The sequence below is a fragment of the Xenopus laevis genome, chromosome 3L (genome assembly GCF_017654675.1).
Source record: "Xenopus laevis strain J_2021 chromosome 3L, Xenopus_laevis_v10.1, whole genome shotgun sequence".
NCBI classification, from domain to species: Eukaryota; Metazoa; Chordata; class Amphibia; order Anura; family Pipidae; genus Xenopus; species Xenopus laevis.
Window position 1 is genome coordinate 2,064,034 of NC_054375.1, and position 56,656 is coordinate 2,120,689.

At 42.0% G+C, this 56,656-nt stretch overlaps 1 protein-coding gene across 1 annotated transcript; it reads left to right on the forward strand.

Annotated features, from left to right (window-relative positions):
- The first annotated feature begins 7,255 nt into the window (after nucleotides 1–7,255).
- Nucleotides 7,256–35,197, forward strand: LOC108710715 (synaptotagmin-10). The gene is made up of 7 exons (XM_041585801.1): nucleotides 7,256–7,467; nucleotides 15,558–15,915; nucleotides 21,885–22,449; nucleotides 30,690–30,810; nucleotides 32,040–32,211; nucleotides 32,299–32,428; nucleotides 33,209–35,197. Exons 1-7 carry the CDS (start codon nucleotides 7,326–7,328, stop codon nucleotides 33,278–33,280), a joined length of 1,560 nt encoding a protein of 519 aa, XP_041441735.1. The 5' UTR covers nucleotides 7,256–7,325; the 3' UTR covers nucleotides 33,281–35,197.
- The last annotated feature ends 21,459 nt before the right edge of the window (nucleotides 35,198–56,656 follow it).

The following is a 56,656-nucleotide window of genomic DNA, read 5'->3' on the forward strand; positions in this document are numbered from 1 at the left end:
CGTCTTCAGTCATTTTCAAGCCTCCGAGGGAAGGTCAAACAAAGCTATGAAATGTCTCCATCAGATTCTTTCTACCAGTTCATTTTCATTATTTCATTTTTCAGCCAAGAAGCCTTATTTTTTAGAGAGGGATATTTAAAATTATTAAATGAACTGTTAGTAGGATGTAGAGAATGATATTCTGAGACAATATGCAATTGGTCTTCATTTTTTATTATTTGTGGTTTTTGACTTATTTAGCTTTTTATTCAGCAGCTCTCCAGTTTGTAATGTCAGCCGTTTGGTTGCTAGGGTCCAAATCCCCCTAGCAACCATGCACTGATTTGAATGAGAGGCTGGAATATGAATAGGAGAGGCCTAAATAGAAAGAGGAGGAATAAAAAGTAACCGGATACATTTCTATTTCTCGCAATCTTAAATAAACACACAAAGGAAAATCCCTCCCTATAAATAAGGAACACGCAAAGTCTTATGTTAATGAATTCTGAAATGGGCTCAAGTCCTGCTGCTCATGAAACCACATCATAGAAACCCAAATTAATTATAAATCAAATCACTAAATCAATTATTAAAACCGTGGCAATTAATGTATTAAATATGCCTCCCCGCCCCCCAAATACCTTTTATATATATATATATATATATATATATATATTAAAATAAATATATATAAAAAATATATATATATTTAGCTATCTATATATCTATATATATATATATATATATATATATATATATATATATATTTGATTTACTTACCCAGGGGGAGGTTCCTGTCTGACCATGGGAAAGAGAACAGCCCAGGAGCAGGAAGTACAGAGAATCAGAGCTCTGTATCTGGGTAAGTACTGGGGGAGATTGGATTCACTTACCCAGGGGGAGGTTCCTGTCTGACCATGGGAAAGAGAACAGCCCAGGAGCAGGAAGTACAGAGAATCAGAGCTCTGTACCTGGGTAAGTACTGGGGGAGATTCACTTACCCAGGGGGAGGTTCCTGTCTGACCATGGGAAAGAGAACAGCCCAGGAGCAGGAAGTTACAGAGAATCAGAGCTCTGTATCTGGGTAAGTACTGGGGGAGATTGGATTCACTTACTCAGGGGGAGGTTCCTGTCTGACCATGGGAAAGAGAACAGCCCAGGAGCAGGAAGTACAGAGAATCAGAGCTCTGTACCTGGGTAAGTACTGGGGGAGATTGGATTCACTTACTCAGGGGGAGGTTCCTGTCTGGACCATGGGAAAGAGAACAGCCCAGGAGCAGGAAGTACAGAGAATCAGAGCTCTGTACCTGGGTAAGTACTGGGGGAGATTGGATTCACTTACCCAGGGGGAGGTTCCTGTCTGACCATGGGAAAGAGAACAGCCCAGGAGCAGGAAGTACAGAGAATCAGAGCTCTGTACCTGGGTAAGTACTGGGGGAGATTGGATTCACTTACTCAGGGGGAGGTTCCTGTCTGACCATGGGAAAGAGAACAGCCCAGGAGCAGGAAGTACAGAGAATCAGAGCTCTGTACCTGGGTAAGTACTGGGGGAGATTGGATTCACTTACCCAGGGGGAGGTTCCTGTCTGACCATGGGAAAGAGAACAGCCCAGGAGCAGGAAGTACAGAGAATCAGAGCTCTGTACCTGGGTAAGTACTGGGGGAGATTCACTTACCCAGGGGGAGGTTCCTGTCTGACCATGGGAAGGAGAGCAGCCCAGGAGCTTTGTACCTGGGTAAGTTTACAGAATATTGGATTCACACAGGAGCCTTAATATCTTGCTGAAATACAACTCCCAGCAGTGCTTTCAGAGGAGCTGCAAGTTGCAGTTTCACATCTCAAAGAGACTATTTTCTCTTCTCTTATGTAAATCCAGAAACCCTGTTTTTTTTTTGAGGATTTCATATTAATATTAATGTGCGGAAAAATGCTGAGTGGGAAGGAGAATCTCATTAGTGCGGCATTAGGTACGGGGACCTTGATGTGCTAAATTACAGTCACCCCCATCCTGAGAAGCCCAGGGGGCTGTTTCCCGAAATAGAAGGCGCGTCTCTGACATCTAATTCCAAAAATTGGATTGGAAATATTTCTTTATTTCAGCTGCAGGTGGAGCAGAGTTTCCATTGGCTGGAGACAAGGCGCTACTATATTTACAGAACTGTCGTTTTCTGACGTTTCCCAAATTTTGGATAAATGGGACCGGGAGTGTTATTTTCTATGAATAGAAGCCTCAGTGTGACACGATGGATAGACTGGGGCTGAACAGCAGGGGGCGCTCCTGTTATGCACTCCTGATACTGGCAGTGTAAAACTGCAAATACAGTGAAAACAAAGAGCACCGTTATGTTGTTGGGGGTGGGTATATGTCCCCTTTGCCTTGTATCTGACTAATGAAAATGAATTGGATTGAATAAGTCCATTTGATCAGGGGGTGGTACATACCTTTACTTAGGGGAATATTTATCAAAGGTCGAATTTCGAATTCAAAAAACGTCAAAATTCGAATTCAAAAAGACCAACCGAAATTTTTTTTGGTCGAATAGGTCCGTATTTGGCCGGAAAAACTTTGAATTCGAATCGAAAGTCCACCAATTGACTCCGAATAGGTTCTTGGAGGTCCCCCATAGGCTAAAACAGCAATTCAGCAGGTTTTAGATGGCGTATGGGCGAAGACTAATTTTTAAAGAGACAGTACATGATAAATTTCGATTCAAATTTGGACTATTCCCTAGTTGAAGTACATAAAAAATAGCTCGAAATTTGATTTTTATTTATTTTTTTTACCTTTGATATATCTGCCCTTAGATTCAGCTCAATACTATGACTGAACCATCATATAAGACTACACTGATGTGTGTGAGTGGGGGGTCAGTGCAAGACGAGGGGGGTCAGGGAGAGATTTCATTGGAAGTGACAGGTGACTGTCTAAACTGTCAGTTCAGGAAACGTCTCACTGCCTCTCGGAGCGATTCTGTTGCTCCGCTGCTTCCCAGTTCCAGGAATCTTGGAAAACACAGTTATTCTCACACTCCTCGGGTTTATTAGAACTTAGAACAAATTTATATTTTTTAAATTTCCTTCTGCTTCCTGGTTCTTTTCCAAGCGACCCCCTCCTTTATCCTGCAATTGGCTTCTGCTCATGGAATATTTAGCTGAGTTTACAAGGAAACCTATTTGGAAGCCTCCCCTGGACTGAAGGTGATCAGTACTGAAAGCTCTGTAGTACTGCAACCTGCTGGTGGGCACTGGAACTGCAGCCATATGTAAAATAATCATGTCAGCTTCTCTGCCAAGAACCGTCATGCTGAGGAGTTTGTATGTTCTCTGTGTGTCCCTGTAGGTTTTCTCCAAATACTCTGGTTTCTACCAAGTCAGGTTTTGACTCTAGTGTGTGTAAATGTCAAAGGGACCTTAGATTGTAAGCTCACTGGGACAGGGACTGATGGGAATGTGAAAGGGACCTTAGATTGTAAACTCACTGGGACAGGGACTGATGGGAATGTGAAAGGGACCTTAGATTGTAAGCTCACTGGGGCAGGGACTGATGGGAATGTGATAGGGACCTTAGATTGTAAATTCACTGGGGCAGGGACTGATGGGAATGTCAAAGGGACCTTAGATTGTAAGCTTATTGGGCTAAGTCTGATGTAAATGTCAGAGGGACCTTTGTAAGATCACTGGGGCAGGGACTGATGGGAATGTGAAAGGGACCTTAGATTGTAAACTCACTGGGACAGGGACTGATGGGAATGTGAAAGGGACCTTAGATTGTAAGCTCACTGGGGCAGGGACTGATGGGAATGTGATAGGGACCTTAGATTGTAAGCTCACTGGGGCAGGGACTGATGGGAATGTGATAGGGACCTTAGATTGTAAGCTCACTGTGACAGGGACTGATGGGAATATGATATGGAGTTGGACCTTAGATAGTAAGCTCACTGGAGCAGGGGCTGATGAGTATGTGATAGGGACCTTAGATTGTAAGCTCACTGGGACAGGGACTGATGGGAATGCAAGAGGAACCTTATATTGTAAACTCACTGGGACAGGGACTGATGGGAATGTGATAAGGAGCTTAGATTGTAAGCTCCACTGGGACAGGGACTGAAAGGAATGTGATAGGAACCTTAGCTTGTAAGCTCACTGGGACGGGAGCTGATGGGAATATGATATGGAGTTGGACCTTAGATTGTAAACTCACTAGAGCAGGGACTGATGAGTATGTGATAGGGACCTTAGATTGTGAGCTCACAGGGACAGGGAATGATGGGAATGCAAGAGGAAACTTAGATTGTAAGCTCACTGGGACAGGGACTGATGGGAATGTGATAGGGACCTTAGATTGTAAGCTCACTGGGACAGGGACTGATGGGAATGTGATCGGGACCTTAGATTGTAAACTCACTGGGACAGCGACTGATGGGAATGTAATAAGGAGCTTAGATTGTAAGCTCACTGGGACAGGGACTGATGGGAATGTGATAGGGACCTTAGATTGTGAGCTCACTGGGACAGGGACTGATGGGAATGTGATAGGGACCTTGGATTGTAAGCTCACTGGGACAGGGACTGATGTGAATGTGATAGGGAACTTAGATTGTAAACTCACTGGGGCAGGGACTGATGGGAATATGATAAGGACCTTAGATTGTAAGCTCACTGGGACAGGGACTGATGAGTATGTGATAGGGACCTTAGATTGTGAGCTCACAGGGACAGGGAATGATGGGAATGCAAGAGGAAACTTAGATTGTAAGCTCACTGGGACAGGGACTGATGGGAATGTGATAGGGACCTTAGATTGTAAGCTCACTGGGACAGGGACTGATGGGAATGTGATCGGGACCTTAGATTGTAAACTCACTGGGACAGCGACTGATGGGAATGTAATAAGGAGCTTAGATTGTAAGCTCACTGGGACAGGGACTGATGGGAATGTGATAGGGACCTTAGATTGTGAGCTCACTGGGACAGGGACTGATGGGAATGTGATAGGGACCTTGGATTGTAAGCTCACTGGGACAGGGACTGATGTGAATGTGATAGGGAACTTAGATTGTAAACTCACTGGGGCAGGGACTGATGGGAATATGATAAGGACCTTAGATTGTAAGCTCACTGGGACAGGGACTGATGGGAATGTGATAGGGCCTTAGATTGTAAACTCACTGGGACAGGGACTGATGGGAATGTGATATGGACCTTAGATTGTAAGCTCACTGGGGCAGGGACTGATGGGAATGTAATAGGGCCTTAGATTGTAGGCTCATGGGGACAGAGACTGATGGGAATGTGATGGGACCTTAGATTGTAAGCTGACTGGGACAGGGACTGATGGGAATGTGATAGGGATCTTAGATTGTAAGCTCACTGGGGCAGGGACTGATGGGAATGTGATGGGACCTTAGATTGTAAGCTCACTGGGACAGGGACTGATGGGAATGTGATAGGGATCTTAGATTGTAAGCTCACTGGGACAGGGACTGATGGGAATGTGATAGGGATCTTAGATTGTAAGCTCACTGGGGCAGGGACTGATGGGAATGTGATAGGGCCTTAGATTGTAAGCTCAGTGGGGACAGAGACTGATGGGAATGTGATGGGACCTTAGATTGTAAGCTCCATTGCAGTATGGATGAAGGAATTCATGGAATATCTCTGAACATCACTGCAGAATATTTTGGAGGTCCCTGTTGTTACAGTTAATATCTGCCATAGGCAACTGCTCCCTGTTTCTTGGTCACATGACTGGGGAGAGGCTGGAGGCAGAGAGACCCCCGTTGGTGAGAGGTTCATTCAGTGTATAATGTGCAGGGTCTGTAATTCCCACTATTTCCAGTGCACAGAGGAATCTCTCCCAGTTGATCCCAGTTCAACTACAGCAGGTGAATGACACTGCCGGACACTCACAATCCACATTACAGAATTCCTATAGATCTGAGCCGGTTCCTGACTGAGCTGCGCTCGGAATAATAACAGGGTGTCTGTGTGACAAAGGGAGACCCCCCCTTCCGTTGCCCCTAGAGATAACCAACGAATAGCGGAGCTTCTGGGAAGCGATCACTTTAATTAGTAATTAATGCAGAACTGACAGATACATTGGGCTTAATGGGCAACTGAACTCTTGGCATTCGCTGTCGTCTGATGAATCTCTTTCCCTTCCCTTGTGCTCATTTATCTCTGCAGCAAAATATCCCCCAATTACCCGGGATAGAATGTCATTGATTTGCTTTCTTACTATTACTACTCTCCGAATATTATAGTCACCCCCTGTCCTTTGCTGCTCTCACCCTAATCATTGTTGTGTCCTGTCTCTTTAAATCCACTTGCCCTCTGCCCATTCGTATAAGAGAAATATCATTGTCTCCTCATGTTGGTGCCCCCTAGTGGTGGAGTCCAGTAATTCATCCTGTAACTACTAATACTGGCCCTTAGCAACCACCCTAGTATCATATTATTGTCATGTGACCCCTAATATATCTGTGCCCCTATTCAAGGATATACAAATATTACTCTCATGTGGCACCTCCTAACTAAGGACTAGGAATCAACTGACCCCCAATTAGAGACTAAACTGGGGTGTTGTTCTTGTACCCCTGATAAGAAAGTCACATATATAAGGGTGTTGTTCACCTTTAAATTAACTGTTTGTAGGATGTAGAGAGGGATATTCCCAGACAATTTGCAATTGGTTTTCATTTTTTATTATTTGTGGTTTTTGACTTATTTAGCTTTTTATTCAGCAGCTCTCCAGTTTGTAATTTCAGCCGTCTGGTTGCTAGGGTCCAAATTCCCCTAGCAACCATGCACTGATTTGAATAAGAGACTGGAATATGAATAGGAGAGGGACTGAATAGAAAGTAGGAATGACTGTACATTTGTAGCTTTGCGGAGCATTTGTTTTTTAGACTGGGTCACTGACCCCCATTTGGAAGGAGAAAAAGGCAATTCATTCAAAAGCCATAAAAAATAAATAAGACCAATGGAAAAGTTGCTTAGAATTGTCCATTCTATAAGATACTAAAAGTTAACTTAAAGGTGAACTACCCAGATTGCTGTATGTCCGTATTACTGCCCCTATGCTTAGAGGGTTAATATATTACTTTGCCCCTATGTCTCAGAACTCCTGTGTCCGACCCCACAGTTCCTGCCCCATTCCTGTGTCCGACCCTTATTCCTGTGGCCCCTCCCCCAGCCCCGCCCAGACACGCGGTTCCCTCCCATGTGGCGGCTGCTCATCTCCCATTGGCTGCAGCGCAGATACATAAGTCGTTGCTAAGGAGCGGCCGCTGCATCTCGTGTTGCGCCTCATCCCCGGGACAATGTGCAGCCGCCGCTCCCGGCAATGACTTTCCAGCAGGAGGACGGGGTGAGCCTGTGCCACAAAGCTCTGCAGATCGTGTCCGACCTCTGCCTCGGGGGTCACGTGGAGTGGGACAAATGCTCCGGGATCTTTCCCAGGACCAACCAGGGAGCCGCCAGCGCAGGTAATGGGGGTCTGACCTTATTCCTCTCCCGACTCCCCCACACACTTACCTGCTGCTGCCAACACATTCATGGGGGGCATAGTCTTCATCTGTCTATCACCCCAATACTCTACTTCTTGCACCCCAGCTCTCCCTAAACTCACTGACTTCTACTACTCAATACTGTACCCCCAAACTCTCATCTCTTACTGTACCCCAATACTCTAACTCTCCTTCTCTTCCTTAACCCCAGCTCTCCCTAAACTCACATCACTTACTGTACCCCTATACTCTGCGTCTTGGACCCCAGTTCTCCCCAAACCCACTGCCTTATACTACTCAATACTGAGCCCCCTAAACCCACATCTCTTACTGTACCCCAATACTCTGCTCTAACTCTCCACCTTTCCCTAAACTCATCTGCTCATATTTCCCCTGCCCCTCCCTACAATAAGTCACTGTTACCCCCCATACTCATGTCTTGTTTTTCCTTAAACTCACCCTCAACTTAGTGCCCCCAAATTCCATCTTTATACCCCTTTACTTTCACCTTTACCCCTTTACTTCAGCCCTAATACTCACACTATTACAAAACCCACAACAACCTGTTTCTTCTCACTGAATCCTTTGTCCCCCCAAAATTTGCTTTTTATTCTCCATCAGTAAATTCCACCTGTTACTCTTCTTCCTCCTTCCCCCCTCCCCCAATGTCCTTTACCCCCTAATTTCCCCCTTCTGCTCCCACCCAATATCTCCCCTGCACAACATCACGTCTTCCTATTCTGAACCCCGAATCTCTCCTCACGTCTCCCCTGATCTCCGTCTCTGAGGCTTCGGTTTCTCCAGGTTCTCAGACAGAGAAGGAGAATCACGGGGGAACCTGATCTAATAAAGCAGCAGTTTGTGGGGGCGTCTCGGAAGTTCAACTTTTATTTTCCTCTGAATCCAGGAATGTTCTGTCCCTTTCTCCTCTGTCTCTTCTCTGGTAGTGAATGGGTTAAACACACACTGTGCCCGGAATGTGATATTCCTACAAAATCTCATCCCACTGGGAATGTTCAGACTCAGGTCCCTTCCCATTGGCTTTCAGCCTTGTGGTTTCCTTTCCTCATTATTGTGTCAGATCAGGCAGGAGCTTCCCATATTCCTGAAAGGAATTTCTGTTTTTTGTGACGCTCCCGTCTTTTCCCACAACAACGACGAGAAACATCGGCTCCATCTCCCTCATCCGCCAAATACTGTTACACTGGGTCTGACACTTGTTGCTCAATAGAAACTCCAGCGACGCAGAGAATCTCATTCTACTTCTCACCGACATGTCAGCTGTGCGGAGCTGGATATACGGGGGTCCTACGAGAGACCATTGCCCTTAAATAAAGACCTACTGTGGGGGGAGTAGCAACAGGTGTTTGTGCAGCAATAGGGAAAATATGTGACTGTGGGGATAAAAGTATATAGTAAATTAGGGAGAGAAGGTGCCTATAGTAACATCGCAGGTATAGTAGGGAGAGATTGGTCTATAGTAACAGTGGATAATAGTCTCTGGGAAGGAGTGTGACTGTGGGATAGCAGGTATAGTAGGGAGAGATGGTTTATCAGGAACAGTGATAATAGTCTTGGGAAGGGAGTGGTGACTGTGGGATTAGCAGGTTAGTAGGGAAGAGATGGTGCCTATAGTAACAGTGGATAATAGTCTCTGGGAAAGGGAGTGTGACTGTGGGATAGCAGGTATAGTAGGGAGAGATGGTGTCTATAGTAACAGTGGATAATAGTCTCTGGGAAGGGAGTGTGACTGTGGGATAGCAGGTATAGTAGGGAGAGATGGTGTCTATAGTAACAGTGGATAATAGTCTCTGGGAAGGGAGTGTGACTGTGGGATAGCAGGTATAGTGGGAGAGATGGTGCCTATAGTAACAGTGGATAATAGTCTCTGGGAAGGAGGTGACTGTGGGATAGCAGGTTATAGTAGGGAGAGATGGTGCCTATAGTAACAGTGGATAATAGTCTCTGGGAAGGGAGTGTGACTGTGGGATAGCAGGTATAGTAGGGAGAGATGTGTCCTATAGTAACAGTGGATAATAGTCTCTGGGAAGGGAGTGTGACTGTGGGATAGCAGGTATAGTAGGGAGAGATGGTGCCCTATAGTAACAGTGGATAATAGTCTCTGGGAAGGGAGTGTGACTGTGGGATAGCAGGTATAGTAGGGAGAGATGTGTCTATAGTAACAGTGATAATAGTCTCTGGGAAGGGAGTGTGACTGTGGATAGCAGGTATAGTAGGGAGAGATGGTGTCTATAGTAACAGTGGATAATAGTCTCTGGGAAGGGAGTGTGACTGTGGGATAGCAGGTATAGTAGGGAGAGATGGTGCCTATAGTAACAGTGGATAATAGTCTCTGGGAAGGGAGTGTGACTGTGGATAGGCAGGTATAGTAGGGAGAGATGTGTCTATAGTAACAGTAGATAGTCTCTGGGAAGGGAGTGGTGACTGTGGGATAGCAGGTATAGTAGGGAGAGATGTGCCTATAGTAACAGTGGAAATAGTCTCTGGGAAGGAGTGTGACTGTGGATAGCAGTATAGTAGGGAGAGATGTGGTCTATAGTAACAGATAGATAGTCTCTGGAAGGGAGTGTGACTGTTGGGATAGCAGGTATAGTAGGAGAGATGGTGCCTATAGTAACAGTGGATAATAGTCTCTGGGAAGGAGTGTGACTGTGGATAGCAGGTATAGTAGGAGAGATGGTGCCTATAGTAACAGTGGATAATAGTCTCTGGGAAGGGAGTGTGACTGTGGGATAGCAGGTATAGTAGGGAGAGATGTGTCTATAGTAACAGTGGATAATAGTCTCTGGGAAGGGAGTGTGACTGTGGGATAGCAGGTATAGTAGGGGAGATGGTGCCTATAGTAACAGTGGATAATAGTCTCTGGGAAGGGAGTGTGACTGTGGATAGCAGGTATAGTAGGGAGAGATGTGTCTATAGTAACAGTGGATAATAGTCTCTGGGGAAGGGAGTGTGACTGTGGGATAGCAGGTATAGTAGGGAGAGATGTGTCTATAGTAACAGTGGATAATAGTCTCTGGGAAGGGAGTGTGACTGTGGGATAGCAGGTATAGTAGGGAGAGATGGTGTCTATAGTAACAGTGGATAATAGTCTCTGGGAGGAGTGTGACTGTGGGGATAGCAGGTATAGTAGGAGAGATGTGCTATGTAACAGTGGATAAAGTCTCTGGAAGGAGTGTGACTGTGGGATAGCAGGTATAGTAGGGAGAGATTGTGTCTATAGTAACAGGGATAATAGTCTCTGGGAAGGGAGTGTGACTGTGGGATAGCAGGTATAGTAGGGAGAGAGAATGGTGTCTATAGTAACAGTGGATAATAGTCTCTGGGAAGGGAGTGTGACTGTGGATAGCAGGTATAGTAGGGAGAGATGTGTCTATAGTAACAGTGGATAATAGTCTTCTGGGGAAGGAGTGTGACTGTGGATAGCAGGTATAGTAGGGAGAGATGTGTCTATAGTAACAGTGGATAATAGTCTCTGGGAAGGGAGTGTGACTGTGGGATAGCAGGTATAGTAGGGAGAGATGGTGCCTATAGTAAACAGTGGGATATAGTCTCTGGGAAGGGAGTGTGACTGTGGGATAGCAGGTTAGTAGGGAGGAGATGGTCCCTATAGTAACAGTGGATAATAGTCTCTGGGAAGGGAGTGTGACTGTGGGATAGCAGGTATAGTAGGGAGAGATGGTGCCTATAGTAACAGTGGATAATAGTCTCTGGGAAGGGAGTGTGACTGTGGATAAGCAGGTATAGTAGGGAGAGATGGTTCCCTATAGTAACAGTGGATAATAGTCTCTGGGAAGGAGTGTGACTGTGGGATAGCAGGTATAGTAGGGAGAGATGGTGTCTATAGTAACAGTAGATAGTCTCTGGGAAGGGAGTGTGACTGTGGGATAGCAGGTTATAGTAGGGAGAGATGGTGCCTATAGTAACAGTGGATATAGTCTCTGGGAAGGGAGTGTGACTGTGGAGATAGCAGGTATAGTAGGGAGAGATGGGTGCCTTATAGTAACAGTGGATAATAGTCTCTGGGAAGGGAGTGTGACTGTGGGATAGCAGGTATAGTAGGAGAGATGTGTCCTATAGTAACAGTGGATAATAGTCTCTGGGAAGGAGTGTGACTGTGGATAGCAGGTATAGTAGGGAGAGATGGTGTCTATAGTAACAGTGGATAATAGTCTCTGGGAAGGGAGTGTGACTGTGGGATAGCAGGGTATAGTAGGGAGAGATGCGTGTCTATAAGTAACAGTGGATAATAGTCTCTGGGAAGGGAGGGTGACTGTGGATAGCAGTATAGTAGGGAGAGATGTGTCTATAGTAACAGGGATAATAGTCTCTGGGAAGGAGTGTGACTGTGGGATAGCAGGTATAGTAGGGAGAGATGTGTCTATGTAACAGTGGATATGTCTCTGGAAGGGAGTGTGACTGTGGAAGCAGTATAGTAGGGAGAGAGTCTCTGGGAAGGGAGTGTGACTGTGGGATAGCAGGTATTAGTAGGGAGAGATGGTGCCTATAGTAACAGTGGATAATAGTCTCTGGGAAGGGAGTGTGACTGTGGGATAGCAGGTATAGTAGGGAGAGATGGTGCCTATAGTAACAGTGGATAATAGTCTCTCGGAAGGGAGTGTGACTGTGGTATAGCAGGTATAGTAGGGAGAGATGGTGCCTATAGTAACAGTGGATAATAGTCTCTGGGAAGGGAGTGTGACTGTGGGATAGCAGGTATAGTAGGGAGAGATGGTGCCTATAGTAACAGTGAGACTTTATAGGGACAGACTATCAAGATTTAGCAGGGGTTGCTCGGAATTGTAGTCCAGCCGTAGATAAAGGGCCATAGGATATATATTACCCTACATTATGACATCCCGGTGTAGTCGGCAGCAAGTTCTGGTTGGGAGGCCCAATGAGCTGTTACTATACACATGCCGCAGCCCCTAAAGCACAAATAACACATGGGCAGAAATCTCAGCAGGCGAGAGCAGCAGGTTTTATGAATGGACGTTGGATTTAAAGGGACGCAGGCAATGGTGGGGGGGAGGGCATGGATCTGCTGATGTATCTAAATGGACTAGTAGTGATACATACGATAAACAGTGAGTTATAACTATGAACAATGTGTTTAGTAGCTGCTGGGTAAGTGTTGTGATTATTAGAGCAGAAGGAGACGTCATGTTCCCAGCAGGGATGTCACATTATCCACATAACCTCAGTCATGCCACGGAAACACTGAGCAGAGATGCGCTGTTCCTGCTCAACTGAGAATTTAACACTTGAAATCACAGATTTGTTCAAACTGATAACAATCTGCCTGAATCACAAAATATAAAACACTGATTCCCACATTGGCTTCTTTTCTGGTATCAGGTCCAACATTTAGGCTTATAGCTCTGCTTGAACTTCAACTCCCAGCATCCTGTCAGTGGCTGCTGAGAGTTTAACTTGCAACAGGAGGGCTGCAGTTATGCAGCGCCGGATTTAACTTTTGCGCGCCCCTAGGCCGCGCGGTCACACCAGGCAAAAAAACGCCGGCGCAGCTGGTGCAGTTGAACGGCGGCTGGGCGGCATGCCGCCCCTATTTCTTTGCCGCCCTAGGCCCGGGCCTATGCGGCCTTGCCGCAAATCCGGGCCTGCAGTTATGTAATACTGATATAAAGTGTTTCTGCTTTGCCCTACTGTCTAAATAGTGCCCTACTGTCTCCATCTTGCCCTACTTTCTCCATTTTGCCCTACTGTCTCCATCTTGCCCTACTGTCTCCATCTTGCCCTACTGTCTCCATCTTGCCGTACTGTCTCCATTTTGCCCTAATGTCTCCATCTTGCCCTACTGTCTCCATTTTGCCCTCCTGTCTCCATCTTGCCCTATTGCCTCCGTCTTGTCCTACTGTCTCCATCTTGCCCTACTGTCTCCATCTTGCCCTACTGTCTCCATCTTGTCCTACTGTCTCAGTCTTGTCCTACTGTCTCCGTCTTGCCCTACTGTCTCCATCTTGTCCTACTGTCTCCATCTTGCCCTATTGCCTCCGTCTTGTCCTACTGTCTCCATCTTGTCCTACTGTCTCCATCTTGTCCTACTGTCTCCATCTTGCCCTACTGTCTCCATTTTGCCCTAATGTCTCCATCTTGCCATATTGCCTCCATCTTGCCCTACTGTCTCCATCTTGCCCTACTGTCTCCATCCTGCCCTACTGTCTCCATTTTTCCCTACTGTCTCCGTCTTGTCCTACTGTCTCCGTCTTGCCCTACTGTCTCCATCTTGTCCTACTGTCTCCATCTTGCCCTATTGCCTCCGTCTTGTCCTACGGTCTCCATCTTGTCCTACTGTCTCCATCTTGTCCTACTGTCTCCATCTTGTCCTACTGTCTCCATCTTGCCCTACTGTCTCCATCTTGCCCTACTTTCTCCATTTTGCCCTACTGTCTCCATCTTGCCCTACTGTCTCCATCTTGCCCTACTGTCTCCATTTTGCCCTACTGTCTCCATCTTGCCCTACTGTCTCCATCTTGCCCTACTGTCTCCATCATGCCCTACCGTCTCCATTTTGCCCTAATGTCTCCATCTTGCCCTACTGTCTCCATTTTGCCCTCCTGTCTCCATCTTGCCCTATTGCCTCCGTCTTGTCCTACTGTCTCCATCTTGCCCTACTGTCTCCATCTTGTCCTACTGTCTCCGTCTTGCCCTACTGTCTCCATCTTGTCCTACTGTCTCCATCTTGCCCTATTGCCTCTGTCTTGTCCTACTGTCTCCATCTTGTCCTACTGTCTCCATCTTGTCCTACTGTCTCCATCTTGCCCTACTGTCTCCATTTTGCCCTAATGTCTCCATCTTGCCATATTGCCTCCATCTTGCCCTACTGTCTCCATCTTGCCCTACTGTCTCCATTTTTCCCTACTGTCTCTGTCTTGTCCTACTGTCTCCGTCTTGCCCTACTGTCTCCATCTTGTCCTACTGTCTCCATCTTGCCCTATTGCCTCCGTCTTGTCCTACTGTCTCCATCTTGTCCTACTGTCTCCATCTTGCCCTACTGTCTCCATCTTGCCCTACTGTCTCCATTTTTCCCTACTGTCTCCATCTTGCCCTACTGTCTCCATCTTGCCCTACTGTCTCCATCTTGCCCTACTGTCTCCATCTTGTCCTACTGTCTCCATCTTGTCCTACTGTCTCCATCTTTTCCTACTGTCTCCATCTTGACCCTACAAAGTGACAGGTTGGATTATAAAAGAGTTTTTCAGTGGCGGTTGGGAATTGTAGTAGAAGAACAACTGGAGGGCTGCATGTTGGGGCCCCGCAGAGGTTACATTGCCTGTGTGCTCTCCCCCCATCAGAAAACCTGATAAGATGAGAGAGGCAGAGGGGCCTGTGTTGCTCGGTGGCTGCTATAGTAACGAGCTGTCACTGAGATCCCTTCAATCACATAGGGAAGGTGCTGGTGGAATCTGAGTCTCAAGTTTAATTTGGTGACAGATCAGCGCCGCCTGCTATTTACCTGTGTCACATGGGTGAGTGTTGGATCAGAGCAACTGTAGGTTCTGACTAACAAACAGCAGCAACTACATATCTTGCACCTGTCACATGGTAACCACCTACTCCCCACCTGCCTTAACTACAACTCCCAGCATCTTCAGCTTCTGGGAATTAGGGTACAGAGACTCAGGAGTTGGGGTACAGGGGTGCTGAAACTGCTACTGCTTTGAGGGCAGTGGGAGGGGCCAGGCTGGTGCTTTGGGGATAGTGGGAGGTGCCAGGCTGGTGTTTTGGGGGGCACAATTAGGACATAATGGAAGCCATTTAGAGTCCCAGTGATGAGATGATTATACCCTCTTGCCTTACTATAAACATTATCTCACAGTTACAGTCACTTCTCCAGCCCTTATTTGCCTTTTTATTCTTACTCTGAAAAATGTATTAATAGATCATTTAAAGTGACCTCCCTGTATTTACCCAAACAACCTGCTGCTCCTTCCCATGCACTGGGCACCGCGTTGTTCTGTGCCTTTAAATGGGGGCAGATTTACTAACGCCGGGGCAATTCTAGCAACTTTTTCATTTTCTTGCAGACATTTCCGTCAGTCTTCTGGCCGTGGTGGTGAGTTTCTGTGGCCTGGCCCTGCTGGTCGTCTCCCTCTTTGTCTTCTGGAAACTGTGTTGGCCGTGTTGGAGGAACAAACCCCTCACTTGTACCAACCATGTGGCGCCCCCATGTGTGCCCAGCGCCCCCCCGGAGGTGGTGGAGACCGACGAGAAAAAGGAGATCAAACAAAACGGGAGACAGTCAGTGAGACTGCAAGAAGCGGCCATGAAGATCAGTCACACATCCCCCGATATCCCTGCCGAGGTGCAGAACGCCCTGAAAGAACATCTCATGAGACACGCCCGCATTCAGAGACAGACTACTGAGCCCACCTCTTCCTCACGGTAATTACTGTCCCCCCTTATATATTTATATATAGTGATCATATCCCCTTATATATTTATATATAGTGATCATATCCCCTTATATATTTATATATAGTGATCATATCCCCTTATATATTTATATATAGTGATCATATCCCCCTTATATATTTATATATAGTGATTATATCCCCCTTATATATTTATATATAGTGATCATATCCCCTTATATATTTATATATAGTGATCATATCCCCCTTATATATTTATATATAGTGATCATATCCCCCTTATATATTTATATATAGTGATCATATCCCCTTATATATTTATATATAGTGATTCATATCCCCTTATATATTTATATATAGTGATCATATCCCCTTATATATTTATATATAGTGATCATATCCCCCTTATATATTTATATATAGTGATTATATCCCCCTTATATATTTATATATAGTGATCATATCCCCTTATATATTTATATATAGTGATCATATCCCCCTTATATATTTATATATAGTGATCATATCCCCCTTATATATTTATATATAGTGATCATATCCCCTTATATATTATATATAGTGATCATATCCCCCTTATATTTATATAGTGATCATATCCCCTTAAATATTTATATATAGTGATCATATCCCCTTATATATTTATATATAGCGATCATATCCCCTTATATATTTATATATAGTGATCATATCCCCCTTATATATTTATATATAGTGATCATATCCCCCTTATATATTTATATATAGTGATCATATCCCCTTATATATATTTATATATAGTGATCATATCCCCTTATATATTTATATATAGTGATCATATCCCCCTTATATATTTATATATAGTGATCATATCCCCTTATATATTTATATATAGTGATCCTATCCCCCTTATATATTTATATATAGTGATCATATCCCCCTTATATATTTATATATAGTGATCATATCCCCTTATATATTTATATATAGTGATCATATCCCCCTTATATATTTATATATAGTGATCATATCCCCTTATATATTTATATATAGTGATTATATCCCCCTTATATATTTATATATAGTGATCATATCCCCTTATATATTTATATATAGTGATCATATTCCCTTATATATTTATATATAGTGATCATATCCCCCTTATATATTTATATATAGTGATCATATCCCCCTTATATATTTATATATAGTGATCATATCCCCCTTATATATTTATATATAGTGATCATATCCCCCCTTATATATTTATATATAGTGATCATATCCCCTTATATATTTATATATAGTGATCATATCTCCTTATATATTTATATATAGTGATCATATCCCCCCTTATATATTTATATATAGTGATCATATCCCCTTATATATTTATATATAGTGATCATATCCCCTTATATATTTATATATAGTGAGCATATCCCCCTTATATATTTATATATAGTGATCATATCCCCCTTAACTGTCTCTTCTCCAGTGTAACAATCCCAACTTGCCTTTCCCCATAACTGATCCCTTTCAACTGTCCAACTGGAGGGCCGAATTACCTTCTGCCCCTTGATCCCAGTAGTAGTTAATTCCATTGTTATCGACGGACAAGTAAATACTTGGCACTGACAGTAAGAGAAATGACTTAATAATTAGAGGAGTGTTTAGTTTCCCTGCTGGATCGTGACTCAGGGCACCATGTAATTAAGAACTTGGCGGTTCCTCCTGCCGGGAGTCGAGTGCAGCTGGGAGTTTAGAGCTCATGTTATGTGGTTACTGGTTTATTGGGAATTACACGTTGCCGTGTTTTATACAATAAGCTTGGGAAGTGCGGCTGACAAGGAACAATAGGGATGAGACTGAACATTTAGAAAAGCCATTCCGGGTTTCAAACAAAATGTTCTTTAGCTCAGTAAGGAGGCAATTAGTCTGCCAGTTGTAAGGGGAACTAAACTGCTCAGACTTTGATGTCTGTGATCCCCGATCCAGTTCCTTCTCAATCTACCTGTGTCTGACCATACTGACTGACAATTGGTCACTCCACATTACTCAAAGTAGGCTGCCCAGTTCAGATCTTCTGCAGCATGGACAATGGGGGCAATATGGTAGGACAAGATGGACACAGTAGAACAAATGGAGACAATAGAACAAGATTTGAGTCACTAGGAAAAGATGGAGACAGAAGGGCAAGATGGAGACAGTAGGACAATATAGAGACAGTAGGACAAGATGGAGACAGTAGGGCAAGATGGAGAAAGTAGAGCAAGATGGAGACAGTAGGACAAGATGGAGAAAGTAGATTAAGATGGAGACAGTACGACAAGTTCGAGACAGTAGGGCAAGATGGAGACAGTAGGGCAAGATGAAGACAGTAGGACAAGATGGAGACAGAAGGGCAACATGGAGACAGTAGGGCAAGATGGAGACAGTAGGGCAAGATGGAGACAGTAGGACAAGATGGAGACAGTAGGGCAAGATGGAGACAGTAGGGCAAGATGAAGACAGTAGGACCAGATGGAGACAGAAGGGCAATATGGAGGCAGTAGGACAAGATGGAGACAGTAGGGCAAGATGGAGACAGTAGGGCAAGATGAAGACAGTAGGACCAGATGGAGACAGAAGGGCAATATGGAGGCAGTAGGACAAGATGGAGACAGTAGGGCAAGATGAAGACAGTAGGACCAGATGGAGACAGAAGGGCAATATGGAGGCAGTAGGACAAGATGGAGACAGTAGGGCAAGATGGAGACAGTAGGGCAAGATGGAGACAGTAGGACCAGATGGAGACAGAAGGGCAATATGGAGGCAGTAGGACAAGATGGAGACAGTAGGGCAAGATGAAGACAGTAGGACCAGATGGAGACAGAAGGGCAATATGGAGGCAGTAGGACAAGATGGAGACAGTAGGGCAAGATGGAGACAGTAGGGCAAGATGAAGACAGTAGGACCAGATGGAGACAGAAGGGCAATATGGAGACAGTAGGGCAAGATGGAGACAGTAGGGCAAGATGAAGACAGTAGGACCAGATGGAGACAGAAGGGCAATATGGAGGCAGTAGGACAAGATGGAGACAGTAGGGCAAGATGGAGACAGTAGGGCAAGATGAAGACAGTAGGACCAGATGGAGACAGAAGGGCAATATGGAGGCAGTAGGACAAGATGGAGACAGTAGGGCAAGATGAAGACAGTAGGACCAGATGGAGACAGAAGGGCAATATGGAGGCAGTAGGACAAGATGGAGACAGTAGGGCAAGATGGAGACAGTAGGACAAGATGGAGACAGAAGGGCAAGATGGAGACAGAAGGACAATATAGAGACAGTAGGACAAGATGGAGTCAGTAGGACAAGATGGAGACAGTAGGGCAAGATGGAGACAGTAGGGCAAGATGAAGAAAGTATGACCAGATGGAGACAGAAGGGCAAGATGGAGATAGTAGAACGAGATTGAGACAGTAGGGCTAGATCGACACAGTAGAACAAGATGGAGACAGTGGAACAAAATTTGAGTTAGTAGGATAAGATGGAGACAGAAAGGCAAAATGGAAATAGGAGGACAATATAGCGACAGTAAGGCAAGATGGAGACATTAGGATAAGATGGAGACAGAAGAGCAAGATGGAAATAGTAAAACAAGATGGAGACAGTAGAACTATATGGAGACAGTAGGGAAGGTGAAGACAGTAGGATAAGATGGTAAAGTAGGGAAAGATGGAGACAGTAGAACAAGATAGAGACTGTAGAACAAGATTAGTCAGTAGGATAAGATGGAGACAGAAGGGTATTGTGGAGAAAGTAGGACAAGATGGAGACAGTAGGACATGATGGAAACAGTAGAACAAGAAGGAGACAGTAGAATAAGATGGAGAGATTAGAAAAAGATGGAGACAGTAGAACAAGATGGAGATAGTAGAACAAGACTGAGACAGTAAGGCAAGATTGAGATAATAGGAGAAGCTGGAGACAGTAGGACAAGATAGAGACAGTAGAACAAGATATAGATAGCAGGAGAAGATGGAGACAGTAGGAGAAGATGGAGACAGTAGGACACAATGGAAACAGTAGAACAAGATGGAGAGAATAGAACAAGATGGAGACAGTAGAACAAGATGGAGACAGTAGGGCAAGATGGAGACAGTAGGACAATATGGAGATAGTGGATCAAATTGTGAAAGAATGGGGAAATGCACAGTAAATAATGGAAAGTGTAGGGCAAGATGGATAAAGTGTGATGAGGCTGCTGTAAATTCTTGGATTTACACCTTAATAACAGCAATTTGCCTCCACCATTACCCACTCATCACATTTTAGACATGACTAATGATAGAAATCACTTACTGCTGAGAGACTTGCCCAATGTGTAACCCCTGCCAGAAACAGAAGTGTATATATATATATATAATACACAAAAGCCATGAATATCCTGTAACTTATAGCCTTATAAACGGTGAATTCTGATGTCATCAGTTATAAACGGAGAGTAGTGATGTCATTTCTGTCACATGACTCACTGAAACTTGTGTATTATAATAAATAAAGTACCCCCAGTTGTAAAATATGAGGATATTAGAAGTTACCTCGGAGTCGCATGTACCCCAGCACCGCAGCACCAATGCAGTGAATGAGCAGCACCATTGAGTTTCGTTCTGATTCGGCCCAACAGCTGCAGAACAGAAGAGATTCGGTATAATATGAGGAGAATGACAGTTACACGGTGTTTACGGGAAGTAATTACTGGAAAGCGCTAGAAGTTCAGAGGAGGTGCGAAAAAAAACGTTTATGAAAAATCCAGTAATTTCTTTATGGTAATTAGACAGGCGAGAGAAAAAAACTAATTAAGTGAGAGTGTAATTAAATCCAGCCAACCTTACTATCCACTAAAAATAGATTCCCTTTAAATATATCCCTGGCGTCCCACTGCCCGTGCTCAAAACCCGCTCATTTAACCAGCGCCAAATTTATTTCCCAGTAAGCGTCCAGTCTGGGGATTTCATCATCAGCAAAGGGGTCACTTACCATTGGGGGACGCCGTGTTTCACCTGCAGAGCCGCAATTTATATTGTTCACGTCGCAGTTTCACTAGAAATGGTAAAATTGGCGGATTTCACAGAAGTAGACGTCGGGTTTCAGCTAAAATGGGCAGTTCCGCTTTCTGAAAGAAGATTGGGCTGTTTTTCTGTTGAAGTGGAAAATCAATATCCCGCTTTTGAAAAAAATTGCTTGTTTCTTGGCAATTTGTGTTCATATTATGTTTTAAATTCTGTCCAAATGTTTCTTTTTTGTCAGTTATTGAGGGAAACAACAGGGAAAGTGCAACTGCCTCATCTGAAGTGTCTATAGAATGACCTGCCCTAGGTGGCGCTGTCTACTTCCTGCTCTGTAATACACTCCGCCCCTTCCTGCAGAGGGCGGGGCTCACTTCCTGACCTTTGGTAATGGAACATTTCGGTAGTACAGCAGGAGTGATACCTACATAATCTATAAATACAAATATACAGAGAAGGAATGTTCTGGGCACACAATAAGCTATACCCTCATACTGTACTGTCTAAGGGAATCAATATGGCACCTCCTCCTCCCGTATGTATAAATACAAATATACAGAGAAGGAATGTTCTGGGCACACAATAAGCTATACCCTCATACTGTACTGTCTAAGGGAATCAATATGGCACCTCCTCCTCCCATGTGTATAAATACAAATATACAGAGAAGGAATGTTCTGGGCACACAATAAGCTATACCCTCATACTGTACTGTCTAAGGGAATCAATATGGCACCTCCTCCTCCCATATGTATAAATACAAATATACAGAGAAGGAATGTTCTGGGCACACAATAAGCTATACCCTCATACTGTACTGTCTAAGGGAATCAATATGGCACCTCCTCCTCCCATATGTATAAATACAAATATAGAGAGAAGGAATGTTCTGGGCACACAATAACCTATGGTTTGCATTTCCCATACAGACACAACTCATTCCGGAGGCACTTACCTCGGCAGATGCAGGTGTCCAGCGTGGATTTCAGCATGGGGGTGGAGCCAATACAGAGAGGGGAGACCACCACGAGCATTGGCCGAATTAAGCCGGAGTTGTATAAGCAGAAATCCGTTGACTCGGAGGACAACAAGAAGGAGGACGTTAAGACCTGTGGGACGTTGAATTTCAGTCTTCAGTACGACTACGAGAATGAACTCCTCATGGTCAAAATCCTGAAAGCCTTGGAGCTACCTGCGAAAGACCTGTGCGGCACGTCCGACCCCTACGTCAAGATCTATCTCCTTCCAGACAGGAAGAAGAAATTCCAGACTCGGGTGCACAGGAAGACCCTCAACCCAATATTCGAAGAAACCTTTCAGTTCCCAGTAGCCTACGACCAGCTCAGCAACCGCAAGCTGCATTTCAGCGTCTACGACTTTGACCGGTTCTCTAGGCACGACATGATCGGGGAAGTCATTCTGGACAACTTGTTTGAAGAATCCGACCTGTCCAGGGAAGCCACGGTTTGGAAAGACATCCACTGTGCCACGAGCGTAAGTACATCGCCCCCTGTGGGCCAAGAGCTGCCCTTTTGTAGGGTCAGAACCTTTTGATGATTTGTTGGGTCAGAAATGAAAGAAACAGGGACATTAGCTTCTCCTCTACTACTATTGGGAGATCCAACCTGGTTGTGCTCAGATGCCCCTCCTCAACCTCTAGGCCTGGATTTTGAGCTTCTTCCTGGTCCTTCCCAAACTTGTAAGGCTGACCCACCTTGTAGGCTTAGCAGGTTTGGTTGAGACTCAAGTGGGGGAGGTCTCATTATTCCTAGTATGGGGGTATCAGCAGATGAGAGGTGGGATATGGGGAGTGTATAACAGTAAAAGAAAAAGGGGTCCCCCTGATCTGGAACCGCCCCACACCTGTAGGGCTAGTCTCATATATAGACATTTCCAATAGGGCTGATCCCAGAAGATACTGCATCTCTTTAAACACTTTCCTAGGGTGACAGTACTCGGCAGAGCTTGCAATCTCATGATTGATGACGAAGAACAATGAATAGGACAGCGTCGGTGATAATTGTAAGCTGATGGCGGTTTTCGTGATTGCTGGTTACCTGCAGAGCATACATTCCAGCCAATGAGGTTGGAAACTCCAAGAACAATATGTTCATCAGAAAGGGAACAATTATGCACGGGGGTATATAATTACATGCGACTGTGTGCGCGTATCCATGGCGACAGCTTAGCGTCCCAGTTTTCAGACCCAATAAGGCCATGCTGGGCTGCCTAGAAGATATGGGTCAACCCACCTGTCCTGGTGGGCTTAGGCTTCAGTAGACCCATTATTACGCAGTTGGCACCTTTTTTACCCTTTATAGCTTGACCTCCTAACCAATCACAGTGTGGCGCGCTCCTGTCCAATCACAATGCAGTGTTTTGCTGAGCTCAACCATCATCAATGGACAATAGGGGGGGATTTAACGAGAGTTCTACTAATCAGGCAATAGATACATTGAGGGTCATTTATCAACACTGGGCAAATTTGCCCATGGGCAGTAACCCATGGCAACCAATCAAATTGCTGCATTCATTGTGCTGCTTGCAGCTGGCTTTAAAAAGCTATTCACTGATTGGTTGCTATGGGTAACTGCCCATGGGAAAATTTGCCCAGTTTTGATAAATGAGCCCCATTGTATCAAAGTGTTTCCCAAGTCAAATACCAGGCGTCTCTTTTTCTCATTGTCTTGACTTGATGCACTAGTGTTGTACGTATCCCTTGCACCAGTGGTGTAAACTACAGAAAGGGAGATCCTCGGCTCTCTAACCAGAGGTTCTCTTGTCTCTGATAATATACGAGAGCTGATATTCTCGTTATTAGATACAGAAGGGCTCGGGCAGCAAGACGGCGACAATTGGCCCTAGAGCCGTAACCCGTAGCAACCAATCAGTAATAAGCCTTCAACTGTCTTCTGTTGGTAAACTATTATTATTATTAAGTGCTCTCCAGATGCCTCGGATTCCCGGCTACCGGATGGGTTGTGTTTATAATTTTCCTGCTGGGCCCAACAGATACATTAAAGGGGATATAAACCCTAAAATACAATACGTTTCGGGTTCAGTTACATGGGTTTACATGCCCTTTAATCCATTGCAGTTTTTATTTATGGGGTGGGAATAATATGTACAGTATGTAGCCACCGAAAAACGTTTAATTTACGGAGCGGTGGAATCCAGGGATTAGCAGGAATTTCATCCCCTCGGTGGATGTAGAAAGAGTCATTTGTTTGATAACGAGGAGGAAACCACGTAAGTCATTAAGAATCCAATCATGAGAGGAGGAAGGAATTCCTGCAGGAGTCCAATGAGATCCGACCCCGAGGTTCCATAGGGGAAAACTACTTTCATCTGCTTATTAAATACTCTCATCCCTCTCTGCTGCCGACGGGATATTGAAATGGTAAAATACTGCTGTGTGTAATGAACCCACATATGTTATTATCTGCCACCAAATCAGGGTTATTATGTCCCACAATGTTCTGATTGGCTGCAGGTTGGTCTGGCTCTGGGAATGTTCTAATATTCTGATTGGCTACAGGTTGGTCTGGCTCTGGGAATGTTCTCATATTCTGATTGGCTACAGGTTGGTCTGGCTCTGGGAATGTTCTCATATTCTGATTGGCTACAGGTTGGTTTGTCCTGGATTGTTCTTATGTTCTGATTGGCTACAGGATGGTCTTATCCTGGGAATGTTCTAATGTTCTGATTGGCTACAGGTTGATATTGCACTATGGATGTTTTCATGGTCTGATTGGCTACAGGTTGGTTTTGCCCTGGGAATGTTCTAATGGTTTGATTGGCTACAGGGTGGTCTTGTCCTGGGATTGTTCTAATGTTCTGATTGGCTTCAGGTTGGTCTTGTCCATGGAATGTTCTAATGTTTTGATTGGCTACAGGTTGGTCTGGCCCTGGGAAAGTTTGAATAGTCTGATTGGCTACAGGATGGTCTTGTCCTAGGAATGTTCTAATGTTCTGATTGGCTACAGGATGGTTTTGTCCTGGGAATGTTCTAATGTTCTGATTGGTTTCATGTAGGTCTGGCCCTGGAAAAGGAATGTTCTTATATTCTGATTGGTTACAGGATGGTCTTGTCCTGGTGGGAATGTTCTAATGTTCTGATTGGCTGCAGGCTCGTCTTGCACTATGGATGTTCTCATGGTCTGATGGGCTACGGGTGGTCTTGTCCTTCGAATGTTCTAATGGTCTGATTGGCTACAGGATGGTTATGTCTTGGGAATGTTCTAATGTTCTGATTAGCTGCAAGTTGGTCCTGCCCTGGGAATTTTCGAATGTTCTGACTGGCTGCAGGTTGATTTTTGCCTGGGAATGTTGTAATGGTCTGATTGGCTACAGGTTGGTCTTGTCCTGGGAATGTTCTAATGTTCTGATTGGCTATAGGATGGTCTTGTCTTGGGAATGTTCTAATGTTTGTATTGGCTACAGGATAGTCTTGTCATGGGGATGTTCTAATGTTCTGATTGGCTACAGGATGGTCTTGTCTTGGGAATGTTCTAATGTTCTGATTGGCTACAGGATGGTCTTGTCCTGGGGATGTTCTAATGTTCTGATTGGATACAGGTTGGCTTTGTCCTGGGAATGTTCTAATGTTCTGATTGGCTTCATGTTGGTCTGGCCCTGGAAGGGGGAATGTTCTTATATTCTGATTGGTTACAGGATGGTCTTGTCCTGGTGGGAATGTTCTAATGTTCTGATTGGCTGCAGGTTTGTCTTGCACTATGGATGTTCTCATGGTCTGATGGGCTACAGGGTGTTCTTGTCCTTCGAATGTTCTAATAGTCTGATTGGCTACAGGATGGTTATGTCCTGGGAATGTTCTAATGTTCTGATTAGCTGCAGGTTGGTCCTGCCCTGGGAATTTTCTAGTGTTCTGACTGGCTGCAGGTTCATATTTGCCTGGGAATGTTGTAATGGTCTGATTGGCTACAGGTTGGTCTTGTCCTGGGAATGTTCTAATGTTCTGATTGGCTACAGGATGGTCTTGTCTTGGGAATGTTCTAATGTTTGTATTGGCTACAAGATAGTCTTGTCATGGGGATGTTCTAATGTTCTGATTGGCTACAGGATGGCTTTGTCCTGGGAATGTTCTAATGTTCTGATTGGTTTCATGTTGGTCTGGCCCTGGAAAAGGAATGTTCTTATATTCTGATTGGTTACAGGATGGTCTTGTCCTGGTGGGAATGTTCTAATGTTCTGATTGGAGGCAGGTTCATCTTGCACTATGGATGTTCTCATGGTCTGATGGGCTACAGGGTGTTCTTGTCCTTCGAATGTTCTAATGGTCTGATTGGCTACAGGATGGTTATGTCTTGGGAATGTTCTAATGTTCTGATTAGCCCTGGGAATTTTCTAGTGTTCTGACTGACTGCAGGTTGATATTTGCCTGGGAATGTTGTAATGGTCTGATTGGCTACAGGTTGGTCTTGTCCTGGGAATGTTCTAATGTTCTGATTGGCTACAGGATGGTCTTGTCTTGGGAATGTTCTAATGTTCTGATTGGCTACAGGATGGTCTTGTCTTGGGAATGTTCTAATGTTTGTATTGGCTACAAGATGGTCTTGTCATGGAAATGTTTTAACGTTCTGATTAGCTACAGGATGGTCTTGTCTTGGGAATGTTTTAATGTTCTAATGTTCTGATTGGCTACATGATGGTATTGTTATGCAAATGTTCTAATGTTCTGATTGGCTACAGGTTGGTCTTGCACTATGGATGTTCTCATTCTCTTATTGGCTACAGGGTGTTCTAGTCCTAGACATGTTCTGTTTGGCTGTATATTGGTATAGTCCTGTGAATGTTCCAACTGGCTGCAGGTCTTTCTAGCCCAGTGTAACTTCTCCACCAAAAATCCATTTCCGGCAGTGCCATGCGTTCTGTCATTAACCGACCTGCAAAGACTTAGAAGGCATTGTGGGAATTGGAGTTTTACCCTGGAGTAGTGTTTTATTTTGCATTTCATCCATCTAAATGATGCATAAAACGAGGAGAGAACTTGTTTATTGTCAAAATTTGTTATTGACAATAATAAAGATATTGTTGCCACACTTGTCTTACATCTTCGTGTTTCTAAAACACACCGTGAAAAAACGAGCAGAGAGACTCCGGAGCCTTTGTATTTCCATAGACAAGATGCAGATAAGTGATTGCAGTTCTTCAAGCTCTGAGTAATACTAATTATCTCTCAGGGCCCCTCGGGAGGGATTGACAAATGCCAAGACCATTACATCTGATTGTACCTTGGAAACGCTCTCCCGAAAGTTCAGCCTCAAACACAAATCTCCACCGCTTTCCCTGCAGATCCATGTCGCAGAGACTCCAGTAAAGGTCGCCTGCTGAAATAGAGGTGAAAAGCTGAATTCAGGGAGTAGGATCACAGCGTTTTAAGCTTGAAATCTCTCTGGCGCCTGTATAAGCGTCTGCCGTAGCCGTGGGGTGGATGTGGTTTTGTGCAGATCTGGGGAAGAGTCTTGTTTTAATTTTGATAGAATGAAGAACTTCCCCCAGTTTGTCATTTTAGATTTTTCATCCTCCAAAATGATCAAACTGGCCCCCTTCTTGAAATATTCCAATCAACTTCCTTCTCTTCAACCTCTGACTGCTCTCCCTTGGATCCTATTTGGTACTGTCCAATCCTCCAGTGGTCTCCATGTTGTCCACACTCTTGACTTTCCTTCTTCATCTTCTAACTAGAGGTGTAACCAACTTCCATTCTTCCTTCAGGAATTACCACCTCAGCTCTTCTATCTTTCACTCCACCCATCAACCTCCCAGAATTTCTAACTATCCTTGCTTCTTCAGGTCTTCAGAACACCCTTTATAGCTTGTCTATCTATCCCCTTCCACATCTAAGTAGCTAGATAGACAGATAGAAGTCTCTCCTCCTGCAGTTGACATCTTCCTTTTAGATCTTCTGCTTTCCACCCTATGAGGACATCTTGACTCTTAACAGTTACCCTCTTAGTGGGCCCCAAGCCCTAAAGATTAAAAGCAACTGCCCTTATATCTAACTAGTTTCCATTGTGGTCTAACAAATGTAGGTTCCATTGACCTCCCCCTTTCTTAGTTTTTGTTTCCTACACACTTCTAATTGTCTTCCATCCCACCAACCTGACCTGAGCTTTGTAAGAGGGCACTTCCAAGGTCAAGCTCTTCTCTTTCACCCACTAACAAATTGGCCTCCTCTCTATGTCTTCCTAGGGCCTCTTCTTTCAACGTGTCCTCCTCAAAGTCTACATAGAGGCTTTTCATGCTGACATTGCGTCTTAATCCTTTCACTTTAATTCCAGACTAGTGCTACTTTAGATGGTTTGATATTGACTTAACCTTTAGGCTAGTGATGCACCAAATCCAGGATTCGGTTTGGGATTCGGCCAAGATTTGGCTTTTTTCAGCAGGATTCGGCTGAATCCTTGTGCCTGGCCGAACCAAATCCGAATCCTAATTTGCATATGCAGATTGTGGGGAGGGCGGGATTTCACCCGATTTTTTGTTACAAAACAAGGAAGCAAACCAATGTTTTCCACTTTTTTCTTTCCCGCCCCTAATTTGCATATGCAAATTCGGATTCGTTTCGGTATTCGGACGAATCTTGCAAGATGGATTCGGGGATTCGGCCGAATCCAAAATAGTGGATTCAGTGCATCCCTACTTTAGGCTATAGTACACCTATTGCAGCTGTAGGAGCAATTCAAAACCCCTACTGTCCACCATGTCTCCTGGTATGAATTCATTTTTGGCTTTGATTGTGTGGTAGAGTTCCCCTTTAATGTTCCTTACTCTGGTTTCTACTTGTTCCAAACTTTTCTTTCTTGTAGACGAAAAATGCAAATCCCTGAATTCTCAGGCTTCCATGTAAGATCAGTCGCTGAGCTGAACCTAAGCTTCTTGGTGCTCCCAAATCCAAGCTAATCTGCCCATATCAGGCTTATTTTATAGTGAAGAATTCTGATAGGCTTTAAAGGCAACAGCGAAAAAATCCATTTTATTTTATACCATAATCACTTAATTTAATGTACACGGGGTGGGCTGGTGTAGGGGAAGGTTCTTACGACTGCAGGTGTAAAATGTGCTGCATTGTCCGGGAGGAGCGACAGTTTCTTTAGTACTCAGGGATGACAGTTGGTATTAGCACAGGGGTAATTATCCTTCTCTTAATGGCAGAGAATGGCAGCAGTGACAAGGTGCCACATTACTTTCTGCTTTCTGCCTTTCTTTCTATCCAAATCATTATTTTCCCTCCAGCTTTTTTTTTTTTTATATATATATATATATATATATATATATATAATATTCCCTGTGGGGAAAGAGAACGATGGAGTTCTAACTTCAAATCATTGTAAAAAAATAGATTGTAAAATATCTATATTGGTTAAAGTGAGGTCGAATAAAAATAGAACATTCAGAAGGAAAGTCGTTATTAAACACTAGACATTAAGCCCGTTAAATTAACGGGCGCTAGAACATATGTCGTCACATACCTCCCAACATTTCAGAATGGGTAACATTAGTAGGCAGGGACCCCTTTGTAGCACTGGTGGCCAGGGGGTTAATGCTGGTGCCCAGGGGGTGTTAACATTGGTGGCCAGGGGGGTGTTGACATTGGTGGCCAGGGGGGTGTTAACATTGGTGGCCAGTGGGGTTAACATTGGTGGCCAGGGGGTTAACATTGGTGGCCAGGGGGGGTGTTAACATTGGTGGCCGGGGGGGTTAACATTGGTGGCCAGGGGGGGTTAACATTGCTGGCCAGGGGGGTTAACATTGGTGGTCAGTGGGGGTTAACATTGGTGGCCAGGGGGTGTTAACATTGGTGGGCAGGGGGGGTTAACATTGGTGGCCAGGGGGGGTTAACATTGGTGGCCAGGGGGGGTTAACATTGGTGGCCAGTGGGGGTTAACATTGGTGGCCAGGGGGGGTTAACATTGCTGGCCAGGGGGGTTAACATTGGTGGCCAGTGGGACTTACCTGTCAAGTTCGCTGGGGCCCTTTCACGCGGTTTCTCCTTAGTGACGTCTTCTTCCTAGGCGGTGGCTTCTTCTTCTCCTTTGGCGGCGGTGGGTAGTGATGGGCTTTGCCGGAAAATTTGGGAATTTCGTGTGAAATTCGCAAAACAGCGAAAAATTCGCGAAACGGCGACCGTTTTTTTTTACGCCAGCGCCCATTTTTGACGCCGGCGTCCGTTTTTTCGGAAAAAAAAATGTATTTGCTGTCGGCGAATCACGCAAATTCGCCGCAAATTCGCGCCTGGCGAATAAATTCGCCCATCACTACGGTGGATCCTCTCTTTAGACGTCGCAGTGGATCTTCTCTTCAGGCGGCGGTGGATCCTCTTCAGGTGGCAGGCAGAAGATCCTCTCTTCGGACAGGTAATTCCAGCAGTTAACTCTTCTTTCTCCTAGGCGACAGGTCACAGGCAGGGTTGCGCCCGTGCGTACTGACGTCATAAGGACGCACGGGGCGCGCCAGAGACGGGGCACATGCGCAGTAGCTCAATTCCACGGTCACAGGGACTGGACGCAGAGACACTTGAAGATTATTATATAGGATTCCTTCTCTGTATATTTGTTTTTATATCTGTGGCCGGGAGCTGCCATGTCGCTCGTAGCTTCAATTAGAAGTAGAACGAGCTGTTACATGTCAGAGCAATGTTTACCTTTATGTGTCTGTGCATTTAGAACTGACCTTTCCACTAACTGGCGTCTGTGCTGTTTCCTTCCCAGGAGAGTGTGGACCTGGGCGAGATCATGTATTCCCTGTGTTATCTGCCCACGGCCGGGAGAATGACATTAACCGTTATCAAGTGCAGGAATCTCAAGGCCATGGATATCACCGGCTCTTCTGGTAAGTCGGTAATGAAATATAACAGCTGTTTTGTTTGGGGAAACCAATAGGATAATCCCCCGATGTTATCAGTTATTAGTAACCACAATCACGTCTGACTCCTGAGTCTGCACTGAATCTCAGCTGCCATAAAGCAGGACAGGACTGCTGCTTACAATGGGGATCAGATAGGATCTGTGCAGCCACTGGGACAGAATGTTCTGTTATACAGATAGCTAGAATCTCAGCTGCCATAAAGCAGGACAGGACTGCTGCTTACAATGGGGATCAGATAGGATCTGTGCAGCCACTGGGACAGAATGTTCTGTTATACAGATAGCTAGAATCTCAGCTGCCATAAAGCAGGACAGGACTGCTGCTTACAATGGGGATCAGATAGGATCTGTGCAGCCACTGGGACAGAATGTTCTGTTATACAGATAGCTAGAATCTCAGCTGCCATAAAGCAGGACAGGACTGCTGCTTACAATGGGGATCAGATAGGATCTGTGCAGCCACTGGGACAGAATGTTCTGTTATACAGATAGCTAGAATCTCAGCTGCCATAAAGCAGGGCAGGACTGCTGCTTACAATGGGGATCAGATAGGATCTGTGCAGCCACTGGGACAGAATGTTCTGTTATACAGATAGCTAGAATCTCAGCTGCCATAAAGCAGGACAGGACTGCTGCTTACAATGGGGATCAGATAGGATCTGTGCCATTGATAATGTTGATGTAAATATGAAGTTGAAATGTGCAAGCGATTGAGTTGGAGGCCGGAATGGCAGCCGAGAAGGTCAATATTCAAGGCTGAGACAAGACCCGGTGCCTGACCAGAGACAAACACAGATTTTTGGCTGAATAATAAATCTGCGGCCGATTAGTGACTTGATGACCAAGAAGAAAAATCACTTAAAGGGTTTTGGAAGGTTCTTTCCAGTAGCAGCAATCTCTCAAATCGATGGAATATGTAATTAGACAGATACAAACATAATTAGCAGAGCTCGGAGATGTTTTTCTCTCTTCAATCCAGTCTGTTGCTGCTCTCAGGGTTTTATCGTTTGATCCTGGATCTTCTGACAAAGTCTAAACCAATTAGAGCAGTGACAGTAATTAGAAAGGTAGAGAGGGGCAGAGGAACCAAAGCCAAGGTGGGCTTGTATCTATCTCATATTAGATTGAGCTGGGTATAAGAAACAAGATCTAATTCCTATTGGTTGGCCTTTTATTCATCTTCTCCTCCTACAGATCCTTATGTGAAGGTTTCCCTGATGTGTGATGGGCGGAGACTAAAAAAGCGAAAAACCACCACCAAAAGAAACACCCTGAATCCTGTTTATAACGAGGCGATTATTTTTGATATTCCGCCAGAGAACGTGGACCAAGTCAGTCTTTCCATAACTGTGATGGACTATGATAGGTAAGTGATACTGCTGCCTGTGGGTCCTCACCTTCTGTACAACTTGCCCTTTATTATTTTAACAATAGGACCTCCGTGTGTTTTTAGGGTGGGGCACAATGAAGTGATCGGGGTGTGCAGAACTGGAGTGGAAGCAGAGGGGCTTGGCAGAGACCACTGGAATGAGATGTTGGCGTATCCGAGGAAACCAATCACTCATTGGCATGCGCTGGTAGAGGTAAGAAGTCCCATACATGTCCAGATTTGGTCTTATGGGCATTTCAATGTATATTGAATATATTATATAACATTGAGAGGGCGACTTTGCCCTTTTATACAGTACGGTGGCACTTCTCTGCAGGCTTCTGAGGTCTACCCTGTGTTATTGGCAGAAGAACATGAATCTATCCTACAATGAAGGACAGATATCATCAATGTTGGACTAGGCCTTCTAGGATCCACCAGAGAACTTGACACTCTTGCAACTTTTATATGAAGATAGGGCAAAATATAATAATATAGGGCTATGGTGAAAACTGTTCTTGGCCAACACCCACTAGGACAAAAGACGTCTATGAGATCATCTCGTATTTCAGTTCTGTGGGGCCTGGACATCAATGATTTACTTGTAAAGTTGATGGTCCAAAGGAGCAAGTCCAAAAGGACGAAAAGAGAATGAGCGGTCCATGTCCATGCTCCATCTATGGTCAACAGTAGATGAAGTCTTAGGTTAGGGTTAAGGCTAACTCTGCTGTTCACTGGTATCTGAGGAGGGTTTGTCTACCACCCTGGTGAGCAATATATGCTCAGAAGGTAAAAACGAACCAAACTGCCCAACCACCTCTGTCCATGTATGGGTATTTTCATATTTGGAGTAAGTCCTCTTCTGGGCAGTCTCCTGCCTAGTCTTGACCCTAACAATACAACTAGTGGTGTCACCAAGCTTCAGTTTGTATTGTACTGCTGTCATGTTGATAGTACAACTGTCTACTTACTGTGGTTTGTCTTTATTGCTCAGCTACCTGGTCGGGCTACGAGTTTCGATAGCCAAGGATCTTGCTCCTCACCTAAACCACCGCCTACACCTTAGCTTCACCAACTTAGGCATTTCTCTTCTCTTTCCATGGGTCAGACCATGAGAAGGCACCATGTCCCCTCAAGGAGGAGCCAGTACATTGCAAACCATAAAGTGCTGAGTTCAACCATAACGTGTTCCGTTCACGAGACTCAACTCCATCTTTACACTGGTCGATCATAATTCTGGGGAGCAAGAAACAGAAGGACATTTGAGACCGGAACCTTTATAGGAAATGGAAGATTCCTCCATAAAGCAGTTGGTCAAAACGTTTGGCTCCTTATTGTCATGCCTCTCAGGGGCCACATATCAATGTAGATTTAAGAAAAACACAAACTGAAATTACCCAATGGGATGCAAAAGTATAAACCTGGGGCATTTTCCCTCACCGAAGCCTGGTCAGAAGTGCTGATATCTATAATCTTATGGTCGTAGTACTTACCAGCGGGATATGTTTTACCCCAAGAGAGGGCACAAAGTAGCTACGCAAATGACTTAAAGCTGAAAAAGGGAAATGTTTCAAATTTTCAAAAAGACTTTTCTGATGTTCTCAACAAAGCCCATGCTACAGATGGTGCAGCAATGACTATTTTTGTTGATGCCCCACAAAGGGCACTTGGGAGTTCTGAGGGGCAAAAGAAGATGTGTGCTAGCAAGTCATTCTTGTACACCGTGTATTCGTCTGAACAAGGGTTCCCACAGCTGCTGAGGGTAAAACCCAGTTTTTCAGATACCTCCTACCTCTGTTCTTTGTCCTGATCACTCGCAGTTCCCCTAGCTCTGTACATCGCAATGACCGTGCCGTAGCACTTATATATATATATATCATTGCTTTGGTGTAGCCGAAAATGATAGATGTAGCTAGCATTACCCACACCGAGGAATACCTCAGGCTATGCCCGTTATCTCTTATGCACCATAGCTTGAAATAACACAAGTTCCTTGAAGAATATCCGGTATATTTGTGTAACTATTAGGACAAACTCACAACACAACATAGATTTAAACTTGACCAAGAGGCTTCCAATCCCTCTTAGTGGTGGACGTGCTGTGGGCATCCAAATTGTTGCAAGTTGTCCCATAATTCTCTGCCAAATTGCCTCATATACATGCTGTGTGCTTATATGCAATAAGATCTTATGTGACGTCACAATGGGTCATTATTTTAATTGTTATTTTTTTGCTAATTGCATTTCCTTTTAAATAGTGATAGGTAATCCTCCAAAAATATTCAACTTTTTTTGTTTTTCTTTAAAACATTTTAGCCAGTAGTGTTGTAAAACAGCAGCCTGAAACAACACTGAAAGGGATATTTGGCTGGCACGAAGTGACGTCACTTCTGGTGAGTTTAATTTCAAAAATTGCCATGTCATTTCTTTCATTTGGCAGTCTTTTTTTTGGAAATTTTCATCAATTTAGGATCTAGTTTTTTTTAAATAGTTCTTTGGCCATTTAATTGTGGAGGACAATTCAGCAATACAATTCAAAATTGTGCATCCCCTGCTTTGACTTAAACTCAAGTCAACATGGTGACTATCATCATTGAAGAAAATATTTTTTTGAAAAAAATATTTAGGTGGGTTAGGTACAGTTCCAAAAATATTCCATTTGCAGCAATGTAGCAGAATTATTTTAAAAAATAACAGGTTTACTTCTATTTTCTCACGTAAGAGCCAAATGTATTCATATTTGAGTCGCCATCAAATCGATTGTTTTTTTTTTTTAAATTCCCATTTTCTTGATTTATTTCTCATTCACAGTGTCTTTTCACAATCAAAGTTTTTCAAATTATTAAAAATCTGGCCACCTAAAAGCTGCCAAGACAAAAAACTGAATCTGGGAAATCTATATATATATATTGTAGCAAAATTTTATATATGTTTTTTGCATTTCTTGCAATCAAAGTTGTTCAAGTAAAAGCTGCCAAGATTTTAATTTTTTTTTAAAACCTTTATCTGGGAAAAAAAAAAATAGTGTGTGATTTTCTTAAAAAAACTTAAAACTTCACACCTAAAAGAGACCAAAAAATCATTTCTATATGTGTATATAGACAATGCCATGATTCCATGAAACTACGGACTATAGAACTCAATTCGAAAAAATTCCATATTAAAAACAAAGATACTGGGAATTTGCGGCAATTTTGCAACTCAGAAATGAATACATTTTCCCTCAAACATTGGGCAACTTCTTTAGCAGTGACTGATGTTTTTTTAAAAAATTTTTTGATGGAAAGCAAAACTATGAAAATAATTACAAAATTTTTTTATAAAACATTGTTAAAATTCATAGTTAATTTTGAAAAGCCTTCCGCCAGATTGGAACACGACAAGATTAGAGATTGCCCATGGGATGAATCCAAAACATTGACCTGAACAGGTGATTACGGGGGTTATTTATCAAAATCCAAATGTTTTTGATATTTTAAATTAAAAATGTCCGACCAAACTAGAATCCATGATTTACACTTATTTATCATAAAAAAAACACGAAAAAAATTTCGTATTTGACACCAAGGGGCAGATTTACATAGGGTCGAATATCGAGGCTTAATTAACCCTCGATATTCGACTGCCGAATGTAAATACTTCGAATGAAAAATCGATTCGTTCGATTCAAAGGATTTTAATCCATCGATCGAATGATTTTTCTTAGACCTAAAGATAGCCAAAAAAAACATTCGAAATTCAACGTTTTTTTTCTTCTATTCCTTCACTCGAGCTAAGTAAATGGGCCCCCAAGTCCGAAATTTTTGTGAAATTAGAGGAATCAATTTATTGCGCGAAACACAAGATGAAGATTTTCGGATTCTGACTTTTTGCATCCTCTGGGAATAATAAATCTTGGGGAAAAAAATTCCACTTAAAATTCAGATTTTATAGTTCAAAAAAACAAAATTTTTTGGAGTTTTTGTCATTCGGAATTTAATAAATAACCCTCTAAATCTCAAGGTTTGAATATTTCAGTCGGCCGCCCCCCAGTGCCTTAACCTGTCGCCCTATTTTCTTAACAATGTCTTATTTTCATTGGCCAAGACTTAAGATTTTTTATTCCCCCTTCATAGACTTGATTATTCTGTAGAATTGTACTGGGCATGGCAATGGTTGCCGACGACCTGCTCTAAATTCCACTCCGGTATGTATCAAGCCTGGTTTTAAGCGAAATGTGTTATTTTTAGATCTCGGTGACCTTCTGATTTTTCCAGCACTTTCAGGGAATAAATGTATGCCTCCACCCTTCTGCAATGTGGCTGAAGGATTCAATTAGTACAGGGCTTGTTGCTATGGTACAAACAGCCTTTTATCTGCTGCTACAGCAAAAACATTCACCGTACTAGAAATGCTCAGAATTTCACCAGCGGTGCAGCAAAGATGATTCCGTGACAAAATACGGGAAAAAAAATACCTTTCAGATTTACTAAAGTCAGAATCAAAATATCTAGTTTCTGAACATTTGAAAATATGAAATTTGCCTAGTTATCAAAGTTCAGCTTTACCCCCCCCCCCCAAAAAAAAAGGTAAGGTGCTAAATATTTGTTCGAATTTTCAGTTTGTTTTTGGTGAAATTTATAACCAGAATGTTTGTTCTAATTTGTAAGCGAACAAATGATATTTTTGGGTAGAATTTCATTGAAACGTTGCTGGATTCTTGGTCCAAGTGAAATGAGAACAAAACCAGGTAAAATGTTTTTTGGGTTTTTTTTTTGCCGCTTATGTCTTTTAACTCCTAAATATTCATATTTAGTATTAAAGTAGCTCATTATTTTAGTTTTTTCTTTTCATATTATTTGGGGGAGTTAGAATCTTGAAATCTTGGGGTATTTTATTGGAAATGTGCATATTCTGTAATATTTGTGTTATACTTTTGCTTGATGACTAGTTTGGCTGGAATTAATTGGGATGTGGTCATGGGGTTCTGTCTGATGAAACAACAGCTTCTTGCGTCCCCATAAAATGTGTTCAAGTTTTTGCAATTGCAGGTTATTTTGTCCTGTTGACGTATCCCATTCCAACCAATCGGCAGTTTGCTTTGATCTTTTTAGAACAGTTAAAACAATGCAAGCAAGCATCTCATTGGCCATTATGGATTACTATGCCTAGATACACTTAAATGATCCTTAAAAATTATTCTGGTTCTGGTCATTGAGAATATTCACCAGGAGAAAGTATTTGTTGCAGAAATTAGGACATTCCATGTTTGCTACTAATGTCAAGCTTCTTTAGGGGAAGCTGCTCTGTTGCACTATTTCCCCCATTCTATGCTTAGCACCTGCACAGGCACAACCCCCCATCTTTCCTCTGTCACCCCCATATCATATATGCACATAATGTAAGTGTATAATATATAGGCACAGCCCCCCATCTTTCCCCTGTCACCCCCATATCATATATGCACATAATGTAAGTGTATAATATACAGGCACAGCCCCCCATCTTTCCCCTGTCACCCCCATATCATATATGCACATAATGTAAGTGTATAATATATAGGCACAGCCCCCCATCTTTCCCCTGTCACCCCAATATCATATATGCACATAATGTAAGTGTATAATATATAGGCTCAGATATACCCCCCATCTTTCCCCGTGCCCCATTTGGATATTCTATTTTTTATAGAATGTGATTTGTGCCCTAAAAGAGTGAGTTAAGTGAGGTTGGCTGAATGAAGTCAGAGAAGGTGTTCAATAGCACAGTCTGCTGGTTAGAGATGGTATTACAGTGGATATGCTTCCTCAGACGTTTAAGAGCCCCTTGGTTGAATCCGGACATGGGAGGAGTCCAGGCACCTATACATGCACCCCAAAAAGCCCACCCCTGCACTTTATTTGAATGTATTGACAGAGTGTTTGTGTGTTTAAGAGTGTGTGTTGCAATTCTTTGCCACAGCAATATCACAACGACTGTTATTAATCTGCTTTATATAACTCAGGCAGGTTTACCAATACAATAAAGCAGTGAGTGGGAAGGGATGGTGGGAAGAACAGGACTGAGCAAGCACAATTCCTAGGCATGGTCCCGTGGCAGTCATATTAGTGAAATCAGCTGATGATGTGAGCGTAGCAGTGTCCACTTTTCATGTCTTTGCTTGTGATGTAGTTCGTTGTCCTTAGTAGAAATTAGAGGTGTTTCCTGATCAAATGAAATCAATGGTGTAACAGTAGAATTAATGAGCACTTAGATGTTTGTCTTTCAGAAGGAAACTAATTGGCTGCTGATAGCCAGCTGTTTCCTGTTGCTCTACTTCCTGCTATGGGCTAAGCTCCACCCACAGTTTAGAAATCTACTCTCTTATTTCTACTACACTTCCATTGCTATATAACTGAGTATAGTGTGTTACTTTTTCCTCTTTAAATAATGACTCATTAGTTTGTGCAGAAAGAAGCTGCCATGTTATTTCTCAGTGTAGACGCTTGGTCCTGTAGCAGAAACGCCCTAATCCATTGTTTTATTAAAAGCAATGTTAGATGTCCCTTTATTTCCGCAGCCATTACAGCACTAGCCAAAAAATGGGTGCTCCAAGTTTTAACAAACTTTAATAAAATCCGAACTCCGTGGGTCACGTTTCGGTGGTGCTCTATCTGGGAACTTTGCTGCTCAACAGTTCCATATATACAGCAGTAACCAAGAAGATTCAGATGGCACACACATAGCAAAATGTGCATGAATGTTGTGATTTATTTGGATCTCTGCACAACGTTTCAGGGGATCAACGCCCTTTATCAAGTGCTCTGACACAAGTGAACATGAAACAGGTATAAATAGATAAAACCTGAGTTTGGTACCACCCTCCAATTACAAGTAATTACTAAGTGCAAACTTAAATTTAGAGACTTTGCGACCTGCCTTACGAAAGGGGTAGTTTACATGTTAAAGTGTCCCGGCGGCAAAGGCATATGTTGGGAAAACCAAAAGAGAAATCCGGGTAAGAATTGGCGAGCATAAGAGGGTAATTGATAATTGTGACTTGGAGAAACAGAAGTACGTTACACCAGTGAGCAAGCACTTTAAGGAAGTAAATCACAAAATGTATGCACATTTGTGTGCCATCTGAATCTTCTAAATTTTAACAAACCCCTAATCTAAACTCCCCCCCCAGGTTCCATGTATTCTGCATAAAAGATCCCACACCTTTATGGATTATATGAATTAAATGGAAGGTGGTTAGTGATGAGCGAAAATGCCCCGTTTTGCTGAAAACGTCCTCTGCTTCCAGGGAAAAGTAACTTTTTTATACTATTGACGCTTTCCCTTTAAGAGCCCTGGGACAGAATAAATATAGAAATAATTACCCCGAGATATAAAAACGTGTACGATTATGTTGATCACCTTCATGAGTCAACACTAGTGAGTCACATGGGCACAATTATCCCTTCAGAACAGAGATAGTTAAGAAAAAAAGACTCTGTAGAGATCTTTCCTAAACACATTCCCTTAAGAAAGAAAATATGAAATATGGTTGATGCAACTCAATACGACGTGATACCTATAACAGTCATTTAAGGCGGCAGATTGACAAACCAATGAACTTTCATCCAAGCTTAGAGCGTTAATGAGATTATGAGGATTTTTCAATAAGGTAAAATTTAATTATCAGATCAGGTTGGAAACCTGATAGCAAAACATAGCATAGCAAAGATATTTCCCTCATCATTCAAATATTTGGTTCCTTAATTTTTTTTAAAGTTTTATATTTGTAGAAACACAAATATTAAGAAAATTAAATAATTTGTTGAAACACTCTTTAGGTAAAATTTTATTGCACTTTTTTTTAAATAATTGGTGTTCTCAATATAAAATTCTATATTAGTTAGTCTTATTGATCACAGCCCTACTTAAAGGAAGTTTTTTTTCCCACTGATGTGTGGGTCACCAAATCTGTTCTTACATTTGCAAAAACAGTATTAAATTTGGATTTAAGGAAAATTCTGCCATGAATGGCTTTTATTACTATAACCCTAACCCTAACCCTAACCCTTGCCCTAACCTTATTAGACTCAACTTAATGGAACCTGCCCAACTTGCTGGATAAGCATTACATCTCTGATATGGCTATAGTAAGCCTTCACTGTTATTATATATTTTTTCTATGAGAAACTACTGGCTTAGAGAAAATTTATCTACAATATGAGGTTATATCAATAGAAGGGTAATAAAGGAGTAGATGGCCATAACAGCAGCTTCAATGATAAGTCTACAGTTGGGTCAGTTGTGATTCTGATTCATCCACAGTGGATGTCGTAGTTTGCTGATTTTTTAGCATTTATTCAAATAAAGAAGAAAAAGCTCTCCAAATAACCAAACTCCATTTTTTTCGAAATTAAAAAACAGCATAAAAATGTAGCAACTCCTTCCATTAACTTTATGTTTTCTGGAAAAATTTCTTCTCAGTTAATAGAATGTGGTCCTCACTATTAAAAAAAGGTGATTTTTTTTAAAATAAGAGAGAAACACATTACCCAAAACTTGAATGTTTCCTCCAGTTTCTGCAGTCAGTGGGGTCTCTCCTCCACTAGAAAAAGGGCAACCTAACAATTCCTTTCAGCAGTGCCTCGCTTGCCTGTTCTGGTGCACAAAGTTATGTAGCCCTGTTTTGCAGCAATCAGACTCAGAATCAATTACATATTTAACAAAAATAATGTTAAAACAAAGTTTCTGTATTTAAGGAATTATATTTTTTGGAATAGTATTGCATCTTCCATCCTGTATTAATATGGTTGCTTTTCTTTACTGGTGTCCTGAAAAGATTCTGTGAACTTGTTTGGGTTGTACCTTAAACTGTGAGTTTTTTAAAAACATGTTTCGATTACTTTGAGTTGAGGGCTTAATGAAATGATGGTTCCAGTTTCATATTGGGATTAAACCTTTACATGGCCCCGAAAAACACTTGTCATAAAGGAAAGAGAGAAGAGTTTGTGGTGAGGGGACATCTCCATCAGTTATAGTCTGAGCACAAAGATGGTGGCATTCACCATGACTTGAACATTTATTTTTCTAAAAATATACAGAAAGAAACCCTTGATAAGATGAAACCAGGATATTCTATAGAATGCATATTGCATGGTGGGATTTTGTTGTTGTGGTCCTTGTATGTAAGTTCTGATACTACCTCAGCTCTATAGGGGTTCTAAATATTCCTCCTCCTTCTCATCAGGAGGTTCCAGACATTAATCATTTAAACTATACTTCTTTAATAAAGGTTTTATTACAAGGTCTGGGTTTGAGAACACTTTTTGAAAGTTTCTCTAAATACTTTATTCTTTATGCATCAAAATGCACGTGAAATTAAAATATAAAACAACCAGGGGGTGACTATTTGTTAGGAACCCACATTGAGCAAAATACTAGCCTTCTTCAGGCTGGTGTCCCTTTTCTATTAAAAAAAATGAACAAGTGGTAAGGCCATGGGGACTACATTGGCTCCCAGCATATGCTTGGGGTGGTTCAAGACTTTGGCTTACTAGAATTGCATTGTACTCCCAAACCAAGTACCCTGGCCTGGTCCATTTATAGAAGAAGCTCACCAACCTGGGGCAAGAGGTTCTTGTTTAATGGGAGAAGTCTAACAAATTTGCATCCCAGGTGATTTTAGGTTTCAGTGTCCTTTAATTGCTGAAAAATTGCCTAAATTTGATAAAGTGGACTTTTCATATCATCATTTATGGCCACACCAACCCTCAGTCCCAAGGGACCACATGATCAAAGAGAATGAATGGGTGGTGCTAAAGGTTTTTATCGGTAGGGGAGGGGTCACCAGAGCGCTCTCAGGTCACTAGCAGAGAAAAGGGCAGTACTTTGCTTTATATGTGCTAAATGTTAATGGCTGATTGTGTTCTAATAAAAATACTTGAGCGTTTTTGTATCCTTTTCATGGTGTTTCCGAATAATGTGAATTTTTAATGGGGTTTGTGATATAAAAACTTTGCAAATTGTCAAGTCAATATCTCCAGCTTCTGTAATCTGTATATTATAAGGGAAAAAAGGATATTTTTTTCCTTGAAAATTGTGTATTTGGCTTTTTGTATGCGCTGAAAAAAATCTATTTGTGAAACACGCTTTATGTATAATATTTATTGTATTACCGATGGTCATTTTTATGCAACGGCCCTAAAAGAAGAAAAAACTTGTATTGCATTTCAGAATTTTTAAAAATTGTCGGCTCTTGAAATTGTGCAAAATATTTGTCATTCCAGCAGAAAAACATTCTGTAACTCTGACACCTCAGTTTGTGATAATTTTTTAAAAACAAAAAAAAAGAAAAATATTTAAATATAACGAATATGTTTCATATGTATTTTAAACGAGAAATAAAGTGGTTACAAACTGATGCCTCTGTGCTTTTTAAAACACTGTGTCTGACATTTTGGGCTGAAAACCTGTTGAAAGGGCAATTTATAACTGCATGAAATTGCAATAAAAGTGCAGATGAAATAAAATCTAATTCAAAGCAATTATAAACATAAAATGGTTGCGTTTGACATGTCTAGTAATAATTACGTGTAATTAAAACTTTGTAATGGGTTTTAAAGTGTTTGGAAAATTTAATTGAAATTGGAAGTAAATCCAGTTCTTAAATGGGTACAGTGATGCCTCTCAAATGGATTGTCAATCCAAATATAAAACTTTGCATAATTAAAATTTATTTGCATAAGAAAATGTAATTTAAGGCAATTAAAAAAAAAAACTTTAACAAAATGTATAATTACCTTTATTATAAAGTTTTTAGTAAATGTAAAAAAGTTTAATGATCACATTTAATTAAAAATTGTTAAATGTTTTAAAATTATTGGCAAATTTCTTTAAAACTGGAAGCAAATCCAACTCTTAAATTGATACAGTGATGACTCTTAAAGGGATTGCAAATCCAAATATAACATTTTGCCTATTAAAATGTGGGTTTTTGCATAAAAATTTTTTTTTTAAAAAAAAAAAACAATTTAATTACATTTTTTAAAATTACATTTATTAACAGTGTTAATGGGTTTATAGTTTTTAGTACATGTAATTAAAATAAAAAGCAAATCCAACTGAAAATTGTTACAGTGACGACTCTTAAAGGGATTGTTAATCTAAACAGAACATTTTACATAATACATTTTTTGCCCATAATAAAGTAATAAAAATAAAGTAAATCCAAACAGAAAATGTTGCATATTAAAAAAAGGTTGCCCATAATAACAAACTGACATTCTAATAAACTTTAAAAATATAATGCCTCTATTTGCATAATTAAAGAAAATGTAATTCTAAGCAATTTAAAAAACAATTTAATGAAATGTTAAAAACGTCATTTATTAACACTGTTTATGGTTTTATAGTTTTTAGTAAATGTAATCAAAATAAAAAGCAAATCCAAATGAAAATTGTTACAGTGATGCCTCTTAAAGGGATTGTAAATCCAAACAGAACATTTTACATAATACATTTTTTGCCCATAATAAAGTCATTCTAACAAAGTTTAACAATACTGTAAAATTGGTACAGCGATGCCTCTTAAAGGGACCATAAATCCAAGTATAAAACTTTTCATAGTAAAATGTCTTTTTTTGCATAATCAACAAAAAATTTAAAGAACAATCAGCAGGTAGCATTTTCTGGTCATCTGTTTACATTTTGCTGCGGGTTACTGTACCTGGGCAAACGTTGTGCTTTTTATTATATATGGGGGTAGGTCCATTAAAATAACTCTCAACCTATGAAAATCTGTCTGCATTACTTACCTGTTTTCTAGCCTGTATGTCAGCCATGCTTCCCAGTTCTGTACTAAGTTGCACACTTCTTATGGTTATAGAGCACTTTATGAATATAGAGAATCAGCCAGTCAGTAGAACACTACAGTAACTTAGTGGCTCCCTCTGGAGGCCGACACACAGCATTGCAACTAAAAGTCTATTCTCTATCTGTGCAGAGTCTGTTCTTTTACACCCCCACCCCGATTGCCACATTATATTTCCTTCTATTTACAGCAATTTCAATTATCTCCTCATTAACCCTTTCTGTTCTGGGAGTAACTGCTTGCCTCAAAAGCAAATAAAAGGGGCCTTATCCAAAATGGGTTTAATAAGTATGCAGTGCGGTTGGCTTGGTTACTAAAGCACAGGACAAACCTATACAGATGCAAGTCACATCCCTTGCTGGCCAGCGAGCACTGCAACATTTAAAGGGGTGTTAATTGTAGATTGTGGTGCTGTTCTATGACATTCCTATGGGAAATAAAGGTTGTCCACTGATACTAGTGAGACCTGGAAACTAATCAGATATAGCAATCTGAAAAGAAACCAGCTGATTTGCTGAATTTCCTTGCATGAATGGAAACTAAAATCCTAGCCGGAGAACAGCTACCATTGTTTCAAGCGTCAGAATCACCGGTGCATTAAAAAGCAACATACCAACCCAATAAAGAATTAATAGAGAGACCGTATTGCAGCTCATTAAACCAACATCAGTGGTTATCGATCCCACTAACTTGTCCTAATAGGTGACTGGTGTACTAAATGGTTTCCAGTGGCTAATAATTTCCTTTTTTCAGCCACACAGAAATGATTGTATACGCTATACCCTCATACTGTACTGTCTAAGGGAATCAATATGGCACCTCCCTCCTCCCATATGTATAAATACAAATATACAGAGAAGGAATGTTCTGGGCACACAATAAGCTATACCCTCATACTGTACTGTCTATGGGAATCAATATGGCACCTCCTCCTCCCATATGTATAAATACAAATATACAGAGAAGGAATGTTCTGGGCACACAATAAGCTATACCCTCATACTGTACTGTCTAAGGGAATCAATATGGCACCTCCTCCCATATGTATTAATACAAATATACAGAGAAGGAATGCTCTGGGCACACAATAAGCTATACCCTCATACTGTACTGTCTAAGGGAATCAATATGGCACCTCCTCCTCCCATATGTATAAATACAGATATACAGAGAAGGAATGTTCTGGGCACACAATAAGCTATACCCTCATACTGTACTGTCTAAGGGAATCAATATGGCACCTCCTCCTCCCATATGTATAAATACAAATATACAGAGAAGGAATGTTCTGGGCACACAATAAGCTATACCCTCATACTGTACTGTCTAAGGGAATCAATATGGCACCTCCTCCTCCCATATGTATAAATACAGATATACAGAGAAGGAATGTTCTGGGCACACAATAAGCTATACCCTCATACTGTACTGTCTAAGGGAATCAATATGGCACCTCTCTCCTCCCATATGTATAAATACAAATATACAGAGAAGGAATGTTCTGGGCACACAATAAGTTATACCCTCATACTGTACTGTCTAAGGGAAACAGTATGGCACCTCCTCCCATATGTATAAATACAAATATACAGAGAAGGAATGTTCTGGGCACACAATAATCTATACCCTCATACTGTACTGTCTAAGGGAATCAATATGGCACCTCCTCCTCCCATATGTATAAATACAAATATACAGAGAAGGAATGTTCTGGGCACACAATAAGCTATACCCTCATACTGTACTGTCTAAGGGAATCAATATGGCACCTCCTCCTCCCATATGTATAAATACAAATATACAGAGAAGGAATGTTCTGGGCACACAATAAGCTATACCCTCATACTGTACTGTCTAAGGGAATCAATATGGCACCTCCTCCTCCCATATGTATAAATACAAATATACAGAGAAGGAATGTTCTGGGCACACAATAAGCTATACCCTCATACTGTACTGTCTAAGGGAATCAATATGGCACCTCCTCCTCCCATATGTATAAATACAAATATACAGAGAAGGAATGTTCTGGGCACACAATAAGCTATACCCTCATACTGTACTGTCTAAGGGAATCAATATGGCACCTCCTCCTCCCATATGTATAAATACAAATATACAGAGAAGGAATGTTCTGGGCACACAATACGCTATACCTTCATACTGTACTGTCTAAGGGAATCAATATGGCACCTCCTCCTCCCATATGTATAAATACAAATATACAGAGAAGGAATGTTCTGGGCACACAATAAGCTATACCCTCATACTGTACTGTCTAATGGAATCAATATGGCACCTCCTCCCATATGTATAAATACAAATATACAGAGAAGGAATGTTCTGGGCACACAATAAGCTATACCCTCATACTGTACTGTCTAAGGGAATCAATATGGCACCTCCTCCTCCCATATGTATAAATACAAATATACAGAGAAGGAATGTTCTGGGCACACAATACGCTATACCCTCATACTGTACTGTCTAAGGGAATCAATATGGCACCTCCTCCTCCCATATGTATAAATACAAATATACAGAGAAGGAATGTTCTGGGCACACAATAAGCTCTACCCTCATACTGTACTGTCTAAGGGAATCAATATGGCACCTCCTCCTCCCATATGTATAAATACAAATATACAGAGAAGGAATGTTCTGGGCACACAATAAGCTATACCCTCATACTGTACTGTCTAAGGGAATCAATATGGCACCTCCTCCTCCCATATGTATAAATACAAATATACAGAGAAGGAATGTTCTGGGCACACAATAAGCTATACCCTCATACTGTACTGTCTAAGGGAATCAATATCAAAATCTCTGATAACTATTCCAGTTGTGACGATGACAATCCATTTGGTTAAAGAATCAGTTATTTCTGTGTGTGAGGCTAAAATTCTGTAGAGGATTTGAGAATTCCATCAAGTGAAAAGGTTTGGGCAGTCAGCAGAACAGATGTTTATGTAAATGGGTGTTGATTGGCAGATGCCGCACAGAATGAATATCGTCTCATTTATCACCGGGTGGTGGGATTAGTTGGGGTCGCCTGGACGGATCTCTGGGTGGAGAAAAGAACAGAGAATAAATTGCGCTGCTAAATGAGGAGGTTTGTAGGAAAATTAACATTGGATTTAATACCAAATGACAGGAAAACACAATGTAAATAGATAAGATCTGGGTGGATGTAGAATACAATTGCGTTGGTTGTACTGGCACCAGAACATGGTGTAAAAAACAGATTATAATTCCTACTGTGACCCACAACCTGAACCATGGGGGTTTGGGGGCAATGAAGACCCTAAGGACTGTGCCCTAAAAGTGCATCATGAGGTCCACATGACACTACCAACACCATCCACAAATGCACTTAGCTTCATAGCACCTTCATAATGCTCCACTAAATCTGCAGTGTCCCCAAAGTAGATTAGGTCCGACCCAGGGTGCTCCCCAAATGCACCTCATTGTTCTAAACAAAATGCACTGGAGTTGCCCCAAAGCATTTAGATGGAGCAAGAGATCACGGAAGCCACATCAATTGTCAAAAGTGTCCCTCTGTTGCAAAGAGCTGGCGCTCGCTGAGCCCCGGAGGAAAAGATTTTACGTTGTGTTTTGGATGTGACTGTGTCCCTTCTCATAAATCTTCCAGAGTGACATTTAATGAGAGGAGCCAGACAGGCGCCATTTCCCTGTTTCTACAAGCGGCACAAATCAATGCGACAAATGAAGTCAATTTTAAGTTCCCAATAATTCTCGTATATTTCGCCCATCAGTTAAAATGCGGCTCTTTCTCCCAAGCAATAACCCCATGGGTGAGTGACAGATACTCTCCTTGTCTATTCCCAAAAGCCCTTGGCCACCGAGAAAGGAAAGAACGTTTGAGATCTGAAGAACAAGAAGTCCAGATACCGAAGTGGGAACGGCAATGGGTTACATTGTATTTGTTTTAAGGGGTAAACACTATGAACTAAATTCGACCCAAATATATTAAATAATGGTCGGGAGGGGGTAAGTAGCAGAGGGGCTGCGTTGTGCTCCCTTATGGAACTTATTGGCTCTTTGTTTCATGTGATACATTGTATGATATGAGATATACAGAGACTAGGGAATAGTCCAAATTCATTTTGAATTTGAAAAAAATTTGAAAATTCCAATATCGAAATATATTAAATGGGTCGAAGGGAAAACGAATTTTGAGCTATTTATTGTGTATTTCGACTAGGGAATAGTCCAAATTCAGTTTGAATTAGAAAAAAAATGTGAATATCGAAATTTATCATGTACTGTCTCTTTAAAAATTCAACCTCGACCATTTGCCTTCTAAAACCTGACGAATTTGAAAAAAAATTTGAATATCGAAATTTATCATGTACTGTCTCTTTAAAAATTCAATCTCAACCATTTGCCTTCTAAAACCTGCCAAATTGCTGTTTTATCCTATGGGGGACCTCCTAGAATCTATTTGGAGTCAATTGGTGGACTTTGAAAAATCGAAGGTTTTTTTTTAGAAAAAACTTCGAATTGAATGCGATGTTACTTCGAATGAAAACTGCCTAATCACCTAGGTAGGGTTAGTGACCCCCATTTGAAAGCTGTTTAGAGCCAAAAAAACTATAAAACAGAAGAAATGAAGGCCAATTGGAAAGTTGTTTAACATTAGCCATTCTATAAAATACTAAAAGTTAATTTAAAGGTGAGCCACCCCTTTAAGAATCTACTTCCTGGTTCTACTCTAAGCTCCACCTGCATGAAGTGGGTGGGACTGTAGCAAACAATATGGCGACTTCCCAAGAGAGATGGAAAACACAGGTATGTGATCGTGCTGATGTTGTGTTGAGTGTCAGTAATAAGCATGATCCCCCCATTTATTCTGAAAAAAATTAGAATATCGAAATTTATCATGTACTGTCTCTTTAAAAGTTCAACCTTGACCATTTGCCTTCGAAAACCTGCCGAATTGCTTGTTTTAGCCTATGGGGGACCTCCTAGAATCTATTTGGAGTCAATTGGTGGACTTTGAAAAATCGAAGTTTTTTTTTAGAAAAAACTTCGAATTGAATACGATGTTAACTCGAATGAAAACTGCCTAATCACCTAGGTGGTGTTAGTGACCCCCATTTAAAAAAAAAACTATAAAACAGAAGAAATGAAGGCCAATTGGAAAGTTGTTTAACATTAGCCAGTCTATAAAATACTAAAAGTTAATTTAAAGGTGAGCCACCCCTTTAAGAACCTACTTCCTGGTTCTACTCTAAGCTCCGCCTGCATGAAGTGGGTGGGACTGTAGCAAACAATATGGCGACTTCCCAAGAGAGATGGAAAACACAGGTATGTGATCGTGCTGATGTTGTGTTGAGTGTCAGCAATAAGCATGACCCCCCATTTATTCTGAAAAAAATTAGAATATCGAAATTTATCATGTACTGTCTCTTTAAAAGTTCAACCTTGACCATTTGCCTTCGAAAACCTGCCGAATTGCTGTTTTAGCCTATGGGGGACCTCCTAGAATCTATTTGGAGTCAATTGGTGGACTTTGAAAAATCGAAGGTTTTTTTTAGAAAAAACTTCGAATTGAATACGATGTTACTTCGAATGAAAACTGCCTAATCACCTAGGTGGGGTTAGTGACCCCCATTTGAAAAAAAAACTATAAAACAGAAGAAATGAAAGCCAATTGGAAAGTTGTTTAACATTAGCCAGTCTATAAAATACTAAAAGTTAATTTAAAGGTGAGCCACCCCTTTAAGAATCTACTTCCTGTTCTACTCTAAGCTCCGCCTGCATGAAGTGGGTGGGACTGTAGCAAACAATATGGCGACTTCCCAAGAGAGATGGAAAACACAGGTATGTGATCGTGCTGATGTTGTGTTGAGTGTCAGCAATAAGCATGACCCCCCATTTATTCTGAAAAAAATTAGAATATCGAAATTTATCATGTACTGTCTCTTTAAAAGTTCAACCTTGACCATTTGCCTTCGAAAACCTGCCGAATTGCTGTTTTAGCCTATGGGGGACCTCCTAGAATCTATTTGGAGTCAATTGGTGGACTTTGAAAAATCTAAGGTTTTTTTTAGAAAAAACTTCGAATTGAATACGATGTTACTTCGAATGAAAACTGCCTAATCACCTAGGTGGGGTTAGTGACCCCCATTTGAAAAAAAAACTATAAAACAGAAGAAATGAAAGCCAATTGGAAAGTTGTTTAACATTAGCCAGTCTATAAAATACTAAAAGTTAATTTAAAGGTGAGCCACCCCTTTAAGAATCTACTTCCTGTTCTACTCTAAGCTCCGCCTGCATGAAGTGGGTGGGACTGTAGCAAACAATATGGCGACTTCCCAAGAGAGATGGAAAACACAGGTATGTGATCGTGCTGATGTTGTGTTGAGTGTCAGCAATAAGCATGATCCCCCCATTTATTCTTGTTATAAGTAAATAGCAATAAAAACAAAATGAATGACTTCCCCTTTAAACAATTTATAAGGATTCGCCTGTAGAGAAATCCTAAAGGTCTAGATCTGGGGCTTAAGTCCATCAACCCCCATAAACAGATTTTGCATTTCCTAAACAATCGATCTGAGATCTCAGTAAATATCACATTTCATCAATAGTGGCAGTCGCTAATTCCTCACTTCTAAATGTCACGTCGCAGAGCCTCTATAGTCCGTGCAGCGGAATAATAGCCAAGAAAAGAAGTTCTTTAAAGGGGAAATCAACCCAAAAATATAGTATTTCATTTAGGAATAAACATGTCATTCTACGAAACTTCTCAGTGCCCAATATACATTGGTTATACGTTGCTTAGTAAATGATACAATAAACGCCGAAGTCCCTGCAAATCGGTTAACGAAGGAGGAGTAACGAGTAAAAGGAATACCGGTGCCCAGGGGGAGCAATAATACTTATCCTTTAGAGTTAATTTGATGCATTCTGTTGATGAAATGAAATATGCAAACTAGAAGGTGAGTTTATGTAAATTCTATATTCAGATGAGCCCCGGGCCTGGAATTAAATCCCAGTTTATTAGGGAAACAATCCCATTCTTTAATGAGATATTCTCAGCCTCGAATTCTTGTTTTTTACATTCAAATAATCCCATTTCATTTTTCTCACAGTGTCTTATATTGTGCTTTAGGATTTTCTGTTAGATAAGATATTCAGCCCTACTTGCCTTCCACTGAATCTAATGGTACCTGAACACTGATGTCCATGGCTTCCAACTGTTTCTTCCTGTATGTAGATACTGACCACCCTGAACTTCCACTTGCCTCTTCCATCCATACTTTCCACGTTCTTTCCCTGTATACTTTCCATCCATGGCTTCCACCTGAATTTGTTCCTACCTTTATACCTTCCATCAAATATGATGTCTACCTGGATGCCTTTCATCCATGCTTTCACCTGTCTCAAACTCTACCAAAATATCTTCCATTTATGGTTCTTACCTGACTTGATTTCTATCTGTAGACCTTCCATCCATTGCTTCCTTCTGACACAATGTCTGCCTGGATATCTTCCATCCGTGGCTTTCACCTGTCTCAGTATCTACCTGTATACACCTTCCATCCATAGCTTCTACCTGACTCAATCTTCACAAGGATACCTTTCAGCTATGGCTTATACCTGATTCAATCTCGATCTGGATACCTTCCATAGATGGCTTTAACCTATTGTAGTCTCTACTAGGATACCTTCAATCCATGGCTTCTACATGATTTAATCTCTACCAGGATACCTACAATCCATGGCTTCTACATGACTCAATCTCTACCAGGATACCTTCAATCCATGGCTTCTACATGACTCAATCTCTACCAGGATACCTACAATCCATGGCTTCTACATGACTCAATCTCTACCAGGATACCTTCAATCCATGGCTTCTCCATGACTCAATCTTCACAAGGATACCTTTCAGCTATGGCTTCTAACTGATTCAATCTCGATCTGGATACCACTGATGGCTTCAACCTATTGTAGTCTCTACTAGGATACCTTCAATCCATGGCTTCTACATGACTTAATCTCTACCAGGATACCTTCAATCCATGGCTTCTACATGACTCAATCTCTACTAGGATATCTTCCATCCATGGCTTCTACATGACTCAATCTCTACTAGGATATCTTCCATCCATGGCTTCTACATGACTCAATCTCTACTAGGATACCTTCAATCCAAGGCTTCTACATGACTCAATCTCTACGGGGATGCCTTCAATCCATGGCTTCTACATGACTCAATCTCTACCAGGATGCCTTCCATCCGTGACTCAATCTCTACCAGGATACTGCCTGGTCTTTGATTATCCATTGCTTCCATCTCATTTTGTATCTGGATTACTTCCTTGTGCAATATTAATCTTGATGCCAGCTTTATGGCTAAACTTTTTTTCTATGGTGTAAGTGTTTGACTAGACTTCCAATTGTACTTTACCAATGGTTTCCATCAGATTTTTCCTCTTCTTGGGCAACAATTCTTTATAACTTTTAACTTTCTTGATTTTTCTTGTCCACGGCACTGGGAACTTGTTGCTGCCACTGTTACCACCAAGTTTATCTTCTACATGGGCACCATTATCTGTGACTCCCATTTGTCCCTTCTTCTACGTGGGCATCACTTATTTGTAGAGTTCCATCTTGTTCAAACTCAGCCTAGGTACCCACCATTCATTTCTTCCAATGGGACCTACATCTGTCAGGGAATTATCTCTGTGGCTCAGTCTTGGACTTGGTTCAGTTTTTCCAGGGAATCAGAATTGCCACTAGGGCAACAGGGCACCTTTTTAAACATCTCATTGTGATGTAGATAAATAAGAACCGAGATCGATGGAATAATATCCAAGTTATATGACCTCAATGAGTAAAGATTCAGCTCAATTCAGACATATCCTTGTCTGGCTCACAGCAATTACCTTTGTGCAAATAACATTTCGCTTATTCAGATCACCTGATCAGGCCACGCAGTGAGCCAATTAGATTGGGCGTCATCTCCAATTATTTGCGTAGAACAAAAGCTTATGTATTTATCCCTGGCAGATTAATTGTACCATTGCTGGAGACATCACAGCTCCCCCAGTTTCATTGCTTCTCGCATATTAATTCTCTCTCACTTTTTTTGTAGATATAAATTGATGTATTAAACCTTAAATTGCCATTTTTGCTGGGGAGGCAAAGCAGCAGATGGAAACAGCAGTGGCCGCTAACATTTACTTGCAGATCACAGATAATAAGCCCAAGACTGTGCCAAGGAACCTCAGGCTTTCACAGAACAGCCAAGTATTTCAACAACAAAAATATCTGCATTTATTTCAAATCCTCTAATCACATAACATTTAATTATATGTGTCATAAACGGAAGGACAAATATAGAATATATAAGAAATATCAGTTCCTCATGTTTGAAAGGGTTGATTGAGATTCAGTCTCCCCTGGATTTAACAGGACTCTGATTCTCTGTACTTCCTGCTCCTGGGCTGTTCTCTTTCCCATGGTCAGACAGGAACCTCCCCCTGGGTAAGTGAATCCAATCTCCCCCAGTACTTACCCAGGTACAGAACTCTGATTCTCTGTACTTCCTGCTCCTGGGCTGTTCTCTTTCCCATGGTCAGACAGGAACCTCCCCCTGGGTAAGTGAATCTCCCCCAGTACTTACCCAGGCACAGAGCTCTGATTCTCTGTACTTCCTGCTCCTGGGCTGTTCTCTTTCCCATGGTCAGACAGGAACCTCCCCCTGGGTAAGTGAATCCAATCTCCCCCAGTACTTACCCAGGTACAGAGCTCTGATTCTCTGTACTTCCTGCTCCTGGGCTGTTCTCTTTGCCATGGTCAGACAGGAACCTCCCCCTGGGTAAGTGAATCCAATCTCCCCCAGTACTTACCCAGGTACAGAACTCTGATTCTCTATACTTCCTGCTCCTGGGCTGCTCTCTTTCCCATGGTCAGGCAAAAAGGGCTAAGCCAAGAGAGGGCTTGCCTGTTGTGCTGACCCAGGGCTGTAACTAGAACTAGGTAGGGTAGGCATGTAGCTAGGGTGCATCTGAGTCAGGGAGTAGTAACAAGTAAAGTTCTCTAACAGCCCATTGGTGCCAGTACAATAAACTAAAGAGACAGTTCTGGTAAATTCAATTACTGGGCACTTGGGACTGAACAGCCGCCTGGGGCAGAGGGGCCACAATGTTCTGTTCCCTGAGATCCATTGAGACAAAGTCTTTGCTTTACTGTGAGTGTCTAATTCTATCCCTCCAGTGTGGTTATCTCTCTCATTCTCTCTCTCTCTCTCTCTCTCTCTCTCTCTCTCTCTCTATCTATCTATCTATCTATCTATCTATCTCTATCTATCTATCTATCTATCTATATCTATCTATATACAGTATCTATCTATATCTCTCTCTTGTTATCAAACTCTCCCTCCCTCTCTCACTCTCATCTATCTATCTCTCTCTTTCTCGTTATCTATCTCTATCTCTCTCTCTCTCTCTCTCTCTCTCTCTCTCTCGCTATCTATCTATCTATCTATCTACATCGCTATATCTTGTTCTCTCTATCTCTTTCTCCCCCCCTCTCTTTCTCTCTCTTTATCTCTCTATCTCATTATCTCTGTCGCTCTATCTATTATCTCTCTCTCTCTCTCTTTCTCTCTCTCTCTCTCACTCTCTCTCACTATCTATCCATCTATCTATCTATCTATCTATCTATCTATCTATCTATCTATCTATCTATCTATCTCTCTCTCTCTCTCTCTCTCTCTCTCTCTCCCTCTCTCTCTCACTCACTCATTATCTCTGTCTCTCTATCTATTATCTATCTATCTATCTCTATCTATCTATCTATCTATCTATCTATCTATCTCTCTATCTATCTATCTCTCTATCTATCTATCTATCTATCTATCTATCTATCTATCTATCTATCTATCTATCTCTCTCTCTATCTATCTATCTATCATCTATCTCTCTATCTATCTATCTATCTATCTATCTATCTATCTATCTATCTATCTATCTCTATCTATCTATCTATCTATCTATCTATCTATCTATATCTCTCTCTTGTTATCTATCTCTCTCCCTCTATTTCTCTCACTCTCTGTCTCTCTCTCTCATTATCTCTATCGGCAGTTAAATGTATCTCAGATGAACAAATCAATCTTGCGGGATTATTAGTGGCAATGAGAAGTAATCTCCTGGGATTGTGAGAGTGCACTTCTGTGACAATGGGAGTTTTACATTGTATATTGGGCTGACCCCGGCTGTGTGATTAGATGCAAGTCAGGATCAGTTCCAGATGCAGTGCAGAGTGGGAGGAGCCTCAGGGTCAGTTCCAGATGCAGGTCAGAGTGGGAGGAGCCTCCGGGTCAGTTCCAGGTGCATGCAGAGTGGGAGGAGCCTCGGGGTCAGTTCCAGATGCAGTGCAGAGTGGGAGGAGCCTCAGGGTCCGTTCCAGATGCATTGCAGAGTGGGAGGAGCCTCAGGGTCAGTTCCAGGTGCATTGCAGAGTGGGAGGAGCCTCAGGGTCAGTTCCAGATGCATGCAGAGTGGGAGGAGCCTCAGGGTCAGTTCCAGGTGCATTGCAGAGTGGGAGGAGCCTCAGGGTCAGTTCCAGATGCATGCAGAGTGGGAGGAGCCTCAGGGTCAGTTCCAGATGCATGCAGAGTAGGAGGGGCCTAAGGGTCAGTTCCAGATACAGTGCAGAGTGGGAGGAGCCAAGACATTGACCACTGCTGTGTGTGCATAGTGCAATAATCTTATGCAAATTGACATGTTTTTATCCACAATGCTCATTGAACTCTACCAGCATGGTAGCATCACTATGGGCACAACTGAGGGAATCACCAGGCAGTTGAGGTTCCTTTGAACCCCAGGGTGCAATTACATACTGAACGGGCACCTTGGCACTCATCTCAAAATACGTCAGCACATTTTAGTGCTTGGAGCTTGCGTTCATAGTGCCCAAGGTAGCTTTTCTTATTGACTGTAAGCTCTCTAGGTTAGTAGGGTCCTTTATCCTTAGGGTCCCTAAGGTCAGCTCTGTTTATAATAGAGCTAGAATATTCCAGATGACATTGCATCATGGGAGATTTGTATCCCTCCAGCTAAAACCAACCCCCCCCCAAGAACCTGATCAACTGGCACTTTAACCACTCGCCCTCCGAGCCGCTCCACCTCTGTGCCAGGAGCCAGAGTAATCCAGGTGGAGACAAGCGGAACACTGATGTGTATCCATGGCAACAGTCAACATCTGATGAATGGACTATAGATAGAAAGCGCTCGTTTTGTGGCAACCCTGAGACACACATGGAGTAGAGTCAAATAAAGCAGGGGTCTGACTCACAGCAATTTGTAAATAAATAATACATGTATATTCTTTATTCCCTGAAATATCACCTTTATCCTCTCTGATCTGTTGCCCCTAATTCACTGTCCCCCCAAGGATGCTGAACATGCAGCCCTCTAGCTAGAGATGAACTACAGGTCCCAGAATCCCTGGCTAGCCAAGGCTGCTGTTTATTAAATGTCAGCAACAGCCCAAGAGATTTGAGGTTGAAATCACGTCCTTATAGTAACAGTTCCTCGTGGTCCCTGGATTCTGTCTTCTACTATCTACAAA

Excerpts from the sequence above, each read along its gene's own strand:
- LOC108710715 (XM_041585801.1), top strand. The coding sequence starts at position 7,326 with ATGACTTTCCAGCAGGAGGACGGGGTGAGCCTGTGCCACAAAGCTCTG. Across the intron at positions 22,450-30,689 it reads ACATCCACTGTGCCACGAGC|GAGAGTGTGGACCTGGGCGA; the intron begins GTAAGTACATCG and ends TTTCCTTCCCAG. Across the intron at positions 32,212-32,298 it reads ACTGTGATGGACTATGATAG|GGTGGGGCACAATGAAGTGA; the intron begins GTAAGTGATACT and ends GTGTGTTTTTAG.